Genomic DNA, 65,000 nt, shown 5'->3' with positions numbered 1-65,000 from the left:
CGCTCTATATCCAAATCCCGGCATTCGCCTGGTTTTTTTAAAAATATTATACTTTAATTAAATTTTCAAACTCTAAACTAGTATTCAAAATTTCATCTTTTGTCATTTATTGTGCATTCATACTAATATTAACATAAGTAAAACAATAAAAGACTAGTAATATCAAAGAGCATTAAATATTTATGATTTCGAATATAAAAAAATTACAAAAGTTATAAAAAAAATATCTTTTTTTTTTACTTCATTATCCAAAATACCTTTATATGAATTGTTGCTATCGGCAATCAAGTTAGCCATAGCATTCTTATCAGATTCCATGCCTATATTTAATTTTATCTTTAATTAAATTAAAAAATTTAATTCAGTTAGAGATATCTAGAGATTAGGCCTTCACATATAGTTTCTATTGTTTTACAAATAAACTATCTTATATATAAATTAATTTAACTATTTTCATTTTCTTAACTTTGCTTTCAGTAATTATATCTCTCAGAACTACAATTAATCTTTTTTTATTATCTAAATTGAAAAACTGTATTTTTAATGTACTTTGTTCTACTCCAACTCTTCGATTGTCTCATATTTGTCTAAAATATCATCAACATCAATATTGCTTCCATTTCCATTATTTAAAGCATCCATCTTAAAATTAATATCTCTTCTTTCTTCATTTTCAAATAAATATAAAATAAATAATATAAAATAAATAATATAAAATTATAATAATTATGAGTGATATTGACATTCCATTTTTAACACAGAATTTGATTGCAATTGTAAACATAGTGAAAATATAATTTATAGTAATATAATAACCTAATAATTAAAATAGCACTCATATATAAAAATTTAATAGTCTTAATAATTTTCTAAAAGTAATATTAAATCTATATATAATATATTATAGAATTCTAAAAAATCCAACAAGAATATAGGGAAAAATTTTGTTCAGGGGGATAGCTTCTACATGAGTGGGGGGGGGCATGTAGAGGGGTGGTAGCCTAGAAATAGGATAAATTTATTAGTAGGTTATCTATTAAATTTTTAGATGAAACAAGGCAAATGTATTACTGCATAAATTAATATTATTATAGACGTATTTTAATACGATTATATTGCTAAGCATCGACCAAATCTATATATTACACACAATCATAGATATTATTTTTCAAAAGAAACTATTTCTGGATAATTTTATGCTAGGAGGTAGGCATTCCATCTCAGTAAACTCATGTTAAACAATATATTATAATAATGCATTTATTGTAAATGAGGGGGTAAATGCAAGTATAGAAAAAGAAACTCATTCACATTCACAATATTTTGATAGTTGGTATTAGAAAATTAATAATTAAAGTTATTCTTTTAAAACTTATGAAGGGAGTAACATAATAATTAAAAGGTGTAATTAATAATGTGAGAATATCACCGCCGAAAGTGGGAATTTTTTTTAGGGGGGTTATGTATATGTTCTTGAGAGGGGTGTGCATACAATAAAAATCCTGTCATGTAGACACTGCAGAGGGCTATTAGGGACATTAAAAATTTGTTCAAGAAACTATTTAAATTTTTTAGGGGGCTCGAGCCCCCCTCCCTAATGATGCCACTGTTAAGTCACTCAATAAAGCACGAAAATAGAAATATATTTTGGAATTAGAATTTCCAATACAATAGTCAAAGTTAACTGAGATGATATAAAATTTGATTATATGAGCTCCTACGCGCTTTCAATAAATATGCGCTATTTTTTAAAAATGAACGCAGAATCATATTTAGCAAGGATATAGAAAATGTTAATATTAATTTAAAATTTTTCATAACTTAGTTTGCTTTTAACGCTACTAAACTACACGCTCCTAAGCGCTTTCGATAAATATGCGCTATTCTTAAAAAATGAATGCAGTATCATATTTAGCTCATTAAAAGGATTGAGAAAATGTTAATATTAATTTTTAAATCTTTTTATAACTTTATAGACTTTTGCACTTCTTTTTTTGACTAAACTATGCATCCCTACGCGCCTATTAAAAAGGTTTTAATTTGAAAATATAAATATCTAATCCTGTTTAACTCTTCAAGGAGATTCAGATAATTATAGTATTAATTATTTTTTTTAAAAATTCTTTACTACCTATTAAAAAGTTTTAAATTTAAAAAAATAAAATAGAATCGTTGTAGCTTATTAAGATGATATAGAAAAGGCAATTTTTAAAAAAGCTGGTAAATTAGTAAAATATCAAAAACGATACTTTTAAATGACGAAAATTCCCCGACAATCTAGGCGCTTTCGATAAATATTTGCTATTTTAAAAAATTAGATACAGGATTATATTTAGCGCTTCGAGAATATTAGGAAAATGGTAGTATTTATTATTTTTGACTAAACTACGCGCTCCATCGCGACCCTATTTTAAAGACTTAAATTTATAAAAAATAAATATAGAATCGTGTTTAGCTTATTAAGATGATATAAAAAAAAACTGGTTATCAAAATAACACTTTTTAAATCATTAAATATGTATCCCCGTCAAAGTGCTACGCATCCTCGATAAATATGTACTATTTTTTAAAATCAATGTAGAAGTATGTTTAGCTCATCAATGGGATTTAGTAATTGTTAATAACAATTTTCAATCATTTTATTAATTTATCCGAGCCATCGTTATATATGTACTAAGTTTTTAAAAAGAGAATCCCCAACTTAACTGAACCATACCTATCATATTTTTAGAAAACTTTTAGGAGCTTTAACAATTTTTAGCTCAATTTTCTCAAAGAAAACTCAAAATTAAAAAATATTTAGGATATTAAAATTAATATTTGGATCGAATTGCCTCATCTGTTTATAATATTAATAAAAAATTGTGGTTTTCCTAAAGCGTCTATGGTCTAGTTGATATAAGCCTGGCTTGCCAATCCCATAGTCCTGAGTTTGTATTCAGCAAGTACTCTTTCTTTTTTCTTATGCCAAGTTCCGTCTAAGGGGGGGGGGGGGGTGATATATCATAGGCGACTGACTTATTTCAATAATTAAATATATATTATAATTTTCCACTCGCTACGTCATTTGTGCCGTCATATCATCTATAAGTAAAATAATAATAAATACTAGTGCTGTGAAATAACGTCAAAAAAGTAACGTCGTTACTAACGACGTTTTTTTAACTTCATTCGTTACCTTCTTCTAGAGGTAACGAGTAACGGTAACGCGTTTCTTTTTTTTGAGTAACGGAACGCACTTTATACTTTTTTCTTAAAAAATATCAATAAAAAGAAAAACATATTTTATTGTATTATAAAATAATTTTTATCTATTTTTTAATTCTTAATATAAATAATTTAATCCGAGTTTTAATTCATATTCTTTCATTTTTATTTTAAATTCTCGTTAAATTTTCTGTCGAAATTAATGTTTATCAAAATTCAAAGTAAATGTTAATAATGATATTATTATTCTTATAATTATTTTAAGAATATTATGTCCATAGTACTTCTTCAGATGAAGATGATTTAACCCTTCTCTGGTCCCAATTTGAAATATATTTTAAACCAATAAAGAAAATTAATGGTACCAAGTCTACACTTGAATTATATCCCACACAAATATTTCAACCTCAATGTCCAGCAGTTCAAACTTAAAAAAGCATTTCCAGGTAAAAAGATGAATTTTACTTTAATAATAAAATAATATTCTTCATAATATTTTGAAAAGCTCAATCATGGAATTAAAATATAAATAGGGCTGTGCCGATATTAAATATCGGATCGAATCAGCTCCGATATTTAGCGTTTTCAAAAATATCGGATCGGTCACATACCTGTAAAAACCCGATCGGGTCTTTTTAATTTCTTTTTTTTGTTATTTTTTGTTATGTATATTTATTATACATTATTATAATATTTTCTAAATCCTTTTTTTTAAACAATGCAAATGCACAACACCCTCTAAATTTTATTCTTTTTTAAAATAGATTTATAGTATTTTTAAAGTTTTTTTTATAAAAATAGAAAGGAACACCCAAAGTTTTAATTATTTTAAATCTTTTTAAATAATAGCGCCAATTTTATTATTTTTACTTTAAATAAAAGAATTTTTTTAAATATGGTATCTGAATTATGGAAATATTTTACAAAAGACAAAGATAATTTTGAAAATGCGTTTGCGGAATCATCTGAGTTTACCTCCAGAACGACAGGGGATATAGATACTCCATGTCGTAGAAGCTTATTGCCAGTAAATCTAGAGCAATATCGGATGGGATCGGTAAAAATAGGTGGATCACCACAGCCTTAAATATAAGCAATTAAATTATACAACAGTAATAGGTTGGGAACTAACATTAAAAACCCAAGATTAACAAAATATTGGTATTGGTTCAAAGTATTATATTAAGTTTTTTATATCTTCTATTTCTTGTTTTAGTATTGCTATTGGTTTGACTATAATTGTTAATAAATTTAAAGAATAAAAAATAGTGATTTTAAAAACTTTGTTTAAATAATATATATATCAGAGACCTGCAGAGGTACCATTTGCACGGCCCGGCCAGGCCCGGTTTTAAATTTTTTAGGCCCGGCCCGGATTTAAAAATTTAAGGCCCGGCTCGGCCCAGATATTTTTAAAAAAAAATTTCAGGCCCGGCTTGGAATTTTTTAAAATTATATTCGACCTGGTATATACAAAAATTCACCTATTTTACCATATTTTTCAGCGAGTATTATCGCTTATTATTTAAAAAATACATGTAAAAAGCTAATATTTTGAGAATATTATATTGAATTTATAAAAATTATAAAACTTTTATTTATAAAAATGGATATTTTGAGCATTATATTGCATTTATAAAAATAAAACTAATATTCATAAAAATGGTAATAATATTTTGAGCATATACTATATTTTATATTGCATTTAAAAAAAATAAAACTAATATTTAATTTAAAAAATGGAAAATATTTTGAGAATATAATATATTGTATTTAATTTACTATTTAATTTATAAAATAAAAATAAATCGCTATTTAAAAAAATGGGTGTATAATAAATAGTATTTTGAAAATATAATCTAATTGCACAATATTAATATAATTTATTTTATAATATAAATTTTTAACAAAAGAAGATAATTGTATTATATAATATTGTAAAAAAAAAAATGAAAAATGTTGGATTAAAAACTTTCATGACTCAAGGTAAATATAATAAATGCAATAAATATTTGACAGTTTGCAAAGTAAAAAACCAGTATGATTGACGAATAACTATACTCAAGAAAGATATTAAAAATTCACAAATTATCATGAAGAAAGAGAAGCATATCTACCTTTTCAGGTTGAAGATTACTTCTTCTTTCTTCAAGAATTCTCCCAGTAGTGGAAAAATTCCGCTCACAGCTTGCACTTGAAGCAGGAATTGCCAATTTTGCTAAAATTGGAAATTAGCTTTGATGAGCCGCCCCCCACTCTAACAAATTATCCACCTTAAATGTTTCATCTATTTTTTTATTTATGTAATTATAATATTCATCATCGGGTATTGACATATTACCAGAATTACCATAGCCCCATTTGTCATAAAACGATTCAGTTTGTTTAACAACAGTCGTAATTTGACTGGTCGATGGTATTTCATTTACTTCCTGAGCCTCTTGTAATTTAATATAATCTTTTATATAGTTTTCCGTCATCTTGCGATCTGTCCCTGACTACATACGTAATTGATTGAAATTGGGACAGAGAAAAAGAGAAATAAAATGATACTTGTGTAAAACAAATTTTTCAATTAAAAAATGCTTTATATTAAGTAAAATCAATTTTATTTCTCCTTTTTCGCTTTGAAAGGTATTACAAACTTCAAGAAGTGATATTCCTTTATTTGATTGTTTTGGTAAAATATATTCTAAAAATTTAGATATGAATTATAAAAAAAATATATTAATAATACTTGAATATTGGGGCTAATTTAAGATATTCCTTTATTTAAATGTTTTGGTAAAATATGTTGTAAAAATTTAGATATGAATTATAAAAAAATATATTAATACTTTGAATAAATTTGCAGGAAATTAATAATTAGATTGATCTGTGGGTGTTAGGTAGTGTTAACCATCACCCAATATTATACTAATCATAACTATAATATAATATAATCTTATAACCATTAACTCATAATGTAAAAATTTTTATAAAAAATATTAAGGCCCGGCCCGGATATATCTTAAAAAAAATTTTTTAGGCCCGGCCCGGGTATATTTAAAATATTTTAAATACGGCCCGGCGCGGGCCGGGCCGGGCCTGCAGGTCTCCTGATATATATATATATGAAATAGTGGCGTAGCCAGGATTTATCCAATAACAAAATTTTACAGAGAATTTCATTATAAATTTTATATATTATTAAAATAAAATACTATATATAACATCCCATTATTTAACCAGCTGTGTTGAGCACTAAGCTCTCTTGTTTGTCTGATCAAAATTTTGAAATTAATTGTTTCTAAAAATAAATAAAAAATTGTTACATAAAAATGTTATCTTATAATGTATTATTTTTGTATTATTTATATTATAATTAAATATATTAATATTTTTTTTTATAAAACGATCTTATATATTCTTTTGTATGGTTTTTTTTTGAAAAGGTAACTAGTAACGGTAACGCGTTCCTTTTTTCAGATGTAACGAGTAACGGTAAAGCGTTTCTTTTTTGTAGTAACGTTTATAGCTCTACTTACCGCTAATTATGATTCACGGGAATTTCTGATTCCGCTCCATTTATGATTCCCAGGCTATATTCCACCCGGCCAAAGACCGGGCCATGACGCAGCCCTAGTATATTTAAAAAATAGGTTTTGGCAAATTAGGAGAAAATTGCAATATGCTTGGTAATATTATTAACCATTTAATAAAAACGTTATATTTATAAAGATTTTAAAACACTACTTTTATTCTAGACATCCGGATATATAAATTATAGTTTTTTTATGAGTTACTTTGTGAAACATTACTAATTACTATTATTCTTTAAATTCTAAAAAACATAGTTTAGCATTTTAATATAAATAAATTATGTTTTAACAAAGCTACACTAATAAAATATCAGCAATCATTATATGCTAAAATATCTCCAGCAAATTCAAAAATAGATAGTACAATGTAAAACAGGTTCTTTCTCTTTCTTCCGGTCTTAGAATTAATTCTTAAACTTTGTTCTTAACTAAGCAATGTAAGAATTTAATTAATGGAGTATTTTTTAATGTTTTTATTTTTACAAAAGTATATCCGATTATTATAGAATGTTATATAGAATCTAAGAATGAAATTTAGTGATTACAATTTTTTTATATTGATTTTTCGAATATATGTAAAATATTAAACTATATTTTGAAGTTAAAGATATGTTAATAAACTAAATTTTTAAAATTATTAATTATTACTATTATTTAAAATTTACCAACTTTGATTTTCAAAATAATAATTTTTTTATAGTGATTTAGATTATATTAATAATGAAGCCCATTGGTTATAAAAATTTAAATAATTATTATTAACATTTTCTAAATCCTTTACGCTAAATATAATTCTACGTTTATTTTTATACGCATATTTACTGAAAGTGCGTAAGAGAACATATTTTGGTCATGTTAGAAAAGTAATTTTTTAAAATTTTACTATGTAACCAGTTTTTAAATTAAAAAATAATTTATAAATCATTTCATAAACTAAAGACGATTCTATATTAATATTATTAAACGCTCTTTTAATAAAGAACTAGGAGCACGTAATTTTTGAGAGAGCGTATTTATCATTATACAGAACTTAAATTTTGATAGCAAAACATAAATTATGTTATGAAATATTAGTACACTTTCAAGATGCAATTAAAGTATCACTAAAGAATGTAAATAAATATTTTTAATGAATATTCTAAAAGAATAATATTATAGTTACGTTCTATATATACTGAATTATATAATAAAATAATTATTTGCTACATCGTGATAAGTGACATTTGTACGTTAACATTTTTGTGATATATTCAAATATTCTCCTGATCATATGTGAATCATTTTTAAAATTCATGTCAGTGAATATTGGAAAGGTTTATCTTGTGAATGGACCTAACGATATTAAAAGTTATTTATATATAAAACTATATAAAAGTACATTAAAAAATAGTTCCAGCCTCTGTGATAGATATCAGAAGTACTGTCGATTTGAATGGCACACCTATAAACGAATACTATATGCATTATAAAAACTGTAAGTTATAATATTATTTTATATTTCTACAAGTAATTTTAGGTGATCATCGACTAGATAATTGGGTTAAAGCAAATCAAATAGATCTTGATTCTGGCAGTCAATTATCATTTGATGAAAGTCATAATGTTTTAGATGGAGTTAAAAACTATACAGATGAAAGATTAACTAGGCTTCAAAAACGTAAGAAATGTGTTGAAGATATTCAAGTAATTAATAAAATATTAAACTCAACATCTGTCAAATATATTATTTATAATTTAATTTAAAACATTTTTTAAAAAATTTATATAGGTTATAGAACCTTTTGAACAAAATTCATTGGAGTCTAAAAAATTTAAATTGATCAAGGTATACTATTATAATAATTAAGTTTTATGATATTATTATCAAGCCTCAAATTAAATCTATATCATATATTCAATTTGGTCAATATGAAATTGAATGCTGGTATATGTCAAAATATCCAGAGGATACTTCCCCTCAAACACAAAATACTTTTAATAATTTGACTTGGGATAAATTATGGATATGTCAGTATTGCTTGCGATATATGAAATACCAAGCTAATTTTATAAAACATAAAGTAATTATATTTTAAAAAATTTATACCAGCTTTATTTTTCATAGACTTATGTTTTGTATTTAAAATCATTATTTAATAATTAAATAACATAAAGGTATAGTGCTATTACTTAGATAAATTCATTAATTATTGATTGCAATTATTAGTGTTGTTAAATAGTTGATTTCTTCCGACTAATAGTCGTAGTCGAGGAAATCGACTAAAAACTTTAGCGACTAAATTAGTCGATGGTTGACTAATTTAGTCAACTAAAACGACTAATTAGTTGACTAAAAAAGACTAATTTAGACGTCTAAAACGACTAATTTAGTCAAATAAAAACGACTTATTTAGTCGACTAAAACGACTAATTTAGTCGACTAATCAGAGAAAATAAACAAAAAGAAGTAAAGTGAGAATTTGTCATTAAAATAACTATATGAGTTATATATAAGTTATTTTTTGAATTTATTTTTCTTTGAAGGAACAGGTTAAAATTATAAATTGTTATTTTTGAACTTTTTTTAAATTATTTTAAAGCAAGGTATAAATATATATTGGAAACATGTTGAATCAAAATTTCAGTGAAGATGTACCATAGAAAAGTGACAATTGTCATAATCGTCATTTTTAAGTTTTTTTGAAATTTTTTGAAGCAAAGGGGTAAAAATATATGGTGAATTCCATATCAAATCGACAAAAAAGTCAATTTTCAACCCTACCCTCTTCATTTTTTTTAAATTTTGCACATTGGTAGTATATACTATTTAAATTTTAAATTAACATGTTTACAATTTATTTTACTCTGTAACTTCAAAAAAGTTAAAAAAAATAATGATTATGAGAATTGTCACTTTTCTATGGTATATCTTCACTGAAATTTTAATATAACATGTTTACAATATATATTTTTACCCATTTGCTTCAAAAAATTTCAAAAAAACCTAAAAATGACGATTATGAGAATTGTCACTTATCTATGGTATATCTTCACTGAAATTTTAATATAACATGTTTACAATATATATTTTTACCCATTTGCTTCAAAAAATTTCAAAAAAACATATAAATGACGATTATGACAATTGTCACTTTTCTATGGTACATCTTCACTGAAATTTTAATATAACATGTTTACAATATATATTTTTACCCATATGCTTCAAAAAATTCCAAAAAAACTTAAAAATGACGATTATGACAATTATCACTTTTCTATGGTACATCTTGACGAAATTTAAATATAACATGTTTACAATATATATTATCCATTTGCTTCAAAAAATTTCAACAAAACTAAAAAATGACGATTATGACAATTGTCACTTTTCTATGGTACATCTTCACTTAAATTTTATTTTAACATGTTTACAGTATATATTTTTACCTATTTGCTTAAAAAAATTTCAAAAAAACCTATAAATGACAATTATGACAATTGTCACTTTTCTATGGTACATCTTCGCTTAAATTTTATTTTAACATGTTTAATATATATTTTTACCCATTTGCTTCAAAAAATTTCAAAAAAACCTATAAATGACGATTATGACAATTGTCACTTTTCTATGGTACATCTTCACTGAAATTTTAATTAACATGTTTACAATATATATTTATACCTTGCTTTAAAATAATTTTTAAAAAGTTCAAAAATAACAATTTAAAATTTTAACCTGTTCCTTCAAAGAAAAAGAAATTCAAAAAAAAATATATTAAAAATAACTTATATATAACTCATAGAGTTATTTTAATGACAAATTCTCACTTTACTTCTTTTTGTTTATCTTCTCTGATTAGTCGTTTTAGTCGACTAATTAGTCGATTAGTCGTTTTTAGTCGACTAATTAGTCGTTTTTAGTCGACTAATTAGTCGTTTTTAGTCGACTAATTAGTCGTTTTAGTCGACCAAATTAGTCGACTAATCAACTAATTTAGTCGCTAAAGTTTTAGTCGAATTGTTCGACTAAAACTATTAGACACTAGCAATTATTATCAGACACACTGATACCATTTTTTATTACCAACACTGATTAGATTTGTTAAAGGATCAACAATACTAGGTTCAATCTTAATTTGTCAATTTGCCTGTATTGATTATCCTTTTTAAAAAAATGAAGTTAGTAATTGAGATTATTTTGTTTGTCAAGGATCCATTGTTCCTTTCAAAAAAATTTTTTTAATTTTACATACAAATAGACTGGAATTTTTTAATATTAATTTTTAAAAAATGAAGTTAGTAATTGAGATTATTTTGTTTGTCAAGGATCCATTGTTCCTTTCAAAAAAAATTTTTTTTAATTTTACATACAAATAGACTGGAATTTTTTTAATATTAATTTTTAAAATAAAAGATAATTTATCTCCATCACATTTTAGCACCCACCAAAATTTATATTAATTTTTTGCTCAATTTTTGTTTAAATATTAATCAAGACAACATTACTCATGAGCAGAAATGTTCACAAGTTTTCTTAAAATATTGAATTAAGATAAAATATGTAATCCTTACTTCAATGCCCATATCTAACTAGGTTAAAGATATAGATCTAGAATTGTTATATTTAATATCTGATAGAAATACAAGATGGCAAGCTAGAATTAAACAAATGATTTTATTATCTAAAATAATTTACACTGTGATACTTCTATATAAAATTATAAGTTTATATAAGGCAAATTATAGTTGAATTGAATTTGAATGTTATAATATAAAATGAAATAAGTAATGTAGAAATATAAATTGCAAAAAGGTCATTAGATGATATTTAATAAAATATGATAAATTAAGAATTAGATATATTTGACTACTCCAACATTCCATCCTTTAAAAATCCAGAGCCATTTTTTATTGTGTTGTTAACTAATTGTTATGATCATTTGATTATCAAGATTCAATCAATATTGTATTAATTTTTGAATTGATTGAGGAGTTAATTGTTATTGTATTATCGAAATCTTTATTGTATTGAATATTAATTTGTGCTTGTTGATATTATCATCATTTAGTGTTAGTTTAAAATTTATTTATCTGCCCATAACTTCCCCCTTCATAAAAATGGTGTTACAATGTTTAGAATTAACATGAACCTGAGGTGGAACAGTTGGTTTTAACTAGCACAATAGTTTATTAATATTGTTACATTATCTTATATAACTTTCGGCATATATTGTAAATATCACATTTTGTAGATTAATTTTTGCTCCTCTATTAATAATTTGCTTCATAGCATATGTTATATATTAGTGATCTGCATCGGGCCTAATTTTTCAAGCCTGACCTGAAATTTTTCTAAAAAAGCTTTGCCAGCTTGGCCTGAACTCAAATTTTTTTAAAAAGATTTGCCGGCCTTGCCCGAATTTATTTAAATATAGAAATTAATTTTTATAATTACTCAAAATAAAAGACATGTTATATGGCGTTTAGTTTCAATAAATAAAATCAAACATAAAAATTCAATATAAAATTGATAAATTTAGATATATTTAAAAAAAATTCCAAGGTCTGACTCGACCCGGCCCGAATTTTTTTAAAAATATTTTAAATAGAATTAGGCTCGAGCCTGGCCCAAAGCCCGTTCGGGCCGAGTAAGGGCCGGGCCTAACTTTGCAGATCTCTATTAATTATCATATTTTTGTTATCATAATATTTTTGTTCTACTGCATATAAATTTGCTTCATCGGCTTATATTGTTATAGTTAAACAGAATGTATATTGTTGATAGAAAGAAATATCCTCTTTTGTTTTGTTAGGGGTTAGTTGAAAGCCATTTATTTAGCTTAGTTACCGCCACTATAATGAAGTCCAAGTAGTTTTCATTCTTACTTGAATATATTTTTGGATTTTACCTTGTAGTAATCTTTTTCTTTGGGGTTGGTCTGCGGATTTCAAAAGTTGTGACCCATTACAATTTCTCCAACCTTAGCCTTCACTCTCTCCAAAAATTTAAATAGTTTTCGTCCATAGCTTGTCAAGTGCCCATGTTTGAATTTAAGTTTGTTTGATTTAAGGATTATGGTAAACCTCTTGTCATTATAATGAAACATGTCAAAAATACTATTTATTATTTACTTCTTTTTTTAAAAAAGAATGAATGCCCACATAGACAGCCACCAGGCATAGAAATTTATCGCAAAGGACACATTTCTGTTTATGAAGTTGATGGAAAGATAGATACGGTAAAATATGATTTGTTTTTAAAAATATGAGTAAATGAGAAAGGGGTGTAATGAAAAATATTAAAGATTTGGTAAATAAAATTTTTTCATATACACAAAATTAGATCCAAAAATTGTTTTGTTATTAAAAAAATTCAGGATTGTGTAAAGTAAGTCTATACACAATAAATATATACTATAAACTGTTTGTACCCTGCATATTTTTATAGCATCAAAGCTATATAATATATTTACAGGATATTATCCTAGAAGAATCATCGGCATATGCCCTAGGCAAAAAGACATCGGGCAAAAATACCCCAAATTTTGTCTAGGACATTTATGTCAGTGATTCACATTCACCCCAGAGCCATTCCCTCGTTAATAATATTGCAAAATTTCTTAATCTTATCCTCGAGGAAGCCATGCCTAAACCCATCTTTCTTTCATCTTTTGGGGCATGATTAATTTCTTTTAAAAGGAAAGACAGAGAGGTATCAGCCAATATTAATAGATAGTACCTTTGAGAGAGTTATCTCCAAATTTAAAAGCTTGGTACCTTTGTTAACTCCCACCAATTCGGTTTTTGTATGAAAAGAGGAGTTTCCGCTTATGCAGCCTGAAAATCAATCTTTAACGCTGATTTCAGAGTAGTAATAAATCCCTTCAAGCCGGATTTATTTTTATATTTTTTTCATCCCGCCGTTTATTTATAATTATATATTAAAAAATAATGGTGATTTCAACCATGTATCGTCTGTGGCCTAGTCGGCGATGAGCTCACCAATCGCATAGATCTGGGAGATTTATTTTGTGAAACCTAGGGGGTTCTATGTTGCGAAGTATGATATATAAAAATATGAGAGACTACCGCTAATTCCGCCTTTTAATATTTTCTTATTGCGTTTTAATAAAATTTGGTCGTTGTTCAGCATGTCTTGAAAAATTGATTATTATTTATCAAATGGTGACGGGATTTATCACTAGCTCTGTTTAAACACGTTTTCTTTTTAAAAATTGACTTTAACAATACATTCAATACCACCTAGCATAATCTTTTCATGCCACAATTTTGCCAACCTTTTCCCCAATACAGCAATTATAATCTTAATATTTAGGGTGCACCATCCTACTTCAATTTAATAATTATCTAATTCTATCAGAGGACGGGATTCAGAAAGGTGACACCTTGGTTTGTTCAAAACGGGCCTGATCCCGAAATCATTCCAAATGTAAAATCTACTCAGGGTAACATACATTCCAATAATATATTTACTATTACACTAATAAATTAGTTAACTCACCTTAATTTGCCCAATTGAGGGTTGTAAACAAGTCAGAAATTTCTAAAAAATTTCCTAGTCAAATAATAACTTAAAACCCTTCCTCGATAATCCTGCCTGCCCATCAAGCGTTTTTTTCTTTTCACATTTTTATCCAACATTCTCGAAATATTATATACATTTCGTTCATCACATATTCTTAAATATGAAGGTCTTTTTCATACAGCACGAAACTCAATCTTTCTTATAAGTTGTAATGTAGTGTTACAATTTTATATGGGTTGGGGTGGCGAAGGGGGCACAATATTCAAACATCTTCAGCTGCCTATGAGATATGCTGGTCTATCATTGAAATCCACAGTGAATCCTGCAATAGCTTCTATATTTGCTCGAAGATCTAGTCTACATAATATTTTAATGAGAGTTTTTAGTTCACATAATTATTGATATGTGGAAAATGTAAAATTTATGCCAAAATATAGAAGGAAGGAAGAAAAAAAGAAAAAGTTTATAATATAGAACCTTGCAAGGATTAGCCTAACTCGGGTTGGTCGAACTTGACTCGGACTGGACCGGGTCTTGATTTTATAATTTTAGTTCTTTCTCGAATCTTCTTATTTTTGACCCCTAATATTTTATTTCAAATATTCTATAAGAATAACACCACAACATCTTTCTATTATCCTTTGCCGCTTATAATTTTTACGCTATCAATATCCTAATTTTTTTAAAACAGTCCAAAAAAATTTAAAGATATTTTTCTTAAATAAAATTTCTGAACGGGATTAGATCCGTCGGACAAATAAAATAAAAAGTTTTTTTTATGGGTTAGGGTTTAAAAAAAAGTTTAATGCGAGGTTTTAAATAAAACAAAAATGATTGGTTTAAAAAATTCATTATTTCCAACAATAATAATTCTTTTTTTTATCATCCATTCCTAGCAAATATATTTCGTGAATATTTCCTTCTTATTTAGTTGTATTGTCAAAATCTTTGTCTGATGTCCAAGTTGTTTCTCGACCACAAGGCAGTTTATTTTGACGTGGAACCTTTTTACTTTTACGTGCTAACATTCGTTAACAAAGAAGGCGCCCATCTATTGGGATATTTTTCAAAGGTTTTTTTTCAAAAAATACTTATATATATTATAATTCGAGTTGTCGCATTCGTTCATTTTTTTAGATATCATGAGCTGATATTTATAAATTTGTCTGAGGCCATTTCCAGACAGAACGTTTAACATATTGGTTGGGAAACTCTTCTATGTCATTACACGTTTATAAAAAAATAATGTTGAAAACGTTTTGTCTGGAAATGGCCTAATATGAATATCAAAAAATTATTTAAGTAAATTTATAAAAATGAAAGGGAGGATTAAAAATTTTAGGAGAATGAAGAAAAAATTAAATTTTTAAATTAAAATTTAATTTTGGCTAAAGGTAAAAATTTTTTATAAAATATATTAGGAGAAAGCTTCTATTGACGGAAATAATTTAGCTTGCTTGTTAGTCTTGCCGCCTTTTCAAAAATGTGGACTGGGCAATTTTCTAATATCATTAAGTAAATTATCGTTTTCCTAAATTATTAAAATTTGGATACATTAATTAAGAAATTTTTGAATTTATTTTGTGTAATCAAGATGTAATAAATTTTTTATAATAAAACTCTAATTTATTTAAGATTCATATATATTAAAAAATGAAAAATTGACCGATTTTATTGTGTAAAATATATTTTAAAATCTAAAATTCGTTTTTTTTTCATTTATCTTATGATTTTTTTTAAAAAAACATCATTTTGATAGGTATAAAAAAATACCTATAACTATTCTATCAAATATTAATTGTTATATATATTTTTGTTAATTTCATCATTTAGGAAACGCAAATTAATATTTAAAAAAAAATGAGCCAATTATATTCTCATTCTTTTTATATTGCCAAACTAATCAAGGTTACGAACTTTCAAAATTGGAAGGTATCGTTGGTCGTCCAGAAAAACCTCTATCGGATCTTGGCGTCGCATCTTACAAGAAGTATTGGTGTATAACTTTACTTCAAACCATCAAATTACACGGGAAGAATATATCCATAAAAGATCTCAGGTCTGTGAACGAATAAATTAATTTATATATACTATATTTTAAAGAAAAAAATCTGTTATTCTCTTTTTACATTTTTTTCCCCATGTTGTACCAAATTAATCAGCGGTATCACTAGCTTGTGGCATTTGGACTGCATTTATAGTGAACGTTATGTAAAATATAGCACCAACAGCTCATCGAGTTTATAAAAATATTTATTTATGTGATCAATGTTTATCTTTAATTCTAATCATGATGATAATTTAAAAATTATTGATATATTAATCAAACAGCTATAAAGGTAGGCCGCTTGGCTTCCCATTTTCATGCTCGTCCGGAATTTAAAAAATAAATTTGGCCAATCCCATGTTTTCTATTTTTATGTCAATTCCGATTTTTAAACTTTGTTTATTTTTTAGCCTAGCCCGCGATTATATTTTTTAAAATCATGTTTTTTACGGCCGGTTTTCTAGCTAATTTTATAATCTTAATCAGCTGTTTAATTGTGTGACATCTAGTGTTGCGTAATCGGCTAAAAACTACGCCTAAGCCTAAAAATCGGCTAAGCCTAATTAGGTAAACCTAAAAATCGGCTAAAACTAAAAATCGGCTAAGCCTAATTAGGTTAAGCCTAAAAATCGGCTAAGCCTATATAAATCTGCTAAAAAATAGTCAAAATTCTGCATCGATGCTTAGTATTAATTATTATTTATTTATTTTAGTAAAATAATTTATTTTATTTATATTTAATGTAAATATTTTATTATTATCAACAAATAAACATGATATGATTTAATATTTTTAATTTATATTATTATATTTTCAAATGAAAATAAATTTATTTATTTGATGTTATTTTAATAAAAAAAATAATATGCTGCTATATTGTAAAATTGTAATATTCTTTTTAATATAATTTATTAGTGATTTTCACAATCTTCTTAATAAATACATCTTTTATTGAGGAATTATATTGTAAATTTTATTAGATAAATAAACAATCTTTTAGGTGAAATCTTTTATAATTTTTTTATCATTTTTTTTAAAGTATCTTTTTTATTAAATGAGGTGGATTTTATGAAACTTTTTTGATGATTTTATATGATCTTTTTAAGGATAATATTTTAATTTGACAATTGTCATAATCGTTATTTTATAAGTTTTTTGAATTTTTTTGAAGAAAATAGGTTAAAATAAGTATTAATAACATGTGTAAATATAAATTTAGTGAAGATGTACCAAAGAAAAGTGACAATTGTCATAATCGTTATTTTTAAAGTTTTTTGAATTTTTTTGACGACAATATGTTAAAATAAGTATTAATAACATGTTTAAATAAAAATTTAGTGAAGATGTACCATAGAAAATTGACAATTGTCATAATCGTTATTTTTAAAGTTTTTTGAATTTTTTTGAAGAAAATATGTTAAAATAAGTATTAAAAACATGTTTAAATAAAAATTTAGTGAAGATGTACCATAGAAAAGTGACAATTGTCATAATCGTTATTTTATACGTTTTTTGAATTTTTTTGAAGAAAATAGGTTAAAATAAGTATTAATAACATGTGTAATTATAAATTTAGTGAAGATGTACCAATGAAAAGTGACAATTGTCATAATCGTTATTTTATAAGTTTTTTGAATTTTTTTGAAGAAAATAGGTTAAAATAAGTATTAATAACATGTGTAAATATAAATTTAGTGAAGATGTACCAATGAAAAGTGACATTTGTCATAATCGTTATTTTTAAAGTTTTTTGAATTTTTTTGAAGAAAATATGTTAAAATAAGTAGTAAAAACATGTTTAAATAAAAACTTAGTGAAGATGTACCATAGAAAAGTGACAATTATCATAATCGTTATTTTATAAGTTTTTGGAATTTTTTTGAAGAAAATATGTTAAAATAAGTATTAAAAACATGTTTAAATAAAAATTTAGTGAAGATGTACCATAGAAAAGTGACAATTGTCATAATCGTTATTTTATAAGTTTTTTGAATTTTTTTGAAGAAAATATGTTAAAATAAGTATTGATAACATGTTTAAATAAAATTTAGTGAAGATGTACCATAGAAAATTGACATTGTCATAATGGTTATTTTTAAAGTTTTTGACGAAAATATGTTAAAATAAGTATTAATAACATGTGTAAATATAAATTTAGTGAAGACAATGAAAAGTGACAATTGTCATATTCGTTATTTTTTAAATTTTTTTGACGAAAATATGTTAAAATAAGTGTTAATAACATGTGTAAATATAAATTTAGTGAAGATGTACCAATGAAAAGTGACAATTGTCATAATCGTTATTCTTAAAGTTTTTTGAATTTTTTTGACGAAAATATTTTAAAATATGTATATATAACATGTTTAAATAAAAATTTAATGAAGATGTACTCTAGATAAGCGACAATTGTCATAATCATTATTTTTCAAGTTTTTTGATTTTTGTTGACGAAAATATATTAAAATGAGTAATAATAACATGTTTAAATAAAAATTTAGTGAAGATGTACTATAGAAAAGTGACAATTGTCATAATCGTTATTTTTAAAATTTCTTTGATGTAAATGGGTAAAAATATAGATTGTAAAATTAAAATTGCCTGAGTATATGCCATAGAAAAACATATGGTAATAATAGATTCTTCCCCAAAAACAGGAGCAAATTGGCATTTTATTACATTTGTTCATCGGGTCAGAAATTAATATGCAAAATTTATATCATAATATCTAATCCTAAGTTAGAAATTATTATTTTTTTACCAATTTTCACCAGACAATCTTGTTTAAAATTTGGGTAAACTTTTTTTTCTATTTTAAAATCAATATCGATGCAAGTTAACTATTTTCGTCAAAAAAAATCAAAAAACTTTAAAAATAACGATTATATTGTCACTTTTCTATGGTGCATCTTCTCTAAATTTATATTTACACATGTTATTAATACTTATTTTAACATATTTTCGTCAAAAAAATTCAAAAAACTTTAAAAATAGCGATTATGACAATTGTCACTTTTCATTGGTACATCTTCACTAAATTTATATTTACACATGTTATTAATACTTATTTTAACATATTTTCGTCAAAAAAATTCAAAAAACTTTAAAAATAACGATTATGACAATTGTATCTTTTCTATGGTACATCTTCACTAAATTTATATTTACACATGTTATTAATACTTATTTTAACATATTTTCGTCAAAAAAATTAAAAAAACTTTAAAAATAGCGATATGACAATTGTCACTTTTCATTGGTACATCTTCACTAAATTTATATTTACACATGTTATTAATACTTATTTTAACATATTTTCGTCAAAAAAATTCAAAAAACTTTAAAATTAACCATTATGACAATTGTCACTTTTCATTGGTACATCTTCACTAAATTTATATTTACACATGTTATTAATTCTTATTTTAACATATTTTCGTCAAAAAAATTCGAAAAACTTTAAAAATAACGATTATGACAATTGTCACTTTTCATTGGTACATCTTCACTAAATATGTATTTACACATGTTATTAATACTTATTTTAACATACTTCCTTCAAAAAACTTATAAAAGAACGATTATGACAATTGTCACATTAAAATATTATCCTTAAAAAGATCATATAAAATAACATCAAAAAAGTTTCATAAAATCCACCTTATTTAATAATAAATAGATAATTTTAAAAAAATAATAAAAGATTTCACCTAAAAGATTGTTTATTTATCTAATAAAATTTACAATATAATTCCTCAATAAAAGATGTATTTACAAAGAAGATTGTGAAAATCACTAATAAATTATATAAAAGAATATTACATTTTTACAATATAGCAGCTTATTATTTTTTTTATTAAAAAAACATCAAATAAATAAATTTATTTTCATTTCAAAATATAATAATATAAATAAAAAATATTAAATCATATCATGTTTATTTGTTGATAATAATAAAATATTTACATTAAATATAAATAAAATAAATTATTTTACTAAAATAAATAAATAATAATTAATGCTAAGCATCGATGCAGAATTTTGACTAATTTATTTTAGCCAATTTTTAGGCTTAGCCGATTTTTAGGCTTAGCCAATTTTTAGGCTTAGTTGATTTTTAGGCTTAGCCTAATTAGGTTTAGCCGATTTTTAGGCTTAGCCTAATTAGGCTTAGCCGATTTTTAGGCTATACCTAATTAGGCTTAGCCGATTTTTCCACCTAAAATCTCGGCTAAGCCGTTTTTAGTCGACTAAAATTAGCCGATTACGCAACACTAGTGACATCTCGCCGATTGTGATTGATTGCAGCATTATACGAAACGGAATTTCTATTTAGCAGAGTTCGAAAATTATTCGTTATTGAATGAAGAATGAATGAATAATATTCATTTTTGTTAATTTTTTCATCAAACAAATCTCATTGATATTAAAAGAATTTTGAATATAAATAGTTCATATTCAAAATGAATCAAAATTATTTTTTTAACTTTTATTTATAATTTTGTTAAAAAAGAATTCATGATAATATATTTTTTTATGTGAGTCATAATAAATAAAAAATGGAAAAATTAAAATTAATTTATAAAAAAAGTACTAACTGTTAACCACACTAGTTTGCTATTCATCTTAATAAAATTTTAAAAAAAAACGGGCCAGGCAAAAAATTTAACCCGCCGTTTTTTTAAGAAATGTCTAATAAAAATAAATTTATAAAAAAATTATTCCCTGCAATCTAATTTTTTAGTAGTTTCATTAACAAATTAATAAATATTTTATAAAATTTTATAGCAAATTATAGGCCGGGCTGGACATTTTGTAAAATTTTAAAGGGCCGGCACGGACAATAAAATTTGGACATAATATTTTTGAATTTGAAGCTAATATTTTGATTTTAATACTATTTGAAAGAATATACAGTATGCTTAATTAAAATTAAATCTATAAATAAAATAGTAAATTCACAAAAATTAGAAAGGTATTTATAATATGTTCTTACAAATACAGATATCAAAACATGATTGGTTTATAAAATTATTGTTATTTTAACGTTCCGGGTAGTGAAGTTAGTAATTCGGTCGAAAAACATTTAAATAATGGATGGGGCATTTGAGGATTTTTAACGGCCGTTACAAACTTATGTCATAGATAAAAAAAATTCTCATGGTATATTTGAAGATTTGTACATTAATCCAGAAATCATTTTGTATTCATCATATTCAAGCATTTTAAAAGGTAATCCATGAATTTAATTTGAAGCAGACCACCTGAAAAACTTTCAATTATATCCATCTTTAAATGAAAGATTTTATTTATGTCATCTAAAATTTAAAATATTTTATTTGATTTAATTAATAATAAAAATTATTCAATTGTTATAATAAATTTCATTTTTATAGTATATTACTATATATTTATATTATCATTTTACCTTTAATTTTTATTAAATCCCTATCAATCAATCCTAGAGCCTTCCTCTTTAAATGACAAGATAAATTTTAATGATAAATAAATAATTATTATGGAAGAAACATATAGTTAAAGTATTATATTTAAAAAAAATATATAATCGAGATTATACTATTTAACAATTACATATAATTCATATTAGCATAAATAAATATATAGTTCACGTATATAATTTTAAAAAACATATGTTAAGTATTAAAAATAATCATATTTTAGGATGAGGCTTCCCATGAAGCAGATGTAATGATCTTTGTAAATAACAATTGCTAGTTTTTGCCTCAAGAAGAAGACTTCACGGGGTTCATTGGTGAGTATACGAATGTGAGAAGCAAGTTCTTTAAAAAGGATAAAGATTCTCAGAAATTGTTTAGGTGGTGGAAATGATGAGGATAAATATGTGCCTTGCGAAAGTTCAGAATATTTCGCAATTTCCAACTGCTCCTTTTTCCTTAGGATGTTTGGAGTTAGATTGGAGAGGGCCAATGGATCAATTCAAGAGTAATCCCATCGGTCATTAACCAATGAATTTTGGAAAATCCATCAGGACGTTTCCCATCAGATATGAAAAGACAGAATTTGAATTGATCTCAATGCTCTTAGGATGATCAAGTGTATATCTTACAATACGCCATTTATAAGAGTTGCAATGAAGGCTATTCCGGAGAAAGTTTGGTGCTAGGTTATCAAACAGTTTAAATGAATACAAATGGCGTATATAAGTTCATTTTGGTTTAGTTATAAGTGTAAATTTACCGAGTGAATAGCTTCAAGAAACTCATAAATTTCTTTTTTTAAATAAAATTTTAATGCCCTAATATAAAATTTTTTTTAGAGAAATCATCATTTATTCCATCAAGTAACAAAATTAAATAAAGTAAAATCATAAACTTATAGCAATAAAAATTAATATAATTATAAATTCATATAATATTAATTTTAGCGAAAATTTATATAATATCTAATATATATAATCGCCATAATCACATGATGATCGTTTTAGTATCTCCGTAATATATTTAAAATTTAAGGAGACTATATAGTGTAATGTTAATTTTTTTTAAATTTTTTTTTGCCATCCCCGGGATTCGAACTCGAGCCTCCCGTTTCAAAGGTATATGCTTTACCGCATGCACCAACTTAATATAAATAAATTTAAAATATTATTTATATATATATTAAAGTTTCACGTATGCACCAACTTGAATATAATATAATTTAAAATATTAATTATTTAGATGTTGAAGGGTAATGTTTGTGTGTATGGTATTAAATATACTTTATTAATAAATTTTATATAAATATTAAAATTTAAGAGTAAAATTGTTGCAATGTATACTGTGAGCATGTATTGGAAATATCAAAATTTAAAATGGTTTGTTTAAAGTTTAAATTAGGATGAACATATTTTCAGAATGGTACTTTAATATGTGTTGAGTTTGGGGCCACGACCGCGAGCGGTTCTACCGAGGGATAAGGTGAGGGATCGGCAGAATTCGTGGGACCGGGATTTTCTGGTAGGTTGACGTTGGGACCGGTTTTTAACTTTGTCATCATCCAGAGTAATTTTAGTAATTTAACTTTATTGTTAAAATGTTACAATTTACAAAATAATTAAAAAAAGAACTACGCACAATAAATTTTCATAAATTTTACAAAAAAAAATAAATATATATCCAGAAAAAGGTATTTTTCCAACCTTTATAATTTTTAAAACAAAGAGAAAAAAAAGGTTGTTATTTAATCGCGATACAATCATTCTTGAAACTGGTTAGAACCAGTTTCAAATATAAAAATAAGGTATAAAATCAATTTCATAACAAAAAAAAAGGAAGATGGGAAAACAAAAGAAGCAAGTAGAAATAAAAAAACGTAAAGAGAAGAAATAAGTTATACGGGGCAAGTGGGGAGATAGAACATAACACTCCTCCCCGCTTAAATTCGACTACCCCGCACCTTTCGGATCTGGGCAGATGGCAGGCCTAAATAAAAATTTATTTTTACAACCCAAAAAAAAAATATATCGGCATACGCCGTACCGCTGGATTAGAGCGGGGGTATTCATGAATTTCATATAAATACCAGGAGCTCACCAGTAGAATCATAGGTAAATCAGAAATTTACCCTTCATTTGATTATAATTTTGAAATTAGACAGATTTAATTCTTATAAGCCCCTTACATCAGACCTATTTTTCTGGATCAAATAAATTATTTGGGTTTTCCTGGGCTTGGGAAATATTTTTCATCATTAATATGGACTTGGACATAGCTTGAGAAACATTTTTCATAATTATTATAGTCTAAGATTCCTGTAAATTTTTTAATTTTAAATATGGACTAGAAATTGGCCTGAAAATTTCTTTTGAAGACATGGCAAGGCCTGATCAAAAACCAAGGCCCATGCAACTTTCATATTCTTATTGTATTTTTAAATGCATTGTGATTTTTTATATATTTTATTTCAGTCCTCAACTATCAAAATTATTATGGTCTTTTGCGGGTTTGAGAAAACCAAGTGCGAAGACCTGGCTTGGGAATTTTTTTAATATTAGGCATATAATATTTAACACAGAATATTTATTTGGCCCTCAGGTAAAATATATTTTTATTCAAAAAAATATTCACTCTTAGTCTTAATGGGTTGGCCTTCGTTGGAGTGAGCTAGGTTAAAATAGACTAAAAAATAGATATGGTTTTTAGAGATTTACCTATCTCCAGGCTTGGAAAATTACTATCGGTTAGCCAGGTTTGAGAAAATTTTTTTATAAAATTATTATGGGTTGGGCTGGGCTTGGAAAATGTTTTTATAAATTATATTGGGCTGGGCTTGGGGAAAATTTTTCAAAATTATTATGAGCTTGGACGCTTGAGAATTTTTTTATTATTAATTATAGATCAGACATTGGCCCAAAATAAATTTTTTTGCAGGCCTGGGCTTGACCTGATCAAAAAACCAAGGCCCATGAAAATCTGAATTTTGATTGTATTTTTAAATTCATCATGATAATTATAAATATTTTATTTCAGTTCTCAACTACCAAAATTATTATGATCTTTCATTGGGCTTGGAAGAATTTTCATAATTAATATGGCTTTGGACTTTGCCTGGAAATTTTTTTAAATATTAAATATTAGGTATAAGTAATCAGTAATATTTAACAAATAATATTGGTATTATCAAGTAAATGCTTTAAATTTATTTTTACTCAAATCATAGCACTTAGTTTTAATGGATTATACCTGGCCTGAAGGGATGAGGAGGTAAGAAGAATAAAAATTGGATATTATTTTCAAATAACAGGTAACATGCATAAAAGTTAGAAGAAAATTTTCATTCCCCGTCATTTTTGATGGGCTATTTACTAGTTATATATATAAATATCAGAAATATTAATTATTAAAAAACAAATAATATTTAAAAATAAGTGCATAAAAAATTGAAATTAACAATGTCTGGGAGCACAAAATATATAAACAAAATTTTTATATTTTGTTCTCATTTAATTCGAACATTGTAAAAAAAAAATTAATGTCATTACCCCTACTTTTTTCTTTTGACCAAATTCCTATTTAAAACGAGTTATTAAAAAATATATTCTTCACATTTAAATTTATAATTCAATAAAAATCAGCTTAATATATATAAAATTATATTTAAAAAACTAAAACAAACTAATGCTAAAAGATAGTTTTAACAAACAATTTTCATAGAAAATTATACTATTGCTTGCTCGATAAATAAGTATAATATAAAAAAAACATTTCAAACTATATTCATGAATTGCTGATAAAAATTCATTTGAATAATGAATATGGTAGAATTTATTCATTTTTATTTTTTGAACTTTGCTATTTAGGCATGCTCAAACAACGTTTCCTTAAGATATAAAATGAAATATTTTGGGCTCGCCCAAAATAGCCATCCCCAACGACGTAATTGATATTAACAATAATCTTATATAAAGATACCCTTAAATCTCTTATTAGTAAAAAATTACACTTTTTTTCATGTTATTCACATTAAATGAAAAGCTAACTTTTTTTGCCTCGTACACTTATTCAAATTATAGTCACTGACCTGAATTAACTGTAGAATATATAATTTTGACTTTAAAGTGAAATAAGTAAATACTTTATTTAGAAATTAGTAGCAATCATTTTTTACTAACACTTTGTATTGGCCTGTCATTTATATATAAAACTGAGAATATTATTTACATATGGATCCTTTAGAATATATCAGATCCTTAGAAATAAAATAATTTTAACTGAATTTTAGATAGTTTAAGCTCTATTTTAGGGAAAATTTTAAAAAGAAATCATTGTCATTAAAAGTGAATAAATATTTAGATAATTTTTAAAACAAAAAATTTAACTTAGCTCGATTTTAAATATATTGATATTTTTGGGTCCAGTCTGGCAGGGCTCTCTAACACTGCGGGTGCATTCCACTGTGCCATTGATATTTAAGGGAGGAGGGCTACCTCATAGTCAACACAGATACTCAGTACCCATTATATAATTGTATAGTTTTATATATAAGTCATCAGGTGGCTTTCGCTCATTGACTTGGGGTTACTTAGTGGCACTGCGGCCTGGCCCACATTTTTTCTGAAATTTTAAAAATGTAATTATATTGCTCATTTGAATTTGTTGACATGCAGAAATTCTTATAAATCAATTCGAAAAAATTTAAAAGCAAAATAAAATTCTTTAAAATGTTATTTCATTTTTGTATACATATTACAATTACTTATTTAAAAGTTCTTAGATTTTTATTAATTTTTATTTATGCAGGAAAACCTCCATGTAGTGAATCAATAGGCGGTTCATTACAGTAGCATCACAAGCAACAATTTAGGGTTTGCTAATCAACCCCTTTTTTGACAATTTATTAATGGGTCTTCTAGAAATGTTCAAATTATAAATTGTTTTTTAAAAAAGTCTGGTGAGCTTATTTAACATTCTCAAATTAAATGTTATTTTTATAACCTTAAGAACGCTTAAAGATTTAATTTGGCATGACTAAGTTCAATTTTATTTTTTCTCTGGCTAACATATCTCGTTGCTTGTATTTTATTATGTTTTAACTTTTCGACATTTTTGTGTTCCGATCAAATTATAAATGTTTTATTTCTTTTAGTATTATGATTTCTATTACTAGTGGATTACACATAGAATCTGACAATATTTGTTACAATGATAGCATTTTTATTCCTTTTTGCGCCCATAGATGTCAATAGAAATTATTTTTTTTATAAATTGTAAAATAAAATTTAAACTAAAAATATCCCATCTAAGTAGTATATGAATGAAGAATATTTACCCACATCTAATATCAATATTTTTCTTCAATTTTTATATAATTAAGTTGAAGCCAAGAGTACGAACCGATATTAACCTTTATTAATTACTAAAATAAACCTGAGTCGTCTAAATTTTTGTCACCCAAACCTGAATCAACCTTTAAATTGATCGGCCAACCTTTTTTTCATATTTCATTTGAATTAATTTTGATTGGTCACTCTCCGCCTTTATTTTAGATATTTTTATATTCAGTTATTTGACTATGCCAGCCAGAGTGTCAAACCTTTAGATACATAGACCCCTGGTTAAGGTCTCAGGAAGACATAATTGTACAGGTTTAGGTTGGTTCAGGATAAAAGTTCTGGGTCGGTTAAAGTAAGAAGGTTAAATAATTATTATTTTTTATACAGAGATAAAAGTACCCATATAGCTCTAATAAAGATTTTAACCTTATTTTATGATAAATTGATAGGAATAAGAAGAACACACAGGTTGTGTATTAAATCATGATTACAACGTATAAATTAAAAGCATCTGATATGTCTTTATCTCTTATGCTCTACGGTTAATAGACATGGCTATTGTTGCTAATTGATGGAGTTCTGGTTGCTCTAATATTCTTCCTCTTTCTAATATGCTCGAATATCGGGGCCTTTTTTAAAAAACCCTTTCGATATCGTTGAAAGAATTCACAAATGTACCTGTTAATTATTCTTGATTTGTATTATGTGCCAAGTTTTTAAGTGTCGAGATAATTATTTTGACTGGTCTATCATTATACAATCAAGTGTTGTCATTACATCATGTCAAGCAAAGATGTTTTCTAATCTTGTTATTTATGTGATAATAATATTTGATATCTGGGATCAAGATAAAAACATGCACAGAATGCGTGATTTTATACTATATCTCCATTAATATATAGATTTATCAAAATTGCCAAATCTTGTTTTAAGTTTATTTCAATCTTACATTTTAAGAGAGACAAATAAATATCACTTAATATTAATGGCTAGAACTGTATGAGCTTTGTAAATATATATACCGATTTTAAAGCTATTAAAATATTTTTTATTGTATTTCATTTAAATAACTCAGAACCAGTGATACGTATAGATAAATTATTGAAAAAATCTTATAATTCAAGTAGATTCTCTATGATCTTGAAAGTAGAATTCTAACATATGCAGCAAATCAATAATGACCATTTTCATTTAGGTTTGCTGGGAATAGCTAAAGTTTAATTTCTTTTCTTTTTATAGAGGTCTAGCTTTATTTATAAATTTAATTCTATAGATTTTTACAATCATAAATTGAGGGGTGTAAAGTATGGGATGCACACCGATGAAAGAAAATCACAGAAGTCAAAATATGTCACACAATCAAGAGCAATTAATAGGTATTATTAAAATTCTTTAACAGCATCGAATAGTTTAATAAAAACATCGATATTCTATGGAAGAAAATTAGGGTCTGTATTTATTATGAGGAATAGCCGTATATGTCCCAGTTACACAGGTTTTGGTAGAGATCATTTTCAGGATTAAAATTGGTTTTATCACCACAGAACAAGATTGGGCAAAGATATATAGGATGTTATTTTAATTTTAGGCCGTAATCATAATTTTACAAATAAAAATTGAGAATATTAATTTGGGTAAGCTTTTGACTTTTGTCTTTATTCCTTTAATTAAACAAGTTTATTATCTATAGAGCCATATTTGGGTACCCTGTATAAAAGAGAATAATAATCTTTATATAATTTAATAACTGAACCGAATCTAGACCTTTATGAATTTATTTTCCTAGAATCTAAACCAAACTAAATCTATAATCAAAAGATTCGAGACTTTCTCAATCAAAGTGAATATGCTAAAAAGCTCAAACCGGTTTTAAACCAACCCGATATCATTATTTTTTAAAACCTGAGCCTTAAACCGTTAAAACATCTGGACCTGAACCGATAAATTTTATAATTAATTTTAACTCATATGTTTAATATATTATCTCATATAAATTATACCTCTATTATTTTTTATAAGGCCTATACAACGTATAAGTAGAAAAAAATTGGGAGTATTATTTGTCAAAAATATACATATTCCACTTTAAAGGCAAAATATATTATCCACAGCTGATTTAAAATGGTAGATCACTTCAGTGACTAAATGTGAGATCATCTCACTAACTAAACTTAATTTAAATCAATTTATACGGAGTAGAAATGGTTAGCTTTTTGCTTAATGCATATTATTCTTTACCCCCACCCCAATCCTCTTAAATTAATTTCATATAACTTATTATTCCTTTTCTGTAGCAAATTAACTTCCATTTCTCAAGAAGACATTCTAAATACGTTAAAAGCCATGAACATGACTAAATATTGGAAATGTAAGCACGTTATATGTGTGAGTTCTAAACAACTCGACGAAGCTCTACTTAAAATAATTTCTTCTAGTAAAAATGAATCAGATTCTCCTAGTATAGTCAAAAATGATGACGATGACGTGATTGATAGAAAATCGCCTGTAAAATTTGCACTGGATCCTACTCGAATATCTTGGAAACCTCCCCACTTTGCAGCTACTAATGGCGGGGGTCATAATCATAAGCCTTATTTATAAAACAATAGGATATTCATATTGATAATACAAATAATGTAAATTTTATAATATTGTTATTATGATTTATGTTAATAAATCTAATATGTTTAATATTCACTCAATAATATATTAACATGTTTATTATAGAAAACAAATTATAATTATTATCTTATAATAAAAAATAAGAACGAATAGGAAAGAATAAAATTAGTTTATCTTAAGCAGGGTTTCCATGTCTACCCCCATCAGCAGGAGACTCCCGCAATTTTTTAGTTTACACGCAGACATCTCTCTCCCGCAAAACTACCGTAATTTTTTTAAAGTATTTTAACGTTTTTAATATATAAATAAGAGACATTAATTGATTATTTTTAAAATTAATTTTAAATATTTATTCGAAAAACATGTCTAGTTTGTAAATTTCTTTCTATCCTGCTTTATTTTTATCCAATAATAAATCAACATCATTTCATTCATATAAGTCAGTACAGGGTAGTATATCAACATCGATTGCAATACAAAAATATTCTCAAAAATAATAAATAATACAGACGCAACTACATTTGCGGAAATCGTATACATCTATCATGTAGTTCAACATTTACAGAGCTAATCATCACAATGTGGGTCGAATCTTTTCTCATGATATTTAACGCCTCCAATATAAGTGCAAACCTTACTTGTGGCAGAACAAAAATGAGCAAGGCTATCACAAGTGTTTTAGTACCTGAATCCTAGAGGTCAATTCTAGACGATTTGAAAGATGGGCATCCATATACAATTCTAACAGAAGCATCTAATAAGGAATATTTCCCTCGATCCTTCTCTATTTCAACAATAATAAGAACATTTCAATAAAACTGTTAAAAATTTTTCCTCGGATAGTGAAAAATCCAACGATGTAGCTAGCCACATAATGGTAAATAGCTGATTCAGGGTTATCAATGATTTGCATGTCAGCTTTCTGCGCTGATAATGCCTCTGTAAATTTTGGCCAAAACTAAAGTTACCGAATTGAGGCAGCACAATAATGAATTAATACCAATTGTCTGTATATGCCATATATTACATAATTCTTGCAAGAAGGCAATGAATGTACTATCTGTGGATGTCGAAATAATTGTGATGTAATGTTTTAACGAATTTAGTTCATCAACTAAAAGTGTTAATGAATTAAAAGAGTTGGTGAAGTGGTCTGACTTGGAATGGTATGAGTTGTTGCTATATGTACCTATCAGGTGGTTATCATTAAGACCTGCCATAGATAGAATTTTAAAATTTTTTAAAACGACCTTTATTTGTTGAAATAGCGGAGGATCAAGGGAAATATTTTAATAATTTTAATATTTCCCTTATTAGATGCATCTGTTAGAATTGCATATATATGCCCATCTTTTATATCGTCAAGAATTGACCTCCTGGATTTAGGTCCTAAAACATTGATAGCCTTGCTCATTTTTGTTCTACAAGTATAGTTTTCATTAATATTAGAGTCGTTAAATATTATGGGAAAAAGATTCAACCAACATTGTGATGATAAATATCTCTGTGAATGTTGTACAACAAGATAAGTGATTACAATTGCCGCAACTGTAGTTGCATCTGTATTATTTCCTATTTTTGGAGTACCTTATTATGTATTTAAACGTGATACGTGATAATTAAGCGCCTATTCCTACAATGTTATACACACACGATAGATTTCCAATTGCGGTCGTTTTGCGGGACATTCGCATAAAATATATTTTTAATTGTAAAATTAAAATCGTTTTTTTTTATAAAATTTTATCTTGTTTACATTCTTTTATATTTAAAAAAGATCTGGTTTTTTTTTATAAATTAATATATTTTAATAAATCAAGATGTTATTTTATTTTGAAAAATAGTTACCGACTTTGTATTTATATAAACTAATTATAAAAAATAATAGACGGATAATTAAGTCATTCAAAATCCCGGCCGAAGGTCGGAACTTTTTAGCAATTTTTATATTTCTACCACAATTTTCATATTTCTCCCGCATAATACTAAATTTCTCCCGCAATTTGAAAATTTTAACCTAGCAACCCTGATCTTAAGACATTCCAATTAGGTGTATCTATCATTTTCCTGTAGGGGGGAGGCACTATTAGGCGGGTTTTTCCTCATAAATTTTATTGTAGGCCTTTGGCCATATTATATTTTTATAAAAATGCTTTTTTCTGAAGATCTTGGAGATATTATAAAAATTATTAACATTTACCAATTTTTCTTTCAAATTTTTTTTGGAGAAAAGAAGGATGTAAGATTTGAAATCTTAAATATTTCCTAGTTTAAGATTTCACGAGAACAGGCAAACCCCCCCCCCCCCCTAGTTACGCGCCTGCTTCTACCACGGGAAATGGGGGTTGTGATTCAAGATATTTATTAATATTTAAGGGTGCGAAAGTTGCGCTATTATCATTAATATAGAAAGGAAAGAAGTTTTTCTAATTTTAGATTTTCTCCCTTGCTATTTTGCTTAGTATAATATTCTTTACCTTTTTATCTTATTTATTTTATATTTTTTTTCCATTTAATTCATGTTTTTCCGTTTCTTAGTTTTAATTTTGATATAATATCCCCATGATGTTATTTTTTTTTATATTACATACAAAGGTGTCTCTGTTTAGCTTACGTTTAATCTGCAAATAGAATTAACAAAGCACGAATAAAGGATGATTTTGTTAAATTTTATCATCGCCTATGTATTGATTTTGCTTAATAGTCACTAGCGATAAAACTATTATTATTTTTGTTTTATATTATGCATATATTCTGGTGTCCCCATGTAGTTTACGTTGCAAATATTAAGTTATCATAAATAACAAGCGAAAATAAAACTCGATCATTGAATTTTTATAGAAATTGTTTCTTTATTTTTATTTTCATAATGAATACTGAAAATTGATTACAATTTAGGAATTAATTATATTTCTTTACTTTTAACTAAATTTTTATGCTATAAGGATTTGATTATTAATTACTTACTTTGGAATTAACTATATTAATTAAGACTCACTACAACCAAGTGGTATGACTAAAGGCGTCTTCAATTATAATCTAAGATCAAAACCCACATCCCCAGTAGTGAGACCTAAGCCGTTCTTTTAATATCGGTGTATTTGTTTATTTGATTATTTTAAATAGAATTAAATAGTTTTTTTTATTTTTAAGGTTATTTTTTACAGAAATTATTTTGCTTCTTTTCTTGAATAATTTATTTTTGTAAAAAATGTATTACCTTAAAATAATTTGTTTAAAAATATAGTAAAAAAACGATATATTTTTAAAGGTTAACTTATTTGAACATATGTAAATCGACAATTAAAATAACTGTATATATTGTTCTACGAATTGTAATAAAAAAAAATATAGAATGTTTTGATAATAAAAATTAAAAAGTAACTTTATTGATTAACTTTTAAAAAAAATAACCTTAGATTTATCTTCTACCTTCAGTTGCCTTCTATAACTTAGGTTCATATTTTGGATTCATGTCCTATGAATTCCCATAGATCCGAAGAAACAGTTTCCCTTTATTTTAACTAAAAACGCTCAGGCCATCGATCGTAACCAATCCCTACCCTTTCCGTGTGCCTGTATTTTAAATTTCTATTTAGAATTAATTTTCTAAGATTCAAAGATCATTATACATCTAATTGTAGTCATTATTTTAAAAAAATTATCAACTTTACCTTATTTTATTTCCAATTAACGCGTACAGTGATCTATTATATACATATTTTGGAGATAGAGAGTGTGTGGGGGGAAGGGGGGGGGGGTAGGAAAATTGTTATTTGCTTATGATATTTACTAAAGGCAATATTCTGAAGGGGTCTATAACTATGGTATATTGGATATTTACTAGAAAGATAATATTCTGAGGGGTCTATAACTATGGTATATCGGATATTTTATATTAATATTCTTCAATTTGGAAATTTTAACTTGATGATTTTATAAATTATGCTAATTAAACAAATCATAAATAATTTAAACAAAATAATTTTAAAAATATTAAAATAAAAATCAAAATACATAGCTTGATTTGCAAATTTTTTAAGGTTGATTGATCAAACAATCTGTTAAGGTTTTCGAAATTTATCAGGTTAACCTTTTAAAATTAGCTTTATTTGTACATCTATCCTAATTTATGAAATGATAGACAAAATAATATTATTGTTAATTAGCTTTTTCTCAATTACAAGTTCTTTTGAAGCAAATAGGTAGTAGAAATTTTAAATAAATCAAAAAATTTGTTATTTTTAGAAGTAACAATTTTCTTTTTAAGATTAATCAGGGTTCCTTTGAATAAGCAAGAAAGACCACGTAGAAGTTTGTTTAATGCCAAATTAATCAAGGATGTCTACCTAAAGAACATTTTCCAACAAAGATTTCAACATCTTAAAACTATTGATGGCATTTACAATGATATTATTAAATATGATGCTATGCATGATGGAAGAAATAATAAATATTTTCTTGACAGAGATCTTAATAACGTAGATGAAGGAACTTCTGAATATTTAACAAATTATTTAGATGTAAATTTATTGAAATATTTTTTTGAATATTAATATTTTTTATTTACTTATGAAAATACATTTTATTAATTCATATGCTTAGATATAAACTAATTTATACCTTGTACGTTTTGTAATAATTAGTAAACCTATTTTTTTTAATCACATAATATGACAGTAAAACAATTTTTTTTATTGCAGGCTCAATACTATGGGTTTATAACATTAGGAACACCACCACAGAAGTTTAGTGTTGTTTTTGACACTGGTTCAGCCAATCTTTGGGTTCCATCTAAATTCTGCTCTCTTCTAGATATAGCTTGCTGTAAGTTAATTTGTATATTGTCCCTAATTTATCTAAGTATTATCAGAAACTTAATAATAATGCTCATTCTTTAAGGGTGCTAACAATAAATCTAAAATTTTTTGGAATTATAAAATATTTAAAGCCACAATATTTTAAAAATTCAACAAATATTGTTTTATAGAGGTATTTTATTTATTTTTCACATTTAAAAGACATAATTATACAAAAATTTGATAAAGTTAAAATATTTATATATTTTTATTTTACCCTAGTTCTTAATCTTCTTTTTTTTTAAATGGTAGGTAGCCTTATATTTTTTCTAAAATCTAAACAGGTTTAATTTAATGGAATTTCAAATGTTTGTCCATTACTTAATTATTCTAGCTTCTCCCTAAATGATCAATATTTTTTATTGATTGAAAAAAGATACATTTTTCTAAAGCTATATCTAAAATGTTTTGAAAAAATTCTCAAAATTTATAAATTTTTGCAAATTAATTAAATCATGAAACATGTCCAGAATCTTCCATTATTTTTTTTTATAAAATACAAAAATATCATACTTTAATATTTAGGGCTGTGCTGATCCACATATTTTTCACCAATCCGATCCGATATTGGTTCAAAATCGATCTGATATTTATATTGATTTTTCACCCCCCCCCCCCCCACTCCCTTTGAACCAACTGTAAATAATAAATCAATATTTTTTATGCAAAAAATCAAATTGATGTATCTTTCATTATTACTCCACGTATTACTCCACGTGAAATTAGAATTTTGCAGATAACGAATTTTGCAAAATTATCTTTGTCTTTTGTAAAATATTTACATAATTCAGATACCATATTTAAAAAAAATTCTTTTATTTAAAGTATAAATAATAAAATTGGCTTTATTCTTTATGAAAATTTGAAATAAATAAAACTTTGGCTGTTCTATTTTTATAAAAAACTTTTAAAATACTATAAATCTATTTTAAAAAATAAAAATTTAGGGGGTTTTGTGCATTTATATTGTTTAAAAAAATATTTAGAAAATATTATAATAATGTAAAATAAATATACAAAACATAAAATAACAAAAAAAGATCGGATTGGGTTTTTACAGGTATCGGCTCAATCCTTTGAAAATGCTAAATATCAGTGTCGATCCAATATTTAATATTGGCACAACCCTCTTAATATTACTTACTAGTTTTTTCATAATAATTACCCAAATAAATAATTTTTGAATAAATTTTTATTCAAATTTATTCCTATTATTTTTAAAAAAACATAAATTTTTGTAAATAAAAAAAAATGATTTAGAACGCTATTTTATTTTTACATTAAAAATAGCTCGTCTCATTTTTTCTACAAAATTTATTTATTTGTATTTTTAGATTTTGGACATAGCTTAAGAAAGAAATTTCTTAGGTTCTATTCTAAGTTGTTGGTATCGAAGGTGATGATTTAATGAATGAAAAGCATTATGAATAATTAATATAAGAACAAAAATATAATATAGTAGTTAAAATAACAAAGGAATAAATTTGATTATAAAACTTTATATAAATAAATATATTGTAGAAAACTTTAAATTAAGAAAGAGATAAAAAGGATAAAGCATCAAACAATTTAAATAATTTGGCATTTTCATTTTTTATTAAATATCAAGATATATCATTTTTGGTTATAACTACTATAACATATTACATATCATGAATTTTTATAAGAAATTTATTTTGAAAGAATGTAGGAATTATATGAAGGTAAGAATAAATGTGTAATAAGAAAAAAACGGATACTGTATGTTTGAAAGATAAAATAAAGAAAAGAGAAAATAAGAAGAAAATGTTTTTTTAATGAAAAATTTTAAGAATGACTGGAAGAATATAAGGAATTAATGCGAATGAGCATTTTGATAAAAATAACCTAGAAAGTAGCACATAAAATTTACTAACCAAAAAAAATTATGGAATGATAGTGAATATATGAAATTAAATTACTGTTAAACATCTTCACATAGATATCCACAATAAATACGATCATACAAAGTCTAAAACCTATGTTAAAAATGGAACTGAATTTAAGATTCAATATGGAACAGGTGCTTTGTCTGGCTATCTCAGCACTGACGCTCTCAAGGTTTGAAAAAAATAATTTTTATTTATTTATAGAACAAAGAGCAATCTAGAGAATACATTTGTATAACATGTTATTATGTCTGAAGTAAAGTACTACAGGTTATGAATTCCTCGAGGGGGAAAAAACTTCTATTTTCAAGACGGCTAAATGAGAGTTTTTAGAATATTTTTTTCGAAATTTATTATTAAAATATTGACACCTTTTAGCCAAAGAAGCTTTTCGACTTAAATTAATAAACATATTTAAGGTTGACTGACATAGGAAAGATCGATTATTTCAATAGAGATAGACATAAACCGTTTGAATATTGGAAATTTATATTAAAAACATGCAAATAAAAAAGCCATAATTTTTTTTAAAAATATATTTGATTAATATTATAAAAATTTTAGAACTGTCCCGATATTAAATACCGGATCCACACCGATATTTATCGTTTTAAAAAAATATCTGATCCTCCTGATATTTTCATATATACCGATCCGATATCTTTATTGTTTTTGGTTTTATTATGATTGTATTTCTATATATAATTAATGTCTTTCATAATTTCATAATAACAAATTATTTAAAGGAACCAAAATGGAATTTATTTCTAAAAATAATCGAACTATTTTGAAAGATGGTAAAATGTTTGAGCCGGAATATGTGAGCACCACGAACACTAATTATGGGGTAAGGGAGGGTTCGATAACGATCGATATTTTGATATTTTTCGGGATGGGGTCTTGGAAACCCGATTTTAATTGTGCTTTAACCGTTTTTAGAATTTACAAAAAGGAAAATAAGTGGAAATGGTTGCCTTAGCAAGGAACGACCAGAGCCGTATTCAAGAGCCATCTGAGGTTTTGGTTTAAGTTATCTTCAATTTTAGTCTTAATGAAACAAAATGAGGGAAACGAGGTTTGGCATTTGGCAAGGAATGGCAGTAGCCACCCGATGGCTTGATTTAAGTTATTTAACATTTTAGCCCTAAGGAATCAAAATTAAGAAAGACTGAGGTTTGACAAAGAACAGCTGGAGCCATCTGAGACTTTAAATCAATTCGCTAGTTTTAATAATACTCATATTTAATACTAAACATTTTCTCTAATCTCTCATTTATTTCCAGGTATATAACATCACAAATAAACAAAATAAAAGTGATAAATCATTATAATTTATGAAATCGATTTCGCGACAAAAAATAAGCAAAAGAATAAATCAATTGTTTAGTTTTTCTCTCCTATTTATAAGAAAAATATAATGAAAACTAACGTCACCTTAATTCAGTATTAAAAACGGTTAATTAAGATTTTAGTCAAATTATTCAAGCTTGGAGATTTTGCCCATAGTTGACAGGAAGATTAGGACATTATTATCTAAATTTCGAAGCTTAAATAAAAATATTTTGGGTAAAATTGATAACCGTTTTTAAAATCTTTTAAATCGAGCCGTTTAACACTACTATATTTAGCCATAAACATTGCCCATATTATAAATGAGATTATTAACTTTTTGAGAATTAAAAAAACAAAATACACTTAATAATTCGTTGAGAAAATACTATTTTTTTATGATATTCAGGCAAATAAAATTAATTTGAATTTCAGATCAGTTAATAATTTGTGCATCGGCACAACATTATAAATTGTTTTATTATAGGTTTTTTTGTAACCTTAAGAAGATGTTTTTTGGCTGATATAACTTTTTGTTAAATTATTTTATAAATATTTTTTCTGGTTTCTTCACATTTACCATAGTATTGGCCCTTGACTTAAATATGTTTGGATACTTTCTGTTAGTGTGTTGTGTCTACTTATACTAAGATTCTTTACAATTCAAAATGATTATTTTTTAAAGTATTTAATGTTTTATCCTTTATTACTTTTTCTAAATCATTAGAGGAGATTATATATATGGGAAGCACATATCTATGCTATGAGTTAAATTATTTTCAAAATCAGAATACTACTAGTGTTTTTCATTTTCAACATTATATTTTAAGCTATATCCATTATCTTAACCATGCAATTAAAATCATTTATAATAAGACCTAGTTTTTTTATATATTTTAAAAAATAGTATGAAGATAATCATCTTTAACCACTTTTGACGGCCAACTTTTTAATTTAAAAAAATTATATATTTATATTCCCATGGGCAAATTTTCAAAAAATTGTATCCATATATATATGCTTTTTAAAAATTTGTATTCAAGATACATGTTACTTTTTTTAAAACTTTAAATAGTAGAAAACCGAATATCTGCAGTAGTGTGGATATGATATATTTCTAAGCTTTCAATAGCCATTTCAGATTATCATTTTCATATTTAAACCATTCACCCATTTTTCTTTGCAAAAATCTTCTAGAAACTTTTTAAATTGGTAGGTAATTCATTACAATATAATAGTTCTAATTCTAATAAATTGACAAGTAGAAAATAAGGATAAGAGAAAACTATAAAATTAAATTTACCTTTTATCATTTTTACAAATTTTTTTTGTTCAACTATAGATAATGGATGCATTCCTTTAAAAAAAATCGAAGTTAATACATTATTTAATTTTTCCTGAGATATTGCTTTCATTTTATTATTTGAAAACTAGGGTTTTTGAGTTAATGTTTTTACAGTTTTCACAATTTCTTTTTTTTTTAAGTTTATGTAATATCTTATTATGATTCATCTCATTTTTATATGATTTTGGTTAACGTCTCTATCCATTGGCGTACGCAGCGGGGGGGGGGGAAGGGCAGGAGGACAAATCCCCCCTCCCCCAAAGCCAAAAAATGCAGATGCCGGATTTTCAAAAATTGATGTTTATATTAATTTATATTTGTTAATATTTATTCCTATCTCATATTAAATATATATTTAATTACATTTATTTATCACATTCATCTATTAAGTTATATATCAATTAATTTCGATTTCAAGTTTTCATTAACGTAATATTTACCTATTATTTTCAAATTTCTAGTGGCGTATTATTTTTCTACCATTTTCATATTTCTAGTCAAATAATAATTTTTCTGAAACTCCTTGTCCAACAGGGAGAAAGAAAGTGCAAGTTTGTCCAACGAGATGGAGTCTCCTCTATCAAGCAGTAACAGCTTTTATAGAGTTAAAAAAACCGATTATTAATGCTATTACTGAAATATCACAATGGCCTGAGAGAAATATTTCCTCAGAAGCAAGAAAATTATTGGATTCAATACTTATTTCAATTTTTTTCTCTCATTAGAATGTATTATTTAATTATACAACTATTTTATGTAATACTTTTCAAAAACATGACATTGACTTGATTAAGAAGATGAGAATAGCGGGGAGCATTTTATTAGAATTCAAGGAAATTAGGGCTAGTGTTGATGAAGAATTTAATTTTATATGTTATCGTTGAGTCAAAAGGAGAGCTATACGTGTTTAATATTTGTCTCACTCGATTTGCAGCAAGACAAGCTCATCGTCAAAACATTAGTATAAGATCAGTAGAAAAGTATTATAAAACTATAATCCAAATAAATGAATGGTTTTTAATTCATCATGCAGCACTTACCAATCTGCAGATATTACTTCCACAAAAGCCTTCTCAATCTTTTTCAGATGGTGGTAGAAAAAAAATAATATTTGTTTGATGCCTTTATTAGCTGAATAACTATGTTTAAAAGATTAACTAAGATATAGTCATAAAAAATGCTATGGATGCTTTATATAATTTCAAACACATTTTAGATTTTATTCCCAATGTATTAAAATGATTATATATATTATATATATACTATCAACTCTTCCCATTAGTAAACTAATGAGAGAACATTTTCTTTTTTAAGAAGAATAACAGAGCCCTGCAGAGATACAATCTGCAGGGCACGGCCTGGATTTTTTTTCAAAATTTTTTTCGGCCCGGCCCGGGTTTTTTTTTAAAGAAATTATATTTATTTTTGATTTTTATAGCTAATTTCAAATATTTGGTTTTAAAATATATAGCCGAGCCCGGATAATTTTTTTTAAAAAAAAATCAGGCCCGGCTGTTTTTTTTAAAAAATTTCGGGCCCTGCTCGGGTTTATTTAAAAAATTAAAATACGATCCCCGGGAACCGGTCCTTCAGTTCTCTGAAGACATACCTAAGAAGTACAACTTCTGAAAGTGGATTGAATGGTTTGGATCTTTTAAATATTTATAAGCATTTGACGCCAAGCAAGGATGAGTAATTGAAAAATTAGCTCAATCCCAACGAAGATTGGATTTTACATTGTAAATATAATACAAAATATAATTATTCCTAAGAAACTTTTTGTGTATTAATATTTATATTTCCAACATTAAATTTTTTTACTTTATATATAAATTTTAAAGGCTCAAAAAATTCAAATTTCTATTTTGGGTCATTTAAGTGATTCATATGGTGGTTATGGTTATATTCACTTTTTATTTTTTAATTCACATTTATTTTATAGTTTTTTATGTGCCGGTTTATATATATAATTTTTTTATAATTCATATAATTTAAAATTGTGTATTAGAAATAGTTATAGTCCTAATAAATTTATGCTTGATATTTTTAAATAACAATAATATTTCTTAAAAAAATTTATTATCCCCCCCCCAGACCAAATTCCTGCGTACGCGCCTGTCTCTATCAGTCAAACAAAAAAATGAAATATTAGATTTTTAATATTTTTTTTTCAATTCTAGCTGATTTTTTATATATCAATCATAAATATAAAAATTTATTTTAATTTTAAAATTTAGCAAATGGTTGTTTATGAAATAAATATCATTAAATGTGAATTGATGCTTTACGAAATTAGATGACGAGTCTGTAAAGACATTTATAAGTTTATGACATTCTTGACGCTGCAGTAATTTTATGAGGCTTCAATTTTATGTATTGTTTATACGCACTCATTATCAATATTTGACCTGGCACGAGACATATTCTTCCCTAAGGGAATACTAATTTCGTAGACCAATATTATCAGTTGCAAGGATCTTAACCACAGCTGAAAACAGGACGTATTCCTATTGTTTTAATTCATTTATGTCTAGATTTAGCGATCTATTGATTTGTTCATAAATGTATAAATTACTCTATTCACATAATTATTTAATATATTATATTAAATAAATAATTTAAAATATTAATAAGGAGTTTATATTTGGTGGGTATTAATATAATTTGTGTTCAATTGATGGATATATCACAAGCTCTCCATTTCATATTACTTTGGAGGATAATATCATTATTTTATGGATTTTTCATCTTGTTTTGTAGATTATTACATGTTGGAGTTGATGAAGTTAAAGGTGAATCATTGTAAAGTGTGTAAAAAATATCTTTTCCATTTTCTGTTTTAAAGATTAATATACGAATCTTGTCTAATTTAAACCTCGTATTGTTATCGGTTGGCAAAATTTAAATAAGTGACCGCGCCTGTCAGATTTTATTATATAGATCATAGAGGCTGGACGCGAGGCAAAGATTCAATTTATGCATAAATGGATACTTAAGAATAAGATGTAATATATATTTATCTGTCAACCAATATATAAATTGTTCAGAAATTTTTTTAATAAATAAATATTTATTTTTTTTTATCACACTGAACCTGATGAAGTTGATTTCATCATTTCTTTTACCTATATATTTAAAAATAAAAGTTGAACCAAATTTTTGGCATCCATGAAGTATATAAATAAATGATTTTTAGAATTTTGTTTTAATTATTTGAGCGTTAAAGGGCTAATATAATTTGTGTCCAATTAATTGATATTACCAGTTTTCCATTTCATATTATTTTGAATGATAATATATCTTTTGGATCTTTTATCTCTATTTGTAGATTACTAAATGTCAGAGTTGTTTAAGGTGAATCATCGTAAAGAGTTTGTAAAATATCCTTCATTTTCTGATTCTCTATGTAGGCTTCCGAAATGCATTCCTCAAAGCTGTTTTTTAATTTACTTTTCGTTCGCTCTAATAATGTATCTTTCTTTCTTAAAAAACAGCATGTACCTAGCAAAAATGTGGATTAATTTTATTGAAAAAATATACACACTCGCCTACAAAATTAAATTTTAAGATTTATCAGTAAAAAATATAACTTATTCATATTGTTCCAAAAGTCTACAATATTTAATTAAATAAGATATGATATTTGTAAATGTCTATTTTTATTTTTATTAGCCCAACCTAGATTTAACAAAGCAGTTTTAACTGGTTCATAAAAAATTATGGATTCAGTTCGTTCCATTATAGCCATTTTGGTATAAAAATTCGGTTGCGGTTCAGAAAATTATAAAGGTTCATTCCGGGTAACGGTTAGGTTTACTCCTGATCCCTCATTCTAAATAATAAAAAAATTTATTCATTATTCAACTACATCGGACTTAAATATATTTTAAAATACCTCAAAACTTTCATAACTTTATAAAATTATGAAACATATCCAAAGTCTTTCAAATCTTAAAATGTTTTGTAAAATTTGAAATTTATAATTCCTATCAAATTATTTTTTTGCTTTGATTAATTTCTTATTACAATTTGAAAAATATTAATTTCGCTTACTTTTTTTTGGTGAAAATTTCACAACTTTATAAACTTAAGCTAAGATTTATTAATAACTTTAAAAAATTAATAAACCCTCATAAATTTAAAAATAATTTAGGCCAGGATTTTATTTTTACAAAAAGAGCTTATTTTTCTTTTTTGTTAAGTTACTAAAGTATATTAATTATATTTTTGATATTTAGGTCACAGCCTTAATAAACATACTTAAATTTATATAAATATTTATAATCTTTATAATAAATTGAACTTGCAATTTTATTTTTAAATTAATATTCAATAAACTGATAAAATATATACATGCGTTTTGTAAACTAGTAATTATTTATCCAATTTTTATATATTCAAAATAAAATCGCTCATTTTATTAAAGATTGGTTCTACAGACTCAACGCCTATCATCGTGTCTAACCAAACATTTGCTGAAGCTCTCAAACAACCAGGGCTCACTTTTGTAGCCGCTAAATTCGACGGAATTTTGGGGTTGGCTTTCAAGCGAATAGCGGTCGATGGAGTGATGCCTGTTTTCGATAATATGATTGGTAGTTCTATTCTGGAACGTCCAGTTTTTTCCTTTTATCTCAATAGGTTTTTTTTTAAAGATTTTTTACAACCTATTTTGTGCAGAGGGGAAAGGTAAAGTGAAGAAAGTCATGACAAATTTTTAAATTTTGGGTTTGATATGTATCGGGTATATTGGATAAATTTCCACCTAGGTTCGCATGTCTCATTCTTTAATAACTTATCAAATTTTCCTAAGTACAAATTATAAATTACATTTATCCTAAGAAGATGCTAGTTTAAAAAAAAAATGGAGTTAAAATTGGATTAAGAATTATTTACCTATATAAAGAATGGAATCAGAAAAAATAGATAAATATTGAAATTAAACGATGTAAAATTTTTTTTAAAGAAAGAAATTGAGAGACAAGTATAAATTTAAAAAAAAAATTTAAGTTGTAATCAGACAAATGCGGCAAGAATTTTTTTTTAAAAATATGGATATATTATATATAAACATTATTTAGAAACGTGGATTCCAAGATAGGGGGCGAAATGATTTTAGGTGGTAGCGACCCCGAATTTTATCAAGGAGAATTCACTTATGCTCCCGTAACTAGGGAAGCTTATTGGCAAATAGCTGTTGACAAGTAAAAAAAATTTAACGTTTGTCTTATCTTTATCCCATTTTTTCTTTTTGAATGGAAAGAAACAATCTTTAGTCTCTTAATTTTTACTTTTATAAAATAAAATAAATAATATTTATCCAATTATATATGTGCAGCCCTTTTAAAAAATAAAGCTAGATTCGATTTACTTTGCAGATAATATTTTTTCCTGTTTTACATTTTAAGTTGGGTATGAAAATTTTTAATTTTAGGCTACAATTTTAAAAACTTAAACATTACAATAGAACTCTAGGAATATTATTTTTAATCAAATAAAAATATTTTTTAAAATGAAATCCTTGACAAATTGGTTTTATTTGCATGAAAGATTAAATGAGTATCTGAAGAAAATAAACATAGAAATTTCAGGGGAGGGCAAAAATATTTTTTTATTAATTGTAGCAAAATGTAGAGGTATTTTTTTTAAAGGTACACAATTTATTAGATCTTTATTGCCTTTGTCATTGCATGTTTTTTAAAAAATATTTTACATCATTTCTCATGCTTTTTGCTGCTTTCATCAATTTTTTGCGTGGTACCCTTCAATCATCCGGTGATGTCTATAGGACCACTAACATGCTAGAAATGATATCACGTAAAAACGGTTAACTATTATTTTCAAGTTTCAGGTAGCTTCATTAAATATATTTTGGAATATATATTCTAAATTTCATTTATTTTGATTGAGTAAAGATATAAGCATTTCGTGACTGATTGGGGTCTGTGAAACTCCACTAGAGTAAATACTTTAGTTTTCTTTAAACCATAGTTAAAATAAAATATATTTATTAAAAATTTCCATTTTATTTAGATTAATAAAAATAATTTTATGAAATTTTTTTAATCCTTTTTTAGGAAATTTTGGCACAAGTTATAATTATCCTGAACATTTTATCACTTCCATCTTAATTGGGGCCTGACCCCTCTAGAGGATTTACATCATATTTTTCACCTGAGTATTAGGTTTAATGTTTTTTGCTTGGTGCGTTCTTTTTTGTCTTCTGTCATTCCTTATGTTGTATAAAGTTATTTTTATATGTAATCTTGAATTTTACATGATTTAATAATGGCTATATAAATATTATAATAATTTATATTTAAATAAAATATAATTATAACCTAAATTAATCAGATAAATTTATAGTTAGTTGCGATCCCCTTGACTTTTATGAGAATAAATATAGAAATAATTCAAAATTTATCTCTATCAGTGAAAAAATCGTTGATCTATATAGCCCTAAAATTATAGAGCACCAACATTTTAAGTTGAATTAAACAAAATGTCAATAAGTAGCAGATACCTGGATGAGGAAGTTACAATTCATGAATAATTTCAAATTTTTATACAAATATATGGTGATTTATTAGCTAAGACTATAATAGTAAATACCATCTTAAATACTCCAAATATTAAAAAGGTCTTAGACTGTGTCCTGGTTCGTTCTTATTTCTAAATAGTAATTTGTTTAGCCGTCTATATCTCTTCGTTTTAACAGCCGAAAGAGAAAGAGGTTATTTAGATTTACGTAGGTATCATATCTTTGTGACTTTCCAGTCCAATATATTTATAAAACTAGCTCTAAATCTGTTTAGCTGCTAAACAAAAATAAGCTTAAACAATAAGACGATTCAGGACACGGCCTTAATCATTTTCAAACAGTTTAGATTCGTAAAGCCCTAAAAAATATTGCAAAAGAATTAATTTTAAGAAGTTTTAGAAAGGGAAGGGGGGTGGTGGATTTATAACAAAAATAAAACTCTTTTTTTTAAAAAAAGGGTATACATAAACGGTGTCTCAAAGACTTTTTGCAATGGTTGTCAGGGCATAGTGGATACGGGAACATCTCTCATGACAGCTCCTTCGGAAGTTATCAAAGAAATCGCGGATTTGGTTGGCGCCAAAAAGTTTGTAGGAGAGGTTTGGCTGATTTTTTTAATGTTTGTAAAATTTTTAACGATTTGCCGACTCACCTTATGATAATACAATGGACAATTAAAATTATTATTTTATGTCAACGGATATAATAAACTTATACTTAGTTCTATAATTCTTAAGTGTAACCTTTTCTTCTTATTTATTTATACATTTTATGAAGTACATCGTGGATTGCAACACAATTAAGGATATGCCGGATATAGCGTACACGATATCCGGAAAGAACTTTACCTTAACTTCGGAAGATTACATCCTTAAAGTTTACATATTTTCATGTAACTATTTTAAAAAGAACGAGAAAATGGAATCAAACAATAGGCTAAAAAGGAAGAAAATTTTTAACAAAGAAAATAGAGAGAAAAAAAGTGAGGAAGATATATCAGGAGATACTCGTTAAAACCATTTACATATATTTAAGTCAACAACGATATAAATAATTAAAGTTGTATTTCCGGTCTTAAAAAAAGAGAATGAGGAGAAATATTTATTAATTTTTTAAAATTATTAATATATTAGGAAAGTTCTATGGGAACTCGCATATGCATTTTAGGCTTTTTGGGGCTAGATGTACCTGCCCCTGCAGGACCTTTATGGATTTTGGGAGATATTTTTATAGGAAAATGGTATACCGAGTTCGATGCCGGAGAAAAGAAGGTTGGGTTCGCTCAGGTCAAAAATCCTGAAAATCGATATTAGTTTTTTATTCCACATACTTTAAAAAAAATACAATACATTATATAAATTTATTCTAATTGACACTTTTTTTTCATTTTACTAACTTTCTATTTGTATTTTCTGAAATAAGGGGTATTATTGAATAGCTCCTATTAACTGTTGCAAAATATATTACATCCCATCTTCGAATTTATTTAGATTTAATACATATTAAATTTTAATAATAGATATATTATTATTATATTTGTCGAATATCTTTTCCAGTTTTCACACTTGCATAAAGTTTAACCTAATGATATCATATTCCCAAAACAATCGCATACTGATATATAAACCAATTTAAAAAATCTACATATTATTATTATCTAGTATTTTTATGAAAAATTTTTTTAAGGAAACTAATATCAATTAAGTGGATACATTATACATGACTGAATAAATCCAGTCAAATCAACTTTCAAATTTAAAAATTGCCCTCAGCGTAAAATATAAAATTGAGATTCAGAATCCACATGGCTTCCTTCCAATACGTCATATATTTGTTAAAATTAATTTTTATATTTATCAATATAGTTTTTAAAAAAAAAGAATGTGATAATATATTTATTTATACTTTTTTTTATACTTTCCTGAATATTTATCATGCCAAATTAATAATTAAAATGTATAAATTATAATCATCGCATAACTAGTTTTATTATTCTATGCATGTTATTTATGTATTGTAATGCTTATATATACAATAAATAATAAATAATCATATATTTTATAAGACTATATTATAAATTATGAAATTTGTGTTTTAAATAAGACCTTTTTACCTTATAATAGTAATTATTTTTCTGTCATCTTCGTCACATTGACCTTTTATTATAGTATCATTTTATATTTAGACAGTGCGTAGGTTAAATTTAATCGAAAACTTGTCTGGCTTAATTTAAATTATAACTATTTTGTAATTAGAGTTTTTTATGCATAGTATAAAAGTAAAGTTTATAATGGTTTTTTTACAAAATTATTTTACAAATTTAAATAGGAAGCATTTAAAAGATTTATGACATTGAAATATGAAAAAATTTTTGTTAAAATCGAATAGATTTCATTTATTTTATGGAAGTGTTTAAAAACGTCAATCTAATTATTTTTTGAAGTTTAGTTTGCTCTATAAATTTTATTTTTAATTAAGGAATTGGCCTTAGTTAACCTATTCCATAATTCCCATATTTAATTTTTTGAATAATCGGTTTCCTTAAGGAAAGTTAAATCGCGGTTTTATGGTGATCTAAAAAAATTTTACTCTATTGAAAGAAATGGTAAAGCCCATTTATCTTTTCAAATTTTGGTGAATCCTTCATGTTGTAGTTTATATTTTTTAATATATATATCTTATTTGATACAGGATTAGATATTATATTTATAACAGAAAATAAGACAGTGTATGTTTATATTTTTTGCACAATACATAAAATAAATGACGATCCAATATATAATGTATAACAAAACACATTTTGTAAGTTTTTCATGATTTTTTTTAAGCTTAAGTAAATTAGAGAATTTTATTTTATATATTTGCTACTTACTCTTTTTCCTCACCTAATAATAAAAATATTATAAAGCTGGCACTTAAAGAATTTTATTTTATATATTCTTTTTCCTCCCCTTGGCAAATAATAAAATTTATAATAAGCATTAAAATATAAGATGGAACGAAAAATTAGAAGCAATTAGGGTTTAACAAAGTAGTGTCGGATTACAACCAGGGGCTATAACGGCATGTGAAAAATGGCAAATTAGTGAAGCCAACATTTCCCAGATTTTGAAGCATCCATTTCGAGTCTTTTTTTTGCTACTGACTCTGAATTGGATTCGAATGAACTCTACCATTTAACAATTGATTAAATAAATTTAGATATTTTCATTTGATTTTAATTTTGAATTAAACAAAGTACACATTGTAAAATTGTGTCCCAACTCAAATATTTTCTCAATTGTGGAAACATGGACAGTCTCGAAACTGTGAATCCATTTTTAAGGAAAAAATGGGATATATGATTAAACCGGTTATAACAAGAAGAAACTCTTTATAATTCCATAAAAATAATAGTCTTATTAAGAAGAATAACCAATTTGACGAATCTTGTGATAAATCCGAATTGCGGAGATTTTCGTGTTAATTAAAAAATATGCTATTATATATGATTTTATATGTTATGGAGCCTGTGTTGCTATGGCTTTAGAACATTTGAAATATCTCACTCCCCCGATAACTATTATAATATTAAAACTTAAAAAAATTGCTTTAAATAATTTCAAGTTTTGTAAGCCGCTTATTAATTCAATCATGGAAGGCATAGATAAAATGTATACAGTTCAAATATTGCTTACAATTTATATTTTGATTGTCTATTATTTTCAATAATTTCAAAATAAATATGAATATATACTATCCACAATAATTCGCAATTGGATCAGCTCTGGATAAAATTTGAGGTCAACAAAGGAAGAATGCTATAACTTATCTTCTTTGAGAAAAGATCTTGATAAAGAAAGAGCAGACTTAATTCCTTTATTCAACACACATACCAGAATATTATCTGATAAAGATAAATATTTTTTTGATGAGGAAATGAATAAAGATCCTTGTGAAGATGATCTATTGTTAAGCTTTCTTCAAAATAAAGATAATTCTTAAAAAAAATTTTTTATAAATTCCCCGAATTAAAATTTTAATTTATTAAATATAATACAACTCTCCCACTCTGCGCTTATTGAACGTGTGTTTAGCTTGGCGAAAGCTGTATTGGGCACTAAGCTCTCTTGTTTGTCTGATCAAAATTTTGAAAATCAATTTTTACTAAAAATAAGTAAAAAATTGTTACAAAAAGTTGTTATCTTTTATATAATATTTATTTTTGTATAATTTTATTTATATTATAATTATATATATTAAAAAATTTTTTATAAAAAGATCTTATATCTTATTATATAATACTTTTGTATGGTCAGTGGCGTAGACAAAGGAGGGGTTTCCTCCGGAAAAAAAAATTTTTTGAAATTTTTTTTTCAAAATTTTTAAGAAAATCTTTTTTGAAATTTTTTTCTTATTGCGAATAATTTTATTTAAAAAACGGTTTTAATTCATAAATAAATTTCTCATAATGTAGGGAATTCAAGGAATTGTTGAAACTTTTATGTAATAATAATGATAACTATATAAAGCTTTTTGAAAGCTCTACTAAAAATGCCACCTACCATACCTTAGTCTAAGTATTCAAAATAAAATAATAACCATATTCAAATAGGTTCATATTGAAAGAAATTTCTTCAAAAGTGAAAGCATCACCATTTTTTAGTATTTTGGCAGATGAGACTTCTATGTTGGTAACATAGAGCAATTATCCATAGCAGTAAGGTTTATTGATATGGAATCAGGTGATTTCAAAATGAAGGAACACTTTGTTCAATTTATTGACTCACATGACACTAAATCAAAGACGTTAGCCAAAAATTTTAGCATCCATTTAAGACCTAGATTTAAATTTAAATCTAATGAAGGATATGATAGAGTTCCATGATTGGTCATGTTAAAGGGGTACAGTCAAGAATTAGAGAGCTTTATAGCACAGCTCTATATGTTCACTGTAGTTCATATTGCCTAAATTTGATGATATATGAGGCATGCGAAATTCGAGACATCCGGAACAGTTTACGTTTAATTTAATTGGAATTTATTATGTATTATAGATATATTTTTATAATTCTAATATATTTTTAAATATAGAAACAATATCGTCGGTTTGTGACTTTTCACAACATTTCCGAGGCAGCCTTTTAACCGAACGTTTATGATATTGATTCAAATAATCAAAAAAAAACTAAAAAGATTTTGCCCAACTCAACAATCAGTGAGACTTTGAATCGAATTATATGAAGTTATTTTCGCAGCGCTCGAATCCTACATATCAAGCAAAGTAAAAGATTCCGCAATGCTGAAAATCTTTTGCAGGCTATTACGAAGCCACATTTTTAATATCAATTCCATGTGTATATTTTTTATTAAATTATACATATGATTTTAGCAAAATGCTACAAAAAATTGATTTGTATTTAAGGGAGGTTATGAATAGGGCAAAGAATAATGTTGAAATATTAACAAATATCATAGATAATGTGGATGAAAATTTCATGAAATATACGAGAAAGTAAAGGAGATCGCTAATATGTTTGGGATTGAAATTTTTAAACCTAGAGTAGTTTTTAGACAGTCCAATCGCTTAAATATTGATATACCTACGATTGAGGATTTTTATAAAATAAATGTTTTATTCCCCTTATTGGTACATTTTATTTCAATTAAATGAAAGATTTATTAGTCACAATTTTATTTTAAAAAGCTTTTATTTTCTTCTGCCAGTTGAGTCTGAATTGTTGATTACACTTGAAACGCGAGAGGATATTAAGAAAATCTCAATTTATTCTGATGATTTATCAAGAATGCATGATAAGTTACTGTGATGTCGTATTTTGGTATAAAAATCTTGATAAAATAGAATAATCTTTGAGGCCAAAAAATGCTTTGCAGGCCCTTTCCATGTGTAATTGCAATTTAGATTCTCTGCCTATTTTTAATAAAACTATTGCATTTGCAATATGAATTATTTATATTTTGATTCATTTGTATTAATTATAATTGTTAAATTATATTTTTTTTAAATACCGTACAATAATTACTTATATTTAGTGTTGTACGAAGTTCGTTTTTTTTGAAAAAAGGTGATGAACGGCGTTCCTTTTTTTTTGACGAACTTTGAACGTGAACGCGTTCCTTTTCTTTGATGAACGCGTTCAATTTTACGTTCGTTCAATTTTAAAAACACTTTTTATTTTCATTTATTTGAAAAATTAATATTAATCCGCATTTTTTAACAAAAAAGTCTTATATTTTTATTTATTTGAAAAATTAATATTTAATCCAATTTTTTAACAAAAAAGTCTTTTATTTTTTAATCAGCTGTTTTTACTTTTTCCTCTTTCATATTGCAATTAACGTACCATAACGTGCTACTGCTAGAGAAGATAAGATTAAAGTTTATTAATTTGAATATTTTATATTTTAATTTAATAGATTAGCATTTGCATGGATATAAATATTTTATCATCAGATTCTGAAAATCAAAATTCAATATTAGATGAATTAGAATTACCATGGCCCAAATATCAAAAATATTTCACTGTTTTAAAATCAATTCCGAGATATCCTTTTTTTTGACGAGGAAGAAGAGGGCAGATTGGAGGATGATAACTTAGCTCAATTTTTTGAAACAATGGATAAAACATTAAATGTTTTTATTAAATTCCCCCTTTTAAAAGAATTGTTTATCAAGTATAACACCGCAATCCCTTCATCTGCCCCTGTTGAGCGAGTTTTTAGTATAGCTAACGCTGTATTAACTGCCAAGCGTTCATGCCTATCAGATGAAAATTTTGAAAAGCAATTATTATTAAAAATTAATAAGAAAATTTTTTTATAAATTTATTTTTTTATCGCTCTATTATATTGTATTTATAAAATATTATCAAAATAAAACTATTATTTTTTATCATGGCTAATATATTGTGTTGAAAAATATAAGGCATTTATTTATATTAAATTAAATTTTAAAAAAATCATAAAATTTTGAACGCATGAACGCGTTCATGAACTTGAACGCGTTCCTTTTTTTGAATTTGAACGTGAACGTGAACGCGTTCGATTTTTTTTAAAATTTTTACAGCACTACTTATATTTTATTGAATTATATTTTTTTAAATATAGTTGTATACAATAAATTTTTTATATAATAATCTGTATAAAATTTTTACATTTTGAAATTTATTTTATTGTATTTTATCATTAAAATAAATAAGGGATGTTATTTATACCATATTATTTTAACAATAAATAAAATCTATAATGAAATTCTCTAAAATTTAATTAAACTTATTATTTTTAACACTCAATAAGATATATTGAGTGATCATAAAAATGGAAGGTTTTGGGGGCAAATTTTTTTCTTCTTTCTACACTGGATAGATTAATTTACAATTTATTAAACATTAATAAAATTTTTAGAATAATGTTTCCAGCCGCTTATTAAAATAAATTTGGCCAAAATTCTGTTACTAATATTCTTTTATTTATGCTGGCTATTGACACTAATAAACCACCAGAATAATATATTTAAAAATAATCATTAGCAACCCCCCCCCCCCATGGATAAATCCTGGCTACGCTCTGTGTATAGTTTTATTTATATTATATATTGTAGAAAAGAAAAAAAAAATTTTGTATATAATATTTAATTTTTTAAGTAACGAATAACCCGTTACTATTTTGAATAGTGAGTAATGCGCGTTCCTTTTTTAAAAATAGTAACGGTAAGGCGTTTCTTATTTGTTGTAACGTTTACGGCACTAAAAATTAATATAATATAATTTTTATTCATAATGAATATAAACATTGTATATAATATAAGAATGTAAAATTAATATATTAATTTAATAATATAATATTAATATTCGACAATTCTATACACTCTTTGGGCTCTTTCCCAGTATTGTTTTTTTTGAGAGCGGCAATAGCCCTAGAGAATATTGCTCAATTAAGACTATCTTCATCTTTGAGAGCTAAAAGTTAAATAAGGTTTATTTAAAAATTTTAATATAATATATTTCAAACTTTTGATAAATTTCCAAATGGTTGGATGAAAAACTCTGGAGCTAATCTTCTATGCATTGTTGATATTTGGAGCTCGCGTCAAAGTGGAATTCCATAAGAAAATGCTAAACAATGAAGGAAATTTTAATTATCGAAAATATTAGACATCGATGATCATGGCGACCGCCTATAATAAGAATTGTTCCCCGTTATTAGTTATTTGATATCCAATAGGGATTATTAGGTCAATTAAACTTATAGAAATAGTAGGACCACTCTCCCAAAATCCTACCTTCAGCCTCATCGTGGCGGGGGAGTGGCAACGTCTTTTGGCGGCAAATGGAGGTCTAAAAGGTTCCCTGTGATCTGGGTCTAGAATAGGATCACCGTCTCCTCGACGGGGTGTAAAAACCACTTAAAGAGGTTGATGTCAGGAAGGGCATCCGATTGTAAAAACCATGCTACAAAAATTTCCCTATGGTTACAACAAAGCATGGGCGGGGTACAGCCCAAAGTACCCCGTGGGCCTCCTCATCCGCCTACGACAAAAAGAAGGATGGGAAACCTGGTGGAACCACTATTCATGAAAATGAAACCTATGACGGCCATAAACGACCTAATAAAAAGTGGAGAAACCAGTTTATGGGTGATCGAGTTAGGGTCGCGACATGGAATGTTGGGAGTATGACGGGAAGAGCGGGAGAAGTCGTCGATGTATTGCACAGAAGACATATAGATGTGTGCTGCATACAGGAGACTAGATGGAAAGGAAATGGGACCAGAATGATTGGCAAGACTAGCGAAAAGTATAAATTCTTTTGGCAAGGAGGTAATGATGGTAAGGCTGGAGTTGGGGTATTGGTTGCGGAGAAATTGGTAGACAAAGTAGTCGAAGTGAGAAGGCTAGACAACCAGATAATGGTTATCAAGATGATTATTGGTAGAAAGCTATATAATATGATCTCGGCATATGTTCCTCAGGTTGGAAGAAGTGAAGAAGAGAAAGATGTATTTTGGGACAGTCTATTGGGGGTGACATCGAGACTGGCAAATGAAGAGGGGATTATCCTGGCTGGCGATCTGAATGGACATGTGGGAGCGAGTAGTGAGGGTTATGAAGGAGTACATGGAGGGTTCAGTTACGGCATGAGAAATTTGGAAGGAGAGAGGATTTTAGAATTTAGTGATGCTATGGATATGATTGTTTGTAATACAATGTTTAAGAAAGAATCAGAGAAGCTGGTGACTTATAAGTCGGGTAGTACCAAAAGTGTTGTGGATTACTTGTTATTAAGGAGATGTGATCGATGTATAATAAAAAATGTGAAAGTGATACCGGGAGAGGAATGTATAAATCAGCATCGACTAGTTGTAGGAGATCTCACTCTTAAAGGTGCCAGGGTCACTAAAAGAAAGTTTGTCCCAAGGCTGAAGGTTTGGAAATTGAAGGAGGAGAATGCTAGACGTCAATTCAATATGGCATTGGCGATTAGGGAGGCGGAGGTGGCACAAGCATCTGGGGTGAATGACAAGTGGGAAGCCATGAAGAAAGCTTGGGTAATGACAACTGAGGAGGTATGTGGATGGACAAAAGGGCCGCCTAGACATAAGGAGACTTGGTGGTGGAGCCCAGAGGTAGCGAAAGCCGTGGATGAGAAACGGAGGTGTTTCAAAGTATGGTATAATAGCAAAGAAAATAGTGATAATGATATTTACAAGATGGCTAAAAGAAATGCTAAGAAATTAATAGCGAAGGCTCAAGAAGAAAAAAGACACGAGTTTGCTAAAGAAATGAAATGCGCTGATGGAATTGGAAATATGGTTAGAATGGCAAAACAGATGTCAAAAAAGAGGCAGGATGTGATAGGTGTAAAGTGTTTGAAAAATATGGAAGGAAAAATGACGATTGATAGTAGTGGTATTAAGAACACCTGGAAGATTTACATGAAAGGACTTTTGAATGAAGAAAATGAATGGAATAATAATATTAGTTGTGCAAAGGTAGAAGGTCCAGGGTGTAAATTTGGCAAGGACGAGATAAGGAGAGCAGTGAAAAAGATGAAGAAAGGGAAGGCATCGGGTTTAACGATGGTGGTATCAGAGATGTTTAAAGGTTCTGATGATTTAGGGATTGAATGGTTAATGAATTTAGCAAATCAGATTGTCACAGAAGGTACTATTCCCGAGGACTGGCGAAGAAGTATAATTATCCCAGTATACAAGGGGAAAGGTGATCCTTTAGATTGTGGGTCTTACAGAGCTATTAAACTCTTGGAACATGCAATGAAAGTATTTGAGAGAGTATTAGAAAAGCGGATAAGGGAACAAATCAAAATTGATGAAATGCAGTTTGGTTTTACATCGGGAAAAGGCACGACAGATGCAATTTTTGTGGTGAGACAAATTCAGGAGAAGTATCTTGCGAAGGAAAAAAAACTCTATTATGCGTTTGTTGATTTGGAGAAAGCATTTGATAGGGTGCCGCGTGAGATTACAAGATGGGCCTTGAGAAAATCCGGTGTGGAGGAATGGTTAGTTACCGCAGTGATGGCAATGTATGTTGGAGCACAAACAGCAGTACGGACGGATCATGGTGATAGTGACAGCTTTGAGGTGAAGGTAGGACTTCATCAAGGATCCGTGCTGAGTCCATTATTATTTATCTTAGTAATGGATGTGGTGACTAGAGAAATGCGTGAAGGACTTCCCTGGGAGATATTATATGCAGATGACCTTGTATTAATGGCAAACAGTGAGGGAGAATTGAGGGATAAAGTTAGTAAATGGAAGATGACTATGGAAGCAAAGGGCCTGAAAATGAATGCATCAAAAACAAAGGTGATGATTGGTGGGGAAAATCTAAAGATAGAAGAATCAGGTAAGTGGCCTTGTGGTGTATGTGGGAAAGGAGTTGCTAGAAATTCTATCCAATGCACCAGATGCCAGAAATGGGTACATAAAAGATGTAGTGGGAAAAAAGGCAGTTTGATGTTAGAAAGAATGACCTTTATTTGTAAAACATGCATGAAAGGGATACATAATAATGATAACCTAAAAAATGGTGGTCTGGATATTGGCAATGGGTTAACCCTAGAAAAAGTGGATAAGTTTTGTTATTTAGGTGATATGCTAAACGCAGATGGTGGTGTAGATTCTGCTGTTGTTGCAAGGATCAGACAAGCTTGGAAGAAGTTCAGAGAGATGTCATCTATTCTTACAAATAAAAAAGTTTCTCTGAAGTTAAAGGGGAAAGTTTACGTAAGCTGCGTGAGGAGTTGTTTAGTTTATGGCGGTGAAACATGGGCAATGAAAGCAATTCACGAAGCCAAATTAGAAAGAACAGAGATGAGGATGGTTAGATGGATGTGTGGGGTATCTCTGAGAGAGAGAAAAACTAGCAAGGAATTGCGAGCAAGATTAGGTATAGAAATGATTGGTATGGTAATGCGACGAAATAGACTAAGATGGTTTGGGCATGTGGAACGTATGACAAGAGATGACTGGGTAAAGAGATGCACAATGATGGAAGTAGGAGGATCAAGACCTAGAGGAAGACCCAAGATGACGTGGACAAATGTGATAGCGGCGGATATGAGAAGCTTGAATCTTACAAGTATTGATGCTCAGGACCGTCAAAAATGGAAAAGAAAAATCAGAGGGAAAACTGGCCTACCCGGGTAAACCTGGAAATCGCCATAAAACGGAGAAGAAGAAGAAGAAGGTACCCTTCCTATTAGGCGTCTTTTTCTTATTGTTATTTTGATTAAGGAACAACTTGGCATCCTCCTGCCGCGGTAGATATATTGGTTTCTATATCGGCTATTATATTATTGGAGTTTGCGAGATAGATGCTTTTTCCTTTTATTTCTTTTTTTTGCTTCAATATCGGTTTGCCTGGTACATGGTTTCGTATTAGAATATGAAATATGTTGCGCGTCCATTGCACTCCTCCAATGGAATTGAAGATATCGCCAATAAATGATATTGTTGATTTGCTTCTCTCTTTGAGGGAGAAATGAGTCAAAAAATAATTGATTGTTTTGACTGTTTAAAATAAATTCAGCCTTTAAATATTTATAGGTTTTTTTAAAAAAATTTGGTTCAAAATTAATTACTTAATTACATGTTTTTATTAAATATTTTTTAACGTTTCAAACACTCCGTAAAAAAACGTTGAAAAACCTTTAAAATTTAATAATTTTAAGTTTAAATTATAAAAAAATCAAAATGTAAAATATTTTTAAAATAATGTTTGTTTATATTTATTTAAAAAGTAAAATATGGCTTGCAGAGCTGTAGATAGAACTCTCTCCTGGTAGAAAGACCATATTCTTTCTGTTATTTTTTTAATATATAAATAAATAATAGTTTCCCTTTTTTAAAATGGGATTCTTGTAGGCAGCTTAGAATAAGAATTAGATATATTATGAAGGCAATAGAAAATATAATTAATTTGTAATAAATGACTGAATTGGGCAAATATAAGCTGAATTTATTTAATATTTATAATTACATTTATTCACTTGAAGAGAATCCAGATTAGGCTACCATTCACCCCGTATTTATGTGGGATCCAGAAAAGTAGGATTTTCTCCATAAAAAAAAGCCAAATTTTTGTGGAGGATGCTCATAAAATGTTTTTAGAATTTTTATTTATTTCCATAAAACAATTTCAATCAAATATAAAATTTATTATCTTTCCATTAATTTTTAGATTTTTTTTCTAAACAGAATTAGATTAGTTCCATATTTTCTATTTTTAAATTTTCCAATACGATAATAACATTTATATATAAACAAAAATAACGGTTCAAATCGATATTAATGTATAGGCGTATCAACGATTTTCCTCTGTAAGTTGAATTTTTCCGCCATAAATTTTATTGGAGGTCTAATCAAATTATTGTAGACCTTTGACTTTGTCCTATTTTAATATTTTCCAACATTTTTATATATAAAATGTTATTTTAAAAAATTTCAGTCACTACTTATTTTTCTCTTAAATTATTGTTTATATTGATATATTTAGTACGGGATGTATAGGAGGTATATTTTTATAAGCAAATTTCCGATTGGTAGCCTGATATTTTCCCAATTTCCCACCCCTTTGGTTATACGCCTGGAAAATTTAATCAAAATATCGTTATTAATGTAAATTAATTATTTTTTGCGATCGCCCCCTTTTTTCAATATTTAGTAGATAAGTTTTTTCTCCATAATAAAGAAAAGGTCCTCTTTGTGTATGTACTAATTGGTATTGTTTCCAAAATATAGAGTAATTTTAATTTATTTGGTAGGTGATATATTTTAAATATTCAATGCTTCTATGTTCTTGGAGGATTATCTATAAATTTTTAATAATAAGATTTAAATTCTGAAATTAATTGGCCTTCAGATACATTTATATTCTCTTAATAAAATTGAGCTAAATATTTATTTTTTTTTATTTTAAGATTAAATATATACTCAGAAGGAAAATACGTAATATGATTTGTAAGGATAGATTTATTTGATGAATCACAAATAGCTTATTGATTTGAAACTATGTATCCAAAAGTGTTAATATTGGAATAGTTTGTCTGTCTAATCAGTATTTATAAATAAATATTAGAAAATATACTTTAAATTTGCATGGGAAAAAATATTTATACACAAGAAAGAAATATTTATAATAAAAAAATAACCTATTTGAAATGGATTACTTTGCAATTCATAATTCATGAAAACCTTTTATACTTCTCCAAAAATCATTTATAATCAGCATTTTTTGCTATGGCTCCCCTCACTCCAAACTGTACATGCTTATGGAAAATGTGAGATAAAGATTAATATTACATGTCCAAAATTTAGAACTAATTTTAATCAATTTCCAGTTAGGAAATTTATGTCAATAACTAGAGCGTATTTCATACTTCTTTACTGCTTCAACCCGTTTGGTAGATAGTTTAAATAAAAACATTTTTGGCAAAATAAAAAAATAGCCAGAATTGCGATCATGCTATAAGGAAAATTATAGAAGCAATGAACAATATGTAATGCATGATTAGTATTTACTAGCTCATCGATCAGTTTTTTTCAGCCAATAAATAAAAACTAGTTATATATGAGATAAAAATTACGGCAAGTCTTAGGCTGACACCTAAATATCGAATTTTAAATTACCAAAAATCAATTTAGTCTGAATACATTAAGTTTTCTTTTTTTTCCGATTCAAAATATTTTTTAATCTTATGATTTTATATACTTCATAAATGTTTTATAAAAATAAAGAAACCATTTGGTTTAAAAGCGGGCCCCTGCCCCCCGAGCTCGCCAAGCCCCTGTCATATCTATTATAGAATATAAATTGAACATCTCCAAGGTTGCCAAGCTCTCGCCTTTAACCGAAACGCTCATCCGTTGGTTAGGTCCGCGACATTTAAAGGATTTTTTTAAAAAAATTTATTTTACGCTCTGACTGACCCGGATTTTTTTTCATTATACCGGCCTGTGATTTCTTTTACCCTTTTACTGTTGATCATTTTATGGCCACGGTTAAAATTTTTAAAATTTCATTATTACGGCTGTATTTTGAATATTGTTTAGACGGGAAACTAAAATTTTGAGCAGTAAGGGAATAATAAACGCTTTATTGTATGACTTTCCAATATTTTCCAACTCATCAATTGTTGTTTTTTTTTTCTTTTCAGTTTGTTAAATTAATATAGTAAATCTCATTAAACAAGACAGAATGAAGATTCTAGAAGCCAAAAGCAATTTTAAAAAAATTAATAAACAAAATATCTAAAATAAGTTTTACTATTATTATCATTATAAAAAATCTTATCATCTTTTAAAATATGAGACGATGCGGTTGTAGCTTTGATACTTTTATATTTAATAGCGGCATAAAAAGGTAGCCAAATAGACTTGTGGCCTATCTGAGCTTAACATTTGTTGAAATAGGAATAAATTAATGATTGTTTCTTCATAATGAAATTGACAAAGTAAATTATTTTAAAAAGGAATATGACAAACTAGACAAGTTTTTTACAAGATAATAGAATTTATTTAAAAAATATAAAAATAATTAAGTAATGAGATATAAATTATCTATAAATTAAAAACATAAATAGGTGTTAAAATTTTAAGCATTTCAATTTATAATTTACATTTTTTCATGAGAGGGCGAGGGGTGAGACGTCCATGTACGCCACTGATGTACACGCTTAAAACAAACAAAAACTGAGTTTAACCCAAAAATTATAGATCTGTAAAGCCCTAAAAAAATATAAAAATTTAATTTCATGAAATTTTAGAGGGAAGGAGTAGATTTAAAACAGAAATAAAACTTTTTTAAAAAAATAAGGGTATCCATAAACGGTTCTAAGGCTTTTTGCAATGTTTGTCAGGATACCGGAACAACAACATGGCAGTTCCTTCGAAAGATATCAAAGAAATGGTGGATTTAATTGGCGCCAAAGAAATTTATGGAGAAGGTAGTTGATTTTTTTTAATGTTCATAACAATTTAAACAATTGGTCTTTGTCATGGGTATAGAACCCTATAATAGTCTATACATACTGACAACTTTATTTATTAAGTGTAAGCATTTATTCATATTTATTTATGAAGTATCACGTGAATTGCAACACAGTTAAGGATATGCCGGATATAGCATACACGATATCCAGAAAAACTTTACCTTAACCTCGGAAGATTACATCATTAAGGTTTACTTATTTTCATGTTTCGAATATTTTAAAAATAAGAGAATGGAATCAAACAATAGGTTAAAAAAGGGAAGAGAATAAATATATTTAACATAGAGATAAAGAAAAGTGAAGAAGATATAAGGAGATACTCGTAAACTCCTACGGAATTTAAGAAGATATAAATATAGCTGTATTTCCGGTCTTAAAAATTTAGAATGTGGAAGTAAAAAGAAAATATTATTTAAAATCATTAAATATGTTAAATCGCCGGGGTGGCCCAGTGATGTGTGATAATGCTTGTAAACCGAAGATCCCAGGTCCAATCCTGGTAAGGAGTTAAAAAAATTCGGGTTTTTCTCCGATGATGGATGGCTTTAGACATATGATATGATAAATTTCTGAGCCGAGAAATGCCGCCCAGGTCACCGACAGGCTTGGACAGCCAGGTGCTAAGATACTTGTCCAATAAACCTAAAAAGAGGGCCAGCTGAATTCGTGATGTCTACCAATACAATGGACTTGATAACGATACTACCGTGGGAGATCCATCGGGATTGATACTCCAGTGGGAGATCAGGATTGGGATATCTGTCGATTTAATTCGGTGTGAGGAATATTCCGGTGGGATATCTGGTCGATATTGATTTGATACACCGGTGGGAGATCAAGATACTTTGGCCTCGATAGCGATACACCGGTGATCGATACAAATGAAATCGATCAGAAATACAAATTAGATATAGATAGCATGAGTAATAATAAAGTAGAGGTAGATAGTGAAGGAGGTTACCGCCAGAAAAGGTGAAAGCTAAAAGGGAAAAAAAAATTATATAGAAATACTATGGAGATTCGCACTTGTATTTTAGGCTTTATGGAGCTGATATACCGGCCCATGTAGGACCTTGGATATATTTTTATGGGTACCGAGTTCGATGCCGGAGAAAAGAAGGTTGGGTTCACTCAGGCCAAAAATTCTGAAAATGAATAAAAAAAACAGTTCTTTTTCACATACTTAAAAAAGGGAAAATATAAGAAATTATATATATTTTTTTGATTTCATAGTATTATTTAAAATATACAATTTTATTCTAATTGACTCCTTTTTATTTTATTAACATCTTATTTGTATTTTTCTTAAATACCAAAAGGGGGGTTATTGATAAACTCCTATATATTTACTTGCGATCTCGAATAAGTTTATGAGTTAAATTTATGCATACTGGATAAAATAAGAATGATTTGCTTGTCAATGATCTAGATTATTTTATTTCGAAATTTTATATTTAGTACATTTATGATCCCGAATATTATAATCATCACATAACTTTCATTTTATAATTCTGTGCATTTTATTTTTGTTTTGTAATCCTTATTTATTCAACAAATTATGAATAAACGTATTTATTTTATAAAACTATATTATAAATTTTGTAATTTGAGTTTTAACAAAAAACGGTTAAGACTGGAGGTCTGCATTGGGCGGGGTTTCAGCCCGCACGCCCATCTTAAGAACAGGCAGGCGGGCGGGTTAAAAAAATTTAAAATCATTTAAGTAAATGTTAATAAAAAATTGTTCTTATGAACTTTTTTGGATATTAAAAATTAAAATTTTTGGTCTCAGAAAAACTTTTTTCTTAAAATAAATAAACTTTTTGTATATTGGTGGAAAAGAAAAGTTAGAGATTTGCCAATGCTATCTAGCATGAAAAATATTGACAATTCCAGCAACTAGTGCTTCCTGAACGAGAATTTAGTATTGCTGGAAGGTTTATAGAACAAAGAAGAACGTGTTTGAATCCAGAAAATGTCGATTCATTATTATTTTTGCATTATTAATTACATATAATATCAATTTTATATTTATATTTATTTTCATATATATTTTATTTGATCAAATAAATTATCCAAAATTTATGAGTATTTTTTTATGCTTACAAATAAATTATCCATAATTTAAATTGAGTATTTTTTTATGGTTACTATAGTTATTTCCTAAAAACTTTTTGTAGAGGTGTAATGCTGAAATTTTTTTTATTATATGCTTAAAAAATTGAATGGCCATAATTAAATTTTATAATATAGGGCTTGGGTTAAAAATTTTTTATAAATGGGTGGGCGGGTAAAAATTTTAGACTAATGGGCGGAAGAGTAAAGAAATTTAGACTAATGGGCGGGTATATTTTTTTGGAAAACTATTGGCGAGCTGGGAGGGTGGATTAATTTTTTTTAAAACATTGGGTGGGCAGACTTATGGTCCAAAAACCCGCCCAAAGCAGACATCTAATTAAGACCTTTTTACCTTATAGTGGTAATTATTTTTCTTTCATCTCATGGTGACATTGACCTTTCATTATAGTATCCTTTTATAATTAGACAGTGTTGCGTAGGCTAAGCTTAATCAAAAAATTGGCTGGCCTAATTTAAATTTTAATGATTTTGTACTTTTTTATAAATATTATAAAAAGTGAAGTCTATATGGTTTTTTTAAAAAAATTATTTTTGGACAAAAAATTAAAAATTTAAATAGTAAGACTTTAAACGATTCATAACAAGATTATTATAAAATATTTAAAATCGAATAGGTTTAATTTACTTTTATGAAAGTGTTCAAAAACGACAATCTTTTTTTGAAGTTTAGTTTACTCTTTAAATTTTATTTTTTATTAAAAGATTCTTAGTTAATTTATCCCATAATTACATTTAATTTTTTTTCTTCATCGAGGAAGGTTAAATTGTGGTTCTACGGTACATATAAGATGGATTCTCATTTATATCTAAAAAAATTACTCTTAATAGAAAGAAAGGGTAGGTCTTTTCATCTTTTCTAATTTTGGTGAATCCTTCACAAATTATTGTTAATTTATTTTAATTTTAAAACATCTAAGCCAAAAAAAATTAATAATTATTCTCGTAAAAAAATAGGGTAGGAGCGGGGAGAGGTTATATAAATAAGGCCTTGACACCAAAAAAAATATCAAAGAAAATTAATTTTTTTATAAATTTTGGGAAAAATGATTAATTTATTATTTGTTTAAAAAAATAAATTGATTAGTTACATATTTGAAGCAACATTTTGCTCATAAAGAAGTTCAAATTGATATTATCATTTGAAGTGAATTATTTCTGAGTCAATATCCAAAAATTCGGAATTAATGTCGCGATTATTTTTTTTTGTAAATTTCTGTGTATGAAAAAAAAATGAATGATATAATTTCCAAAAAAATTGATTAAGATATTTAGACACCATAATATTTCTCAGAGACCTGCAGGTCGGCCCATGTACATGGGTCGTAATATTTATAAATATACCCGGGCCGGGCCTGAAAATTTCTGTAAATTTTAAATCGCCATTATTAGCTATAAAAATTAAAAGTAAATTATATTTTAATTAAATCCGGGCCGTTCTTGAAAATATAAAACCCAGGTCAGGCCGAAAAAAAAATTTTGAAAAAAATCCGGGCCGGACAAATGGTATTTCTGCAGGTCTCTGATATTTCTATTGGCCCGAGCCATATTTAACTTTTTACATCCTAAGCCTGGCTTTAGGTGAGTTAAGGAA

The 65,000-nt window shown here is 26.6% G+C and overlaps 1 protein-coding gene and 1 long non-coding RNA gene across 2 annotated transcripts; both read left to right on the top strand.

The window, feature by feature from the left end:
- The first annotated feature begins 8,044 nt into the window (after positions 1 to 8,044).
- LOC135927701 (uncharacterized) lies at positions 8,045 to 47,822 on the top strand. The gene is made up of 17 exons (XM_065463872.1): positions 8,045 to 8,135; positions 8,179 to 8,262; positions 8,305 to 8,471; positions 8,557 to 8,613; positions 8,657 to 8,848; positions 12,917 to 13,006; positions 15,245 to 15,385; positions 15,735 to 15,828; positions 16,222 to 16,372; positions 34,048 to 34,300; positions 34,481 to 34,604; positions 36,597 to 36,715; positions 43,644 to 43,858; positions 44,299 to 44,421; positions 46,216 to 46,357; positions 46,536 to 46,634; positions 46,892 to 47,822. Exons 1-17 carry the CDS (start codon positions 8,081 to 8,083, stop codon positions 47,069 to 47,071), a joined length of 2,286 nt encoding a protein of 761 aa, XP_065319944.1. The 5' UTR covers positions 8,045 to 8,080; the 3' UTR covers positions 47,072 to 47,822.
- Positions 25,066 to 29,576, top strand: LOC135927703 (uncharacterized). The gene is made up of 3 exons (XR_010572156.1): positions 25,066 to 25,086; positions 25,683 to 25,758; positions 29,450 to 29,576. It is a non-coding gene; the product is annotated as an uncharacterized LOC135927703 (long non-coding RNA).
- Positions 47,823 to 65,000: the final 17,178 nt, after the last annotated feature.

Source organism: Gordionus sp. m RMFG-2023, chromosome 3 (genome assembly GCF_954871325.1).
Source record: "Gordionus sp. m RMFG-2023 chromosome 3, tfGorSpeb1-WG-v2, whole genome shotgun sequence".
Classification (NCBI taxonomy): Eukaryota; Metazoa; Nematomorpha; class Gordioida; order Chordodea; family Parachordodidae; genus Gordionus; species Gordionus sp. m RMFG-2023.
Note: the sequence above shows the minus strand (reverse complement) of the source record. Positions and strands in the feature narration are given on the sequence as shown.

What these genes read in the sequence shown, in the direction of transcription:
- LOC135927701 (XM_065463872.1), top strand. Translation starts at nt 8,081, where the DNA reads ATGTCAGTGAATATTGGAAAGGTTTATCTTGTGAATGGACCTAACGAT. An exon ending in ATTTAACAAATTATTTAGAT is followed by an intron (nt 34,301 to 34,480) that starts GTAAATTTATTG and finishes TTTTTATTGCAG; the next exon opens with GCTCAATACTATGGGTTTAT. An exon ending in CCAAAAAGTTTGTAGGAGAG is followed by an intron (nt 46,358 to 46,535) that starts GTTTGGCTGATT and finishes CATTTTATGAAG; the next exon opens with TACATCGTGGATTGCAACAC.